Below are 72,045 nucleotides of genomic sequence, written 5' to 3'. Positions count from 1 at the left end.
TATATATATATCAACTATATTAATTATTACATGCAGCAGCCATATCCTCAGCATTGACTGAAGTCATCTAGAAATCATAATTTTAATAGTTACTTTCCATACTAGATGTTTGAAAAAAATATGACATAATAAAAAAAATCTTAACATGACATTTCTATTTCTCTTGAGAAATTCTTGGTTAGCCTGGTAAGAGAGTATACATCATGATCATGTGAGTCATGCATTTAGCTTTACGTTTATTCGGAGTCTCTAGCCTTGTGAAATAGAAGTAAAAAATGTATGAGTTTTGAGATATGCTCACTTTGGATCGTTTAACCCGTTCCATAGCACCCAGAAGATACTCCTTATATACATCAACTTCTTCCACTGTGTTGATATTCTCCACTTGTGGTTCATAAGAAATGTCAGGTCCAAGGGAACAAATCTTTATAAAAGAGCGACATTTTTAGAATATTTAAAAATAGAGTGAATGACTCTTCAACCTTCTTTTCTCCTTTGCTTCACTTAGTGTTTTTTGGAGCTCACTAAGCTTCTCCTTATGAGCCTATTATGAAAATACATTAAAAATATATCAAGTTATGAGTATAATAATAATAAATATTGACTTATAATTACGAGTTGTTTAAATATACACATCAATAGTACTAGAAACCTTACCACAACATTAAAGAACGTTGTCCAATCATCAGCATCGTAAAAATATCAAACAAAAATATCTAATCACGTAGAAAAGTACCTCACAAATACAAAATAAATCAAAAGAACAAGAACTCGAGAAAAGTAGAGTGTCATACATAGAAATCTTTTCAATCATTCCTCTTTCAGCTTTTGATTGTGCGAGACTCTGCATCAAATGCTTCAAAATAAAAGTGTTGTATTAAGGACAGATGATACTCTAAAGATCAGTAAAAGATTGTAAAATTTAGTACCTCTTCATCTGGATTTGGAGTGGGTCTTTAACAACAATAAAAAAAAACAATTGAGTTAGTCAATTCACTAAACTTGGTGAAGTCTATTTCATGAATTTGACATATTAAAATAAACAGACTGTCGATTCAGTTCATCAGGCTGGTTAATTGCATTGATCATGATACCCTCAAAACTGAGCAATCAAAAAAATCACACCATATTTTGTATCATTTCAAACATTAAAAAAATCATTATAAAAATTTTATTAACCTTTTTCCTCTAGAATAGGTCGTCACTTCACCAGTTGGAGAAAACATTAATAGTGCAATATATGTGTCACATACAACTCCCAACTCATTCGACTTCTTAACAAGGCTATCCTTGCGCTTTGAGTAGAACTGTTTACGCGATTCTGGGTCCTCAATTTTCTTCATTACATTCTTATTGCGACCCATAGAATAAAATGATGAAAACTAGGATTGGAAGTTAGATGCAATGTTACGTTGTTCTTCAATGAACTGAGAAATAAATAGATAAAAGTTACGTTGGATAGTAAACTTTGCCTGGAGGGTAATGAGATCCCTAACAAAGGTAACTTCGTACCCAAGGGGAATCGAACCCGAGATATCTTGCTTAAGGATGAACGAGTACTTACCACTCCATCACAACCCTTGTTGATGGTAAACTTTGAATACGTTAGTATAATTATTTATTTTTCTGATAAATTTACTAATTGATTGTTAGTTTGTTGGTAATATATCATTAAGTTCAATGTTAGGTTAGTAGTTGTATTTAAAAATCTACGAGCACGAATATAAATTCAAAGATAATAATAATCAATTTGATAAATGTTATAAAATAATGTATGTAGAAATCCAGTACACCAAGAACTTTTGTATGCCTCTATGTAACACTATAAATAGAGGCATAGACTTCACATTGTATACACTTGAAGATTTGGGGAATACTTAAAAGAAAGATTGTGATCTTATATTGTTCCTCTTGTCTTATACGTTATCAGCACGATTATTCTAACATTTAAAGATTTAAGCAAAGTAAACAAAATAAGTTAAACCAATTATGTTTGTTTTTCTCTCAAAAAAAAAAGGTAAATTATTGTGGAATCTATTTTATATTTTACTTGTGAACAAGATGAACGATTACTATTATTGTTACTGTGCATTTTTTTCACCTATGACTATATATACTTTCTTTTGTACGTGAAGTTTATTTATATTTTATTTATGATCATGTTCACTATTTTGGTTATTACATAAAGTTTCAATTTATTTTGTTGTGTGAAATATTTTAGGTTCACATGGAAATTCAAAACGAGGTGGTGGTAGTGAGCAGTTTTATTTTAGTGTAATTGGAATTTTTATTTTCTTAATGTGCAATTTATCCTTTGATGTATAATGATAATTCACTTACTTAATCATCGTGCACCAAACATAATATGATGCGATATGTAACTATATGCTTTGACAAGTTTAAGATATTAGTACATACCTTGTTGAGAATATTTTTTTTCGCTATATATTTATTGTGCATGTTAATCACAAAGTGATAATATTTTTCAAGGCTCAATGGTGAGTCCTGTTATATTTGGCTTATTATGTCATTGATTAAGTGTAAGACGAAGGATTCAAGTCATGTCGCACCAAAAGGGTAATACATCAGGTGTGAGTCCTGATGCATCATGATAATGTTGGGTTAGTCCCAACAAACAATGACTTAAAATGTCTTCTTATGGGTAAGACATTGGGTTCAAGTCCCAAAGTAAAATAATGATGATGCTGAGCAAATTCATATGCTCTTGATAAAAGTCATGAAATTTGTCAAATTGATTTGCTCCAATTTCTTATATGAATGTGGTAGTAGGGCGTATTGTGTCTGAATATGACAAGTGGTTGAACGTATGAATATGGGTATGGTAAAATATTACTGGTCATCATTGTGGTAATTAAAATAAAGAATATTATGTGTTCTTAAGATGTTCCTTCAAATGTGAAGGTAATTTTGTCCATTAAAATTGTATAAAAGGTAACTGGACATATTGTTTCTTAAGATAGTCCTTCAAATATGAAGGTAATTGTTAAAGGTATGAGAAGTTATGCACATTGTTGTTGGTGCAATCCAATTTAAAATATTTTGTAAATCCTCAATCAAAATAAAGAAATACAAAGTGGTAGTACATTTGGTACATTGACCGCCTAAAGTGATGTTGACGTGAGTTACATAATGCAAAAACACGATACTGAGTTTCAAATAAAAACTTATGAAACATGTACAAATTGTTATGGTCCATTTCTTTAAGAAAATGAGACTTCGTTCCGTTGTTTGTTGTATACAAACATGTGCATGATGATGGAATCACATGCAAAAGTAAACTGAAAGTTTACTAGAATAAATATCAGTTGGCATAATCGGTTGGCCATTCCAATATAAATGTGATGCAAGAGAAATTGAGAATTCACGTGGCTATATGTTGAAGAAATAAAAGATTCTTCAATAATTATGTTTCTTAGTTTGTTCTCTTCATAAAATGATAATTGTACCAGCTAAAGTTGGGATTGTATCCCCTAAATTATTTGGAACATATTAAAAGGTGAATATGGGCCCGTTCACCTGCCATGTGGACCGTTTACTATTATGATTTAATAGATGCATCAGTGGTATGGTCACATGTGCATTTGTATCAACTTACAAAATGATTTTTGTAAGCTTGTTTGCTCGAATTATTAAATTAAGAGTATAGTTCCAAACCATAAAGTCATGTTGATAATGATAGTTGGTTTAGCAGAAATTGTATGCCTCCAATTATAGTTAGAGCATTGATTATGAGAACAAATCTCTCAAATAAAATTTGGTATGAGATGAGTTTATTTATTATGTATGCATCAAGTCAACAAGGTTCTCCCAACACAATTGGTTTAAGGTCAGGAACCAAATAATTTCCATCTAAAAATTTGACGTGCGCACATATGATTTTATTGTTCCACCACGCACCAAGATGGATCCCCAAATGAGGTTGACGGTGAATGTTAGATCTCCTAACATTAGGGCGATATATGTGTTGCAGCTAAAAATTATGTGTAGGGGGAATTATCTAGATCTTCGTTAAAAAAATGTTAACTTGAACTTCAAAAGATAATTCATTTCCAAAATGTTGCAAGTAATTTGTTAGATGTATTTTTTGACCCACTATTTTAGTTAAGTTGCAAATGCTCCAATAAATAGTCCTTGAAGGACAGAGTCTATGGTACGCCAGAAGCGTGATAGACCAATCGATTCCAAATTTAAAACTCCTTGAGGAATGAGAGGGGCAACTTATCAAAATGGTAGTGATAATGAGGCAAGTTCTTTGAAAGATCACTATAACATAACATTTCATAAAACCTTAGCAAAGGCTCAAGTACCTATAAATGATGAAAGATGAAGAGATCTCGATAGATTATGTCGTATTAGAATCGATATCAAAATGGTTGTCGATGGTATATTTGATATGATGTAGCACTTAATTCTATAAATAGTTACGAGGATCTTAAATTCAAATATGGCATATAGTGTGGACATATAAATGATTGGCACTATTCAAGTATATTTTGTTTTAACTTAGAAAAGTGATGTTGATCTTAGAGTTCATGGATCAAAATATAATGTTACTATGGTACAAATGAATCATTGTGCGAAAGTATTACCCATAAGATATAAAGTGTGATTTGTGCCTCCGGGCATAAAGAATTTTTGCAAAAATCTTGACATTATTAAGTGGAGATATATTCTTCAGTAGTGGATGTTTGTTTCAATCATGCAATAGAAGAAATACTTGAATATGCATAATGAATGCGTATTACGTCTAACTAGACGATGAGGATTATATGAAAATATTTGAAGGATTTAAACGGTCTTAAAGCAATTCCATTGAGTACCGAATTGTTTTGAGATTGCTTAACAAAAAGAAAGAAATATTTTCAACCTCGATTAAAAATGTCATGTATTATTGTAATTGATGCACTTACATATTACTGGATATGCAAATACTAGAAGATGTATGATTTCTTTTAGAAGAAAACACGTGATTTTCTTTTAGAAGAAAAGACGAGCTTCAATAAAATAGATCAATCTCCCATGAGTCAAAAATGATTTGATTATGTAGATGCAGAATATTTATTTGATCTACATAAAGCTCGATCGCAAATGAGCTATTTGCTTACATATAGATAGATAGATAGATAGATAGATAGATAGATAGATAGATAGATAGATAGATAGATAGATAGATAGATAGATAGATAGATAGATAGATAGATAGATAGATAGATAGATAGATAGATAGATAGATAGATAGATAGATAGATAGATAGATAGATAGATAGATAGATAGATAGATAGATAGATAGATAGATAGATAGATAGATAGATAGATAGATAGATAGATAGATAGATAGATAGATAGATAGATAGATAGATAGATAGATAGATAGATAGATAGATAGATAGATAGATAGATAGATAGATAGATAGATAGATAGATAGATAGATAGATAGATAGATAGATAGATAGATAGATAGATAGATAGATAGATAGATAGATAGATAGATAGATAGATAGATAGATAGATAGATAGATAGATAGATAGATAGATAGATAGATAGATAGATAGATAGATAGATAGATAGATAGATAGATAGATAGATAGATAGATAGATAGATAGATAGATAGATAGATAGATAGATAGATAGATAGATAGATAGATAGATAGATAGATAGATAGATAGATAGATAGATAGATAGATAGATAGATAGATAGATAGATAGATAGATAGATAGATAGATAGATAGATAGATAGATAGATAGATAGATAGATAGATAGATAGATAGATAGATAGATAGATAGATAGATAGATAGATAGATAGATAGATAGATAGATAGATAGATAGATAGATAGATAGATAGATAGATAGATAGATAGATAGATAGATAGATAGATAGATAGATAGATAGATAGATAGATAGATAGATAGATAGATAGATAGATAGATAGATAGATAGATAGATAGATAGATAGATAGATAGATAGATAGATAGATAGATAGATAGATAGATAGATAGATAGATAGATAGATAGATAGATAGATAGATAGATAGATAGATAGATAGATAGATAGATAGATAGATAGATAGATAGATAGATAGATAGATAGATAGATAGATAGATAGATAGATAGATAGATAGATAGATAGATAGATAGATAGATAGATAGATAGATAGATAGATAGATAGATAGATAGATAGATAGATAGATAGATAGATAGATAGATAGATAGATAGATAGATAGATAGATAGATAGATAGATAGATAGATAGATAGATAGATAGATAGATAGATAGATAGATAGATAGATAGATAGATAGATAGATAGATAGATAGATAGATAGATAGATAGATAGATAGATAGATAGATAGATAGATAGATAGATAGATAGATAGATAGATAGATAGATAGATAGATAGATAGATAGATAGATAGATAGATAGATAGATAGATAGATAGATAGATAGATAGATAGATAGATAGATAGATAGATAGATAGATAGATAGATAGATAGATAGATAGATAGATAGATAGATAGATAGATAGATAGATAGATAGATAGATAGATAGATAGATAGATAGATATATAGATAGATAGATAGATAGATAGATAGATAGATAGATAGATAGATAGATAGATAGATAGATAGATAGATAGATAGATAGATAGATAGATAGATAGATAGATAGATAGATAGATAGATAGATAGATAGATAGATAGATAGATAGATAGATAGATAGATAGATAGATAGATAGATAGATAGATAGATAGATAGATAGATAGATAGATAGATAGATAGATAGATAGATAGATAGATAGATAGATAGATAGATAGATAGATAGATAGATAGATAGATAGATAGATAGATAGATAGATAGATAGATAGATAGATAGATAGATAGATAGATAGATAGATAGATAGATAGATAGATAGATAGATAGATAGATAGATAGATAGATAGATAGATAGATAGATAGATAGATAGATAGATAGATAGATAGATAGATAGATAGATAGATAGATAGATAGATAGATAGATAGATAGATAGATAGATAGATAGATAGATAGATAGATAGATAGATAGATAGATAGATAGATAGATAGATAGATAGATAGATAGATAGATAGATAGATAGATAGATAGATAGATAGATAGATAGATAGATAGATAGATAGATAGATAGATAGATAGATAGATAGATAGATAGATAGATAGATAGATAGATAGATAGATAGATAGATAGATAGATAGATAGATAGATAGATAGATAGATAGATAGATAGATAGATAGATAGATAGATAGATAGATAGATAGATAGATAGATAGATTAATTGTTACGTGGGTTTTTCGATACAATATAGAGTTTGAACAAAACCTATTAAGTACTACTGAACTTATAACTAATAATGTAGATCTACCTAACTAATGATGAACATGATACTTAATAATGCTACAACTAATAAATAGTATAAGAAAAAAAGTCATATAATTTGGTTGAGTGACTTCCTCCCCTCTCGTTTACCAACTTTACCCTTATCAAACAATAAAATATGTGTTCACAACATTCAATTATTTTTGATGTCCATATATATACCTATATTCTTTATATACCTATTCAAAATATTGCTTAAGACTTAATCATGACCCTTTTGATTCTGATATCATATATTCACATTATTAGCTTATACTGAATGGTGAACTTATGAGTGAAACATACAAATTTTAGATTATTGAATGCTTTAATAACTAACACTAACTACCATGACTAAGTTTACTTATCCGAAACTTCACCTTCTTCAACATATTAACACATGCATTTGGTAAGGAAATAATAAGTTTTATATTAGAAGTAATGTTCAAAACGTATAATTCATTACGTTTAATTGACCGTATATGAAATTTGCTAGCATATAGAGATTCATAGAGTCCATAGAGTGAGTTATTTTACTTTCGAACAACTAATGTGAACTGACATTTTATAAGCAAAAAAAAAGTCAAACTTTCAAAAACTGACCCTTAACTACCTAATGTGGTGGTGTATCAAGAATTCGGTAAGATAGGTGCATGATTACGAAAATATACATCATATTTATAAATTGAATTTTCTCTTTGCCGCATTCGCCTTACTCCACACATTAATTTCCATATTCACCCCAACCCCCACCTCTTGTACTTATCAAAATTTCAAAGAGCTCCCCTCATTTTTCATTATTGTCAAAGGTTTCTTCACTACAATAAAATCACAAAACCTAACAAATATAGGTGTAACACATCCATTTTCCTGTCTATTTGTTGCTAGGTTTTTATATTTGCACTCATATTAGACAGATGCACAAGGAAGGAATAAACTATATTATGAATGAGCATAGTGGAATATGAAGTTTAGACGTTCATTTCATTTGAGCACTAAATCACAATTATAAATGTGTTTAAAAAAACATTATACGGAACACATAGACGGTTAGAAAAAATAATAGGAAATATAATCGAAGAAGAAAATAGCTTTGAGGTATCGCTTGGAGTTAAGAGCTGGGACTAACGGTCATAATGATCGATGACTGACATGTGGCCATTTCAACTGTCCTTTTTCAAATCAGTTTAAAAATAATGTAAAGAAAACTAACCTCTGGAATGACCAGGTCCCTTACTACAAGTGAAACCCCATTCCTTAATGGTTCTAGCCATGCTTTGTTTTTGTACTTCTTTCATGAATGTATACCTGCAATAGGTACAACATTGACCTTACTTAGAAAATTTATTATTAGTAAAGAGGATACCTACACTACAAATTTTAGCCACCAAGGAAATTTCATGCTTTTGAATGACTTTAGATCAATTTGGATTCACCATTCCCAACTTCAGCCTGTTACTCTCAAACTGGTCTTTGCTGAGAGCCTTGGTGAAGATGTATGCAATTTGATACTCTGTTCTGCAATATGTCAAAACAATATTTCCCTTTTCAACATTATCTCTCAAGAAGTGATCTCTCGCATCAATATGTTTTGTTCTCTTATGTTGAACCGGATTCTTTCCCATACTGACAGCAATTGTGTTGTCACACATAAGATGTTTTGACTTTATGCACACTCCAAAGTCTTCTAAGTGTTTCTTAATCCACAAAATATGAGAACAACATGAAGCTGCAGCTACATATTTAGCTTCAGCCATTGAGAGAGCCACAGAGTTCTGTTTCTTCGTTCCCCAAGAAATAAGAGATGACCCAAGAAAATGTGCCATGCCTGAAGTACTCTTCATGTCTACTTGATAGCCTGCAAAATCATCATCAACAAACCCGACTAAATTAAAAGAATCACTAGTAGGATAGAATAGGACTAGGTCCCCTATTTTCTTCAAGTATCTTAGTATCCGTTTCACAGCTTTTAAATGTGAATCTCGAGGACATGCTTGCAACCTAGCACATACTCCAACATTGTACATAATGTCAGGTCTACTAGCAGTTATATACAACAAGGACCAAATAATTTCCCTATACATGATTTGATTCACAAGAGGATCATGTTCATCTGCTACAAGTTCGGAATTTGTTCCCATAGTAGTATCTATAGGCTTGAAATCAATCATATTGAATTTCTTCATCAACTCCTTTGTGTACTTCTCCTGACTGATTGAAGTACCCTCTGATGATTGCTTAATTTGCAGCACCAAAAAGAAAGTAAGTTCACCCATCATGCTCATCTCGAACTCGTTTCCCATTAAAGTAGCAAATTCTTCGCACAAGTGTTCAAATGTAGCTCCAAAAATAATATCATCCATGTACACCTGTATAATGAGAAATTCTTGTTCTCTTTTCATCAGGAACAAGGTATTATCAATTTTCCCCCTTTTGAAACCATTTTTCAACAGGAATTTGGACAATCTCTCGTACCAAGCTCAGGGAGCTTGTTTTAACCCATACAAGGCCTTATTTAATTTGAACACATGATTTGGTAGCTCATCATCTTCAAAACCATGAGGTTGTTTAACAAACACCTCTTCCTTCAAGTCTTCATTTATGAAAAAACTTTTGACATCCATCTGATACAATTTGAATCCCATAAAATCAGCAAAGGCTATAAGAATTCTGATAGCCTCCATTCTAGCAACTGGGGCAAATGTCTCATCATAGTCTATGCCCTCTTCCTTATTATATCCTTGAACAACCAATCTGGATTTATTCCTTGTTATCAGAACGCTCTCATCAAACTTATTTCTGAACACCCACCTAGTCCCTATAAATGCTCTGTCAATAGGTCTTGGGACGAGGTACCATACTTTGTTTCTCTCAAACTGATGTAGTTCTTCTTGCATTGAGTTAACCCAGTCTGCATCACACAAAGCCTCTTTTACATTTTTAGGCTCAATTGTTGAAATGAAAGCTGAAAAAGCAACTAGATTTCTTATTTTTGATCTAGTATGTACTCAAGAATTCAAAGGTGAAATGAGACTATCAAGCGGATGATATGAATTGTGCTTCCATGCAGGCCTTGATTTCAAGGGTTGAGGTTGATCAGTATCATCTTCTTCATCATCAAAATTCTCATTTTCTGGAGAATGAGTTATATCTTGATTTTCATTGTGCATGGGACCAGGTCCTTCTTCAGATTTATCATTTTCCTCAGTCTTTTCGGATGAACCTGGATCAGCATTATCAGTCTCCAAAGGTTCACCTTCTTTCACTTTTCTGAACTTGGAACAACTCATTCAATTCATCTTCATCATCTGATTATGTCCGTTTTAGATTACCATCTTCATCAAAAACCACATGAATACTTTCCTCAATGCATTGAGTTGTTTTGTTGAATACTCTGTAAGCCTTGCTTGACGATGAATATCCCACAAAAACTCCTTCATCACTTCGAGGATCAAACTTTCCAAGATCATCTTTACTGTTGTTCAACACAAAACATTTGCAGTCGAACGCCCTTAGATAACTCAACTTAGGTTTCTTGTTTTTGAGTATTTCATAAGAAGTTCTGTTAAAAAATGACCTTATCAAGCACCTGTTTGTAACATAACATGCTGTGTTAACTGCTTCAGCCTAGAAATTTTGAGAACGATTTGACTCAATAAGCATGGTTCTGGCAATATTTACCAAAATTTTGTTCTTTATCTCCACTACTATGTTTTTCTATGGAGTTTTTGGAGCTTAAAAGTTGTGACTTATACCCTTTTCTAAAAAGAATTCTTCAACCTTTGAGTTTTCAAACTCAGTTCCATGAGCAGATCTAATCCCATCTATCAAATGATTCAATTTGGTTTGTTACATTTTGAAGAATACAATCAGCACATCAGGTGTCTCAACTTTTGATCTTAAGAACCTCGTCCATGTGAACCTTGAGTAATCATCAACAATCACCAAAATGTATTTCTTTCCGCTTCTGCTTTGAACTTTTAGAGGTCCACACAGATCCATGTGCAACAGTTCTAATGTTCTTGAAGAGCTCACTTGCTTCTTTGACTTGAAGGATGATTTGATTTGTTTTTCACACAAGCTTCACACACTTTACTTTCACTGAATTTTAACTTTGGCAGACCCAAGACCTGGTCTCTAGAAACCAGTTTATTCAGTAAAGACGAGCTCGCATGACCTAATATTCACATAGATCAACATTATCACTCTGAGCACTTAGACATGTCAGATCATCTCCATGAGATGTTTCAAGGTTTGCCACATACATGTTTTTACATCTTTGAGCAGTAAGAACCACTTTTTTTGTAATCAGATTGACTACAGTGCACTTCTCTGAGGTGAATTTTACTTTATTTCCCTTGTCACAGATCTGAGATACGCTGAGAAGATTGTACTTTAATCCGCCTACATAATACACATTTTCAATGGATTCTTCTACTGATTTGCCAACTCTGCCAACACCTAGAATATACCCCTTATTTCCACCTTCCAAAGGTACCTAGAGGACGGGCCAGCACCAAAACAGAAACTTCCACATTGAAGTGCCTTGAGCGAGAGGATGTTTTTTGTGTTTCTAGTCATGTGTTTGGATCATCCAATATCCATGTACCAACACTGACTGCTACTCCTTTCGCTCACCTACAGCAAGTATCACTTGTTAGACTTGGGAACCCATTTCAACTTGAGTTCCCAGAAAGCAGATAAAGGGGTGATCAAAGAGTTTCTTGCCCAGTGAGGTAATTTTAGGTCCTTTTTTATTATAGACTTTCTAGGAGGACCAGGGCCCCTTCTACGAATTTTTTTCTGTCTTGTATAGATCGAAAACCTTTCTTGTGATTCTTTCCAAGCTTTACATTCCCCTTTTAAGTGCCCATTTCTACCACAGTGAAGACACAACAAGTTATCAGAAACATACACGTATTTACTATGGGGATTGTAGGGGGGAGTAATATTCAAACTCCGCCAGACCTTTTTTGTTGTAATTGCTTTGATTTGTTACATAGGAAAGTAATTTTGAGGATTTTTTCCATTTAAGGGAATTAGTGAGTTCTTCCTTGAGCTGAACTAGGTCCCTTTATAAGTTACTATTCCTTTCCAATGCTAAAGAAAGTTTAGTCTTAGTAGTTTTTAGATTTTCTTCCAATTCCATTTGTAAACTGGTAGATCTCCTTTCCTTTATCAAGATTTCTCAATCATTAAGTCCAATTGGTTTTTGAGTTCTAGTTTTTCAGATTCTAGAACAACCATTTGGTTTTCAATGACTGAGATTTTCATACCCATCTGCTCTATATTCTCACTCAGACTTTCAAATTTAGCATTCATGGAATCTCTCTCAGAGGTTAACTCTATCACAGAATCAATCAAAACATTTGCTAATCTTCTAAATCTTTTAAGAGAGTAAGTATTCAAATTTTGCTTAAAGTCAAGAAGAGTAACCTTATCTTCATTATCTTCCTCATCTGACTGAGCCATGAAGGCAAACATTTCATTGAATACATTTTCCTCATCTTGAACCACCACCATTGATGCATCTTTAGGTTCTTCAAAATCTTTTGATTCACTTGAGGAATCACCCCATGCAACAAGAGCTTTCTTTACTACATAATCAGCTGCAGCTTTTCGGTCATTTTTGTCAAGTTCCAGGTCCCTGCGCTTGTCCTTTTTACCTCTTGGCCTTTGATATTCTTTGTTTTCAGCCTTGAGTAGTGGACAATCCCTTATAAAATGTCCAGCCTTTCCACACTTGTGACAAGTGTCATTGGCAGTTGCAGCTCCAGGAAAATTTCCTCCCTTTATGAAGCCTTTGTTTTTTCTTAAAATTTTCTTAAGCACTTTGTAAGATAAGCCATATCATCATCTTCACTAGATTCTTCTTCAGGCTGGAAATTTAGCAGTAGATATTTGTCCTTCTTGGCTTCTCTTTTTTGTCAAATCATGACTTCTGTTCATCTCATGTGTCTTGAGCTTTCCGATGAGAGCATTCATGGTTAACACTTTCATATTCTGCTTCAATGATAGCATCAACCTTGCATTCCAGGAATTAGGAGAATTTGAAGAACTTTCCTAACTTGCTTGCTCATACTGATGGGTTCTCCAAGACTTCGCAGCTCATTTGTGATGGACGAGAGTTTGGTATACATGTCATGAATAGTATCTCCTTCTCTCATTTTGAAGTTTTCGTATTGAGAGATAAGCATGTCTAAATTTTACTCCTTAACTTGTTCAGTCCCTTCATGAGCAGTTCTTAAGCAATACCAGATCTCCTTTGCTTATTCACACGCAGAGACACGATTAAATTCTTCAGCACCTATACCACAAACAAGCAACTTCTTTGCTTTGTAGCACTTTTCAATCTTTTTCCTATCAGCTTCACTGTATTGTTGCGGAGTCTTTGGAATAACTCGAGTGATCTCACCATCTTTTACTACAGATGTTGGAATAAATGGTCCATCCAAGATAATATCACATAGCTCACTATCTTCAGCCATGAGAAATCATGCATCCTTGTTTTCCACAAGCTATAGATCTGGCCATTGAATTGAGGGGGTCGAGTTGAAGATTGACCTTTTTCCAGATTTAGTGGAGAAGCCATTCTAGAACATGAATTACTCTCTTGGTGTTAACCAGATAGAGAGAACATGCTCTAATACCACTTGTTAGAATCTGTGCGTCCAACAAGTCAATGGACCAGGTCCCTTGACACACTAAAAAGATAACAACTGTAAATAAATGTAGATTAATGAACATTGTGAGTTTACGTGGAAAACTCCTTGCTCAAGGGAGTAAAACCACGACCTTTCACATAGGATTTTCAAACCGTTTCATTAATTTTCAAGAGCAAAAGTAAACCGGTTACAACAAATGTGATAACAAGTTATTAGTCTCACCATCAAGCAATAACTCTATTGCTTGATGAGCCTAAGCAGATGTTACTCTGCCTACTAAGCTATCACTTCTAGACAACTTAGGATTTTCTAAGCAATCTTACAGACAGCCCACCAAACCATCAACCTACTAATGATTTAGGATTTTCTAAGTAACACACAGGTTGCCCACTAAATTAGTTAAACTTAACTAACTTAGAATTTTCAGATCAGACCACAGTGAAACCTTTATAAGTTTTAGGATCAGTTTGCAATATTAGATCAAAAGAAATACTTCTAAATCACACACACGCTATCTTCACTTCAGCTTGAATCGTTTGAAATATTCCTTATTCTTAATTTTCTCAGCCTTTGCAAGAGTTCTTGATTTTCTTTTCAAGTTGCAAAAACTAACTTGTGAATGTGGAGTTGTTGTCCTTTTAGAAGAAAGGTCACAATCCTTAACGCCATACCATTGGTTTAGGTTTCTGACCTCTCTGCCGTTTCTGCCACTGTTGGAGACTGTGCACCAACTTTTTGTACTTTCTCCAGCTGGCCGCAAAAAGCATATTGAGCTAAGAACCAGGTTCTTTCACAAGGTCCCTGTTTTTGTCAAATCATCAAAACTACAAATAACAATATATTTTCATAAATCCTTTCAAGTATTTTTTTATATTAATAATTTTTTTGTATTGATGTGTGTAAAGAACATTGGTTGCAATAATATTTTTGGTGTATTGTTGTTTATCAAGGTTTTTGAATGAAAATAATACTCCAAATCATGATTATCAAAACTTTTTTTAATCAAAAGTGATATATTTTGTTGAAATGAAAATTTTATAATATTTTATTAATATAATGTTCAATTTCACTTCCACATTAAGTTATTGAAAACAAACATCATTAATTATTTAGTGTTCAGATTTAGAAACCACATCTTAATATTCAGATGTGTATTCAGATCAAAAGACTCAAATCTTAATACACAGATGTATATTCAAATTGAGACCTCTTAGTTCTATTAGAAACAAGTGAGGCCAAAGTCTCTTATAAAACAGCCATAAAATTTTGTAAATTTTTTGTTAAGTATACAAAACCATTTCCCCCAATACAATGTGCTGATTATCAGTATTTATTAAAGATGCATTAGGTTAAGATTCCATTAATTTAATCATTATAAATATCAAATAACCAAAATAATGATATCAACAGCTGGATGAGGTTAACATTTGCATTATATTAGAGTACGAATTATTCAACGATTTTGGCTAATCAATTGAGGTCTCGTTACATAATTTTCAAATACCAACTCACCATAAGAATAACTAAATAAAAATTATACCAACTCATCACACTTCAAAGTTATTCTTATGATGAGTTGGTATGTATGTGTGTGTATATATATATATATATATTNTCGTTTATAAAGTCTAGATCTGAAATAGAATAGTTTTTAATATTTTTTTTATATTCTATGCCATGTAGGGATATTCAAAATCGAACCAAAATCAATATTTTGAATCGAAAAAATATATATATTAATTTATCGGTAATGGTTTATTGATTTAACGGCGGTTTGATAACAAATTTAATTGTTTTTATTATTGGGTTATCGATTCTTAACGATTTGAAGTTTTATCTTAACAGGTTACATGTTAACCCGATAGGCGATTCATAAATTAATATATTATTTTTATATCATTCAGTATATAAACTTTTTGCCTTAGGATTTAGTTTCATATTTTTATTTTTGGCAGTTCAAACTTACGGTTATTAATTCTACATGTGTTACTATTGTTTTTTAGCAAGATATAATATATCAACTCATGTGCATGGTTTAGTTGGTTTGCCATCATGTTTTAAAGTGACTTTAAATTATTTATTCTTTGTCTCGAATCGATAACCAAACCGATAACGATCAATAATTGATGCATCAATACATCAATATTTTAATACTTCCTAATAATTTAGCGTATAAATCGATAACCGATAAGTTAAATTAATAAACATTAAAATCAAATTGAACGATAAGCCGAGTATAATAAGAAAGAATTATTCTGTCAAAAATACTTTAATCAAATTGGCCACCTTCCTAACAATCTCTCCGTTAAATAAAGAACCAGGTAATAAAAATTATTTATTTATTTGAAAATAAGTTTTATTTTATTTAAATTTGATTATATTTTTAATTTGAAAAATAAATGTTTTCAATTTATTTTTCATTTTTGAAATTGTATTTAAATATATTTAAGAATGAGCATTATTCCTAATATTATGTGAAAAAAATATAATGAAATATAGCTCCATCTTTCACTTGATTCCAAAAAATTTAGATAAAGAAAATATTTAAAATCTATTTTTAATGGCCTCTTAAATTAACCCGGAAATATCAACTGACAAATGCTTATCAATTTGCAAATATATTTATCATTTCGAGTAGAAAAACTTTGGTTTTAATAATTCAAAATACTTGTAAACTTAAACTAATAAATTTTAAATCTAGACTTTGATTAGTTGAATGTTCACATTAAGGCCGGTATGTGATTTGCAAATTATACAAATTTGTCTTAGATTTACCAAAAGAAATATAAATTGTCATAATCGGTTGACCATTTCAATTCAATTGTAATGTGAAAATAAGCGGGAATTCATATTGTTATTGATTAAAGAAATAAGAGATTCTTCAAAAGGTCTCTTGTCTTACTTGTTATGATAAAACAAATATTATACTTCCTCCATTCCATCTTATTTGAGGTAATTTGAATGGGCATGAATAGTGACGGAGCCATCTTACAATCATGGGTTAATTCAAACCTCCTTTGGTAGAAAATTATATTATTTATGTGAAAATATGAGCTTAGCTCAAGCTATTCATCAATGAAGATCAATACTCTAGAGAGAGATACAGAGAAGAATATTTGGAAAATGTAAATTGTATTGATCAAACTAAAAAGAAATATGAATACACTACATATATATATATACATATATATATATAGATATATATATATATATATATATATATATATATAGAAAAGATGCTGCAATAACTTTCTAACTAACTACTTATACAGTTGGACCATTAGCAACTAATCTAACTAACTGTAGCAATATTAACAACCCAAAATGCCACGTTCAATACTCCCCCTCAAGCTGGAGGGTGTAAAATGTTGAACACGCCCAGCTTGTTCATCAAATAGAAATGTTGCACTTTACTTAGCCCTTAAGTCAGCAAATTTGCTTCTTGTTCTTCAGTTGTCACAAATATATTTTTGATATTCCACTCTTAATTTTCTCTCGGATAAAATGACAGTCTATTTAAATTTGCTTCGTTCTTTCATGAAATATTGGATTAGACGCAATCTGTAAAGCAGCTTTACTATCACTCATAACTGTCACAGGTTGTGTCACTTTTACTCCCAACTCTTGAAACAATCCCAGCAACCATGTAACTTTAGCTACTACTGAAGCCATACTTTTATATTCTGCTTCTGCAGAACTCCTTGACACTGTCTGTTGTTTCTTGGACTTCCATGACACCAATGAACTCCCAAATTTAACTAAATAACCTGTTACAGATCTTCTGGTATTTGGGCAAGCTGCCCAGTCTGAATCACACCAACATGTGAGCTCATGACTAGATGTCGAACTCATCAGAATACCTTGCCCTGGTGCAAGCATCAAGTATTTTACTACTCTGATTTCTGCTTCCCAGTGAGACTATTTTGGCTGCTGCATGAATTGACTCAGTATTTGCAGTGTAGCTGATGTCCGGCCTTGTTATGGTTAAGTACAGTAGCTTACCAATTAGTCTTTGATAAGAACCAGCATTTTCTAGTAATGTATCACGTTTTCTCTTTGTTAACTCATCGAATTCTGTTGTTTTTAAATTGACATTAGTTTCCAAAGGTGTTGTTGATGGTTTGGCTCCTCCTAGTCCCATTTCTGAAATTAATTCCAACACATACTTCTTTTGATTCAATAATATTCTAGATATTTAGATCTCAAATACTTCTATCCCTAAAAAATACTTGAGATCTCCTAGATCTTTGACTTTGAATTGCTTGTGAAGTACATCCTTTGCATCACGAATCATTTTACTACAACTTCCTGTGATTAGTAGGTCATCTACATAGGCAAGGATGATGACAATGTCTGCACCCTTCTTCTTTGTAAATAATGAGTAATCATGGTTGCTTTGAACAAAATCATTGCCAATGGTGCCTCTGTTAGCTTTATATTCCACTGTCTTGAGGCTTGTTTAAGCCCATACAGTGATTTCTGTAACTTGCATACTTTAGTCTCCCCTTGGCTTCTGAAACCCTCAGGCATCTCCATGTACACTTCTTAACATAAATCAGCTTGGAGAAACGCATTAAAGACATCCATTTGGAACATATTCCATCCTTTGGAGGCTGCAAGTGCAATAACTGATCTCACTGTGACCATCTTAGCCACAGGAGAAAAGGTCTCATGATAGTCAAGACCTTCTCTGTGACTATATCCTTTGGCAACTAGACTTGATTTGAATCTGTTTACTTTTCCATTTGGCTGAAACTTGATCTTATAGACCCACTTAGAACCCACTGTATTTTTGCTTGCTGGGAGGTCAACAATGGTCCAACTGTTATTGTCTTCTAGAGCTTTGATTTCCAATTCATGGCTTCAATCCATCTAGCATCCTTGGCTTCTTCTTTAAAAGTCTGTGGCTCCACAATTTAAGAAAATTTTGTGAGATAACTTTGGAATTTGGCACTAGTATTCTCGTAAGACAAATGATTAGACATTGGATATAAGGATTTGGACTTGTACACACAATCTTTCAACCATATAGGTTGTTTAGATACCATTCCTGATGTTCTTCTAGTATTGACAGCATCAGAAGTACTCCCCAAGGTCTGTAGCAGAATTATGATCAACATTAGAATCATCCTCAGGTCTTCCAGGAATTTGTTTTTCATGATCTATACGAGAATCTGCTAATCATCTGAGGACAACTCAATTATGGACTCTGAGGGTGAAGAAACCACTATGCAGTCATCATCTTGATCTGTAGTGATAGGCATTTATGTACCAAAACTAGGATATAATGTAGAATGTGAAGAAAGAGAATGGAAGGGAAATATTGTTTCCTTAAAAATGACATCTCTACTAACAAAATATGGACCCTGAAACTCTGTCAAGAAGAACATAACCCTTCTGAACTTCTGAAAAACCAAGAAGTATAGCAGCCTTTGCTCTTCGTCCAAACTTATCTCCTTTCTGCAGGTTGGTGGCATGACATAAGCAGCCTATTGCTCTCAAATGAGTAAGTGAGGGATTTTTGTGATTGAGTAATTCATATGGTGTACTTCCTCCTATGGCAACAGAGGGTAATCTATTCATCCAGTAAACAGCAGCTTTAATGCACATTCCCCTATATTTGAGAGGGATCATGGTCTGGAATCTTAGAGCTCTTGCTATATTTAGGATTAGTCTATGTTTTCTTTCCACAGTACCATTTTGTTGTGGAGTATATGGACAACTACTATGATGTTATATTCCCAAAGATTTCAAAAGGTCATTGCACTTGAAATTAAAAAATTCACTCCCATTGTCAGACCTCAATACTTTGACCATCATTCCAAACTGATTTTGGATCACATACAAGAACTGTTTACGCACCACAATCACCTCCCATTTTAATTGTAGCAAATAAACCCAAGTAAATCTGGAATAGTCATCCACAATGGTGAGAAAGTAATATTTCTTATCATGAGTGGGCACCTTAAAAGGACCCCAAAGATCCATTGTACAAGTTTCAAAGGTAAATCAGCTCTAGAAGTACTAACTGGAAATTGTAATCTAACTTGCTTAGCTAATGGACATATGTGACAAGCATTGTCATTTATTGTGCTAGTACATTTATGTAATTCTAGAATCATCGGCATAACACTGGATGAAGGATGACCTAACATCTTGTCCCAAAGATCATAATCCTCATCCTTTCTAGACAAGTGTGCAGTCTTCATTTCATTACGCATCAGGCTCTTATTAATGTCTGCAACAACCACATATAATCCACTTTGTTCTCTACTCCTTCACCTTGCCACTGTACAGATCCTGAAATACACAAAAACCAAGAAAGAAGGTGACAAGGAAAGATAGCTCTTTAGTCACTTTTGATACTGATAAAAGGTTGTATCTAAATTCAGGGTCATATAACACACCCTACACTGAGCTTTGTCCAAACAGACTAGCATTCCCTCTGTGAGAGATCTCAACCTTCTCACCTGTAGGCAAATGCACTTGGTCTTTCTTAGAAACATCTACATCAACACTATCTTGTAAGAGTTTCTTATAAGCGGTAAAATGATATGTATCTCCAGAATCAACAATCCACTCATCTTTTGAACAATGAGACATATACATCAAACAAGTAATAATACATGCCATTTTAGCATGATGTCCTCCAGTTTCCTTGTGCAGCAACTCTAGAATTTGCCTGCATTGTTCATCAAAGAAAGGACTATATAATTGTCCTTGTCTTTCATGATAAGCTCCTCCAGTGTTTTTGGATGAAGATGCAGCATCAAAACAATTCAAAGCTGGAACTGATGAGTACTCCCTTCTCCGGCTATTAGAGTGGTTTTCATTTCTCTTCCAGCCCTCTGAGTTTCCATTCCCCCCCCCCCCCATACGATTTTCTAGGTAGATAACAAATTAGCTTGTAGCAATTGTCCCTTGTGTGACCTTTCATCCTGCAATAATCACATTGTTTACCCTTAAAACCTCTACCTCTACCTGATTGTAAATTCAGATTACTTGCTTGTAGTGCTAATGATTCCATTTTTTCAGTCGTTTTAGCAACTATGTTGGCTGCAGTTACTTGTTGACTCTCATCTTTGATTATCATGGCATATGCCAGCCCTAAAGATGGAGCAACTAATTTCATGAGGATTTGCCTCCTGGCTTAATCATAGGACTCATTCAGGCTACTTAGGAAATAAAGCAATCTCTGTTGACTCAAATATTCAATGTAGTCCTTTGATATCGCACAGCCACAACTTGGTGATGGGACTAACACATCATATTCACTCCACAGTTCCTTTAATTTTGAAAAATAAGCTGATACATAATTGGTACCTTGCATTAGTGTAGTGATTTCCCTGTGTAACTGCCAGATCCTTACTCTATCAACCTTGTCAAAGCTTTCCTTCAAATCTTCCCACACTAAATGTGCATATGAAGCATAAACGATTCCAGTTAGAAGATCTGCAGATACTGTGTTCATGATCCACGATTATGCAATAGCATTACAAGTTTCCCATTGATCGTGTAATTGAACATCAACTGAATCCTTTGTGCAAATGGCAAGCACAAATCCCAGCTTCCTCTTTCCTAAGAGTGCAATTCTGATCGATCTACTCCATAAACCATAGTTTTCAGATCCATTAAGCTTCACTGGAATGAGGATAGATCCTGAAGTATCGAATTGCCCTAAAAATAAAGTATGTGAAGCATCAATCTTCACTCCCGTCATTGGAACTATAAAAAATTAGTTGAAACGTAAGAACAAAGCACACAATGAATCAGATCTACTACTCTGATACCATGTGAAAATATGAGCTTAACTCAAGCTATTCATCAATGGAGATCAATACTCTAGAGAGAGATATAGAGAAGAATATTTGGAAAATGTAAATTGTATTGATCAAACTGAAAAAAGTTATGTACACTACATATATATGGAAAAAATGCTAAAATGACTTTCTAACATACTTATACACCTGGACCATTAGCAACTAATCTAACTAACTTTAACAATATTAACAATCCAAAATGCCACGTTCAATGATTTATACATGGTTAAAATAATTTTTAGGTATATATAGTAGATGTAGAACCCCCTTCGGCAACTGTGTGTCTATTTCTGTAGATTTTGAACCTCCTTATTGAAACTCCTAGCTCCGCTTGTGGACACAGAGTTTAAGAAAGAAATGAAAACTTTAAAAAACTTGTGATTCAAAATGAATGATAGAAATTTGTGTGGTTGTAAATCATTTAATTAAGGGTATAATAAACATTTTATTGTTAAATTATTAGTTAATATAGAAATATGTCATTGTTTTTGGGACTAATTAAAAATGAAACTAAGTCACCTAAATTGAAACTGAGGAAGTACTAGTTAATGATGGTATTGTATCCCTTTGAAGTTTTGAAATGTATAAAAGGTGGATATAAACATGTCCATGTGAATCGTTCATTATTTTATGATTTTAACAAATTCATCTATATAATGATGACATGTGCTTGTTATCAATTCGATTTCAGAAAATGTTGTTTGTTTAAATTGTTAAATTAAGAGTATAGTTTTAAATTATAAAGTTATTATAATAATGGTGTTCGATTTAATAGGAATTGTGTCTTAGGCCAAATATAGTTAAACTATTGGTCACAAAAACAAAGCTCTCAAAAGATATAGCAAACACAACTTTATTTCTTAACTAACTCCACCAAGCAAGGGTCACTCCAGATTCTAACGACCTTGCAATAAGCAGGATATTGTCATTATCCAATAATCTCATTTGATCTCTAAACCATGTCCGTCTTGCGTACCGTCTCACTATCCTACTAGCTATCTGCAATGTCTAAATTTCCAAGGCTTAACTGCAAATAAAACAAATTACTAATGAGGCAAAGCAATAACACATGAAAGAAACACTAGTAATCAGATGAAAATGCATTGATACTCTCCATAATAGATGAATATGTTCTTTAACTTGAATACACAAGGGATCTCCATAAGCTCGTAACAATCTTCTAGTATTGATTCCTCAAGCTTGTGAAAATCTCCCCTATCAACTGGCACCCACGACACTGGGATAGCTTTTATATCAGTCCGAATGATTAAGAACCTCAAATTAAATAGGTACCCTATTTCTTCCGTTAAAGACTCCCCCAGAATAATGTTATCCACTTTAATTTTAAAACTCTAACAAGTCTCAAATGTCTTGTGTGACAGATATACCTCGAGTTATCAAGCGAACTGCTCATTGTCAAAGATATGAGATTCTTACTATTACCTGAAAACTTATTAGAATTTAAACGAAACACATTTTTTGTGGAGTTGGCCATCGTATGTATGAATGTAGGAAATCGAAAGCATGAAACTATTCCATGTTGGATCTAACTAAATAGAAATCATTCACAACATCATGCACATAACAAACCTTGATCATAACAGAAAAAGGCTCACTATTCTCGCAGGGGATATGATCCATTATAATCAGACTAAGCATCTAAGTAACTTTGAGTTGCTTCCTCTAAACTACTCTTGGAACAGATATCATGATCCACAAACCCTTCCACCATCCACAACTGCATCAACGCAGGTACTGGAGTTCGGTTGCTCTTTTGATATCTTGCGAAGTAAAGCAACAACAGCTTTAGGTGGTATGGTAAATGGTCATAACTTAATTGCATAACCAAATTGATGTTGGTAGAAATAAAGGAATCTAGATTATGTTGTATCTTAAGCCACAAATCCTTTTCCTTTTTCTTTCCTCTAAAAATTACTCCAGCAATCAAAACAACAGCCAAAGGAAGAATTGACATTTCTCAACTACTGTGAGATCATCAAAAAAGGGGGAAAATATTGTATTCCAGGTGTTTATATGATCCTCATAAATGCAGGTACCCGGTCCCTGGCAGAGTTCTCTTGTCCAGATTCAAAATGGTGTACAACTATAAAGTTGTCTTGTCTAGTTTGTTGGTGAAAAGTGCAGCGTACTTCACCAATAGAAAGGGCGGATGAGGTTGTTTGTTTTAGTGGTCAAAACTCTTGATTGGTGATTGACATATACAACAATAAACAAACAACATTATTTATTCAAAAAGAGAGATATCCCGTACTTTTTTTGTTGGACTTGAAGATAGGAAAAAAATCTTTGAGATGTCAGAATACTTGTCGAAGAATCATGAAGTAAGTCTGAAGATGTATTCAAACATTTGTCCTCTGTCATGGTGTCTAAATAATCATTCTCCAGTCTCAAATAACTTTGAATTTCCATCAACAAGTCTTACCTAAGATTACTTTATATATCTTGATCGAAAAGTGAACTAGACAAATAACTGAAATCTTTAAAGTCGTCCAAATTTGAATTCCCAAACAAGACAAATGTTGTTAGGAATCTCAGTTCTATTCTTACCATTTCAATGTCATTCAGTTTTGAACCAATTAATTCATACTTTATTTGGTTCATGAAATCATCAATACGATTCCAAACTTGTCACTGACTACAATACGACGGAATACTCATAACTCAAATAAAAGGAACGACAAATGGAGAGACTCTAAGAGTTAAAAAAACATATCAAATTAATAAATCTCTTGCCACACAAAGCAATGCGGGGCTCATCAGATGCGACCAAATCACCTAGTTAAAGAAGTCTTCGTCATTCGTCAATACCACCTGATTTCTCTGTAAAAACATTAGCAAGGAGTGAGTAATTTTAATGAGGGACAAGTCATAAAATATGTTAGTGTGATAATCAAAATGATGAAATCAATGCACTTTAAAAAACGGTACAATATTCAATCTTATTTGCCTCATGTTGGCAAAATCAATGTGAACACTTCGTAGTAAACTTAGAAAAACACTTTCATATCAAATCTTATAGAAGGGAGGTTTTCAAGGATGAATCATGTAATCAGTATGTCCAAGTAACAAGTAACTGTGAACTCCTTATAAAAGAATTATATATTTATATCGGTATGTCTCTACTTGAGGGATATAGGTAACAACATGCTAGTTCTACCTTGACGCTATCAAGCTAAGGACTTTATCGATAACCTATAACTACAAGGTGCACCAGGTCTAACGAACCCACCATTAGCTACGGAATTCATCAAGGTCTACTTCAATTTATACTTTTCTTATAATTTATAGAAGCATTTCAAAATCGAACAGAACATTTGTCTTCTCAAATTATACCATTTCAAAGTTTAACAATCACATGTCAAAATACCATTTCTCAAATAAGTGTAAAACTCTTCCAATAATGGTAATCATACCTTATAAAAATGAGATCATCTCAAATAATATTTTCAGTATCATATCAAGTAAAAGACTTGTCCCACATGCAAGTTCAAAACATTCGGTAGCACATTTACTTTGTAAACCTTGTAAAAATCATGAAATTTATGAAACACAAGTTATGGTAAGATTATTACTCATAATGCTCATGTTGAAATACTACTTGTCAAATTTATGAAACACAAGTTATGGTAATATTATTACTCATAATGCTCATGTTGAAATACTACTTGTCTCTTCAAGTAATTTGTACGAGTTTCATTCGATCAACCTATACTCACATCGTATAAATTTCGTGTTAATATCATTCTAATTAGGATCAAACAAATATTAATATTTAAAACAAAAAAAAGTACATGAAAATTTCCTAATGATTCACATCAACAAGAGGCAAGTGGTAAAGAAAAATTAATTTTTCTATATATAGCTAAAGATTTATAGGATAACATGAAAATGTGAAGAGTTGTTTAAGTTAATTTTTAGAAGTTAGTGATCTTAGACATGTGGGAGAGGAAAGGTTGATTAGTTTTACCAATAATTCAACAAATTTAATTATATTAATTATAGCGAGATGATAACAAATTTAATCTTGTTGTTCATCTTGTATTTCAAACGTACTTAGAACAAAACTTTGAACATCTTTGTGAGACAACAATGTTTAAGAACATTTTCAAAACTAGAAAATTAAAACTAGTAGCGAAACTAGAATTAGAAACAGATTGAAAAAAAAAATATACGAAATATTTTTCTTAAAGAAGAATTGTTGTAAATATGTGTCTAAAGAATCATACTGATTCCAACAAAATTTGCGGAAACACGAAGTTACCAAGTTTAATGAACCAGTGAAGAACAAATGAATAGAAGAACTGAAATTAATTCACAAATCTAAAATTTGTAAAACACCTACCAGAATCTGGAAAAATTTTAATCGGAAAAAGATCTAGTCCACGGAACTCACAGTGTCCCCTTAAGGAAATTATTCCCCTCTAGTATCCGAGGTTTGATTTGAAATATGACCTCCCAGGGTAAAATGATCTCAATCACCAGAGTATAGATACCAAAAACTCCGGTGTCAGCGAACCACTCAACGGCAGTAAAGTACACTTAGAATACTAGATTTAGTAGTTGAAGAAGAAGTCCATGAACTTTATATTAAAATGAGAGGAAATCCCTCAATTTATAGAAAACAAAGGGTAGTGCGAAAAGGTTCTTATTGTGCCTTACCGGAAAGGTCACAAACCTTTGGAAAAGTCACAATCTTTCAGAAAGGTCGTCACCTTTCATAAAAAAGTCACAACTTTCCATAAAAGTCATAACTTTTCATAAAAGTCGCAACTTTTCATAAAAGTCACAACTTTTCATAAAAGTCACAACTTTTCATAAAAGTCGCAACATTTCATAAAAGTCACAACTCTTCATAAAAGTCGCAACTCTTCATTTTCCACTCACACCTTTTTAAAACCCAACAAATCTATTTAACCACACTAATTATAGAGAAAGAATAGAGAATTTTTATTAAGAATAAATAAATAATTCCTAACAATTTTCTATGAAATAATCTCTAACAATTTACTATGAAATATTTTTGTCTTTCAAAGTTTGACTTTACACTTTCTTATTTTTAGTATTTAGTATAATATAATATAATTATTACTTAGTATTTAAATAATTAGAATTTGAACCATTATGTCTAGATGTATGTATTTAAGTATGATTATTTAATATTAAATTAATTATATATTAATATTTAATTTAGTTTAGGAATAAAATAAAGACAAAATGGTAATTCAACTTTTTCAGTTAGGAGCTTCACAACTATAATAATAAAGTTGAGTTACCATTTTGCCCTTTTACTAAATTAAAATTTGATTAATCATTTAACTAAATACAAATAATAATTACATTATGACATAATTTAAGTCCTTTAGCCCTTTAAAAATTAAATTACTATTTTTTTGATAAACAATTACATTAATATTATTTTAATTCTTAATCATAATTCTCAGAACGACAAAATTTTAAAAGTTGTGATAGATAAAAACAATGTACACATTATCATATCTTATCATTCATAAACTATATTATTATATTATTATTTTTTAAAATCATATATCATCATATCGTATTATTTAATTGTTACTCCCTCCATTTCAAAAAGAATGTCCCTATTTCCTATTTAGTGTGTTTAAAAAAGAATGTCCCCTTTCTTTTTATTGGCAACACTTTAACTTTCACGTGGCATGTTCAAGACCACAAATTAAAGGGCATTTTGGTACATTTGACATAACTTTACTTTTGAATCAGAAGAATAAAAAGTCTTCTTTCTTTTTTTAAACCCCGTTCCAAGTCAAATTAGGTCATTCTTTTTTAAACGGATGGTGTATTATATTTTACATTATAAGAGGGAAGATGCTTAGTCTAAAGCTGAAACTATTAAAGTTGGATGACTTTTTAACTCTTCAAGAAATCACCATTAAAGTTGAACAACTTTTTAATTTTACAAGTAATCACCATTAAAGTTGAATGACTTTTAATTCTACATGACATCACCATTAATGTTGAATGACTTTTAACTCTACAAAAAATCACCATAAATAAGTCTTTTAAACGTTGTCTTCTAATGACAATATTGTACATTTGAATTTGGTTTAGAGGGCATAAAACTCTTATCATACTAAGTTTTTTCAAGCCTTTCTTTATATTTAGATTTTTCATTTTTTGCTATCATTCAAATTGTATTCTTAAATTTATATCTAAGTGTTTAATCTCTCACATGAAAATATACTGCTAAATTTTTGTTTTATGAACTTATGATGTAATTTTATGTCAGGCATAAACCAGATGTGATTGTTTTGCAAACCACTTAATATAAATTTTAGTAGAAATTGCGCCAATACAAATGAGGTATGCGGCATGTCTCTCACAAAACTTTGCATTTTCTTGCATAATTACTTTTTAATAAATTTGATATACATACGATTATTGTATTTATAATTCAATTTTAATAACTTAATGCATGTGTATTTTACAAAGTCGAGCCTCCTTGATAAGTTTGGTATCAGATCGATGATCTAGATGAGATTGATATTCCAATCTTTCTTCTTAGAACATATTGATTTGACCCCATAAGCGGGACCAAGCATGTTGCCTAGTTTGACAATGACTTATTGAAATTTATTTTTCTTCAATCTGCTATATTCCGAGGTAAAAAGGATAAGTAATGTTTCTCCACAACAACATAGAGCAAAGGAAATCAAGAAAATCTGTGAAGATGATATTTTAACAAATGAGGTAATTTAATTTAATATGAAGGAGTACTTAAAAGTCAAATATGAATAATAAAGTAAGAGAAAAAAAAAAGGATAAAAAATTAAAATATGATAAGTAGTATGAAAAATAACCATGAAAAACTATTGGAGATTGTATTCATGCTACAAAGGACAATAAACACACTATGTCATTTGAATGTAATATGGAGACAACATATGTACTTGTTAATTCAAACTTTGGTACAAATTGAGAAGGTTATGTGTATAACTCACCTAGAAAATAAGCCATCGATTTCCAAATTACATTCGCCACCTGCAATACAAAACAAATCCATTGAATTTTCTCGATAGCAACTCATAATGTTAGAACACGTCAAAATTGCACTCAGTGGATGATTTGTTTATTGCCTCTAAACAAATGTCACTAAAAGTTGTTTTTGTGGTAGCGTGTGCAGGAGTTAATTTTGTGGTAGCGTGTGCAGGAAGAAGAACGAACTCTACTACTAACAACTTCAATGAACACACTACAGAAATGCAAATTATATAAATTGGGGTGAAGATGTAAGAAACTAGTTACCACATATTCATCTTCATCTTCATCTTCATCTTCATCCTCTATTTTTTCGCGTTGGTTGCCAATCAAATATGATGTATGGACATCAAGTCTGTCCTCTCCTGTGAAATCTGCTACATTTTTCTTAATCTCAATGGCTGAATCTGCAAGCTCACGCCTAAACAGCACATAAATCAATGGACTTTAAAGTGTCTATATCCATAAATGCAGAACGGATCTCCCAAAGTTTGTAACAATATGTTAGCATTAATTTCTCAAGCTTGGGAAAAGTTTCCCTCTCAACTTGCCATTCTGATAATTTGATATCTCGCAAAATCAAAGTCTTAAGACTTTGATAGATGTCCTCACTTGCATCCCATTTTTCATCCGAAAAATCACAGCTGGGAAACTCCATAATCTCAAGCTCAGGCAATGCTGCGATTGCTGACAACAAATCAGATCTCACTGGAAAATCAGTCAACCGTAACTCTTTCAAGCTTGTAGGGAAGTCATATCCACTGGGTTATCGGATTAACTCGGGATATTCAAAGTAAGAGCGTTTTGCTTTGAGTGATTCAAGTTTATTAAGTACATCAAGCTTGGGAAACTAATCGCCGTGTGTAGGAGGATACTGTCGTTCCATGATGATGCAATCAAGGTGCTGAAGAATTGGGAACTTCTTCAGAGCATCATCACAAATGCCTTCAGAATATGAGATACAAACTCGTGATAGAGTTGTCAAGTTTGAATTCCCAGCTTCCAATATTCTTCTACTTTGGATATTGTCCGCATCCTCTTCCTCTTCAAAGAAAGAACACTTGTTAATTTTAAAATGTTTGAGCTTTGACAGTTCCAATATTCTGGGCAGTAAAACCATGGTGGAATAATTTGTATCGATTAAGAGAGTTTCCATATTCTGGAGGTTCAACCACGACACTGGGATAGCTTTTACACCTTGAGTGTTAATTCTTAAGAACCTCAAATGAAATAGTGACCCTATTTCTTCCATCAAAGAATCTCCCAGAATAATGTCACCCATTTGCAACACTCTAACAAGTCCAAAGTGTCTTGTGTGACAGATATACCTGAACTCATCTAGTGGACCACTCACTTGCAAAGATACGACATGCTTACTAACAGCTAAGCACTTATTAGAATTGAATAAAACACATTTTTTGTGGAGTTGGCCCTCCTCAGTATGAATAGTTAGACGACGGTGTAGGAAATCCGAAGCATGAAATGGATCACCTGAATTGATTAACTTTAAAAACTTTTCCTTTTTTGTTTTTACTGAACAACATCATGCACATAGCAAACTCTGATCATTACAGATGTCCCTCAGAGGGGATATGATCCACCATTATCAGGCTATTGGAAATTAAAGCATCCAAGTAACTTTGAGTTACTTCCTCTGAACTACACTTGGACCGTATATCATGATCCACAAACCCTTCGGCCATTCACAACTGCATCAACGTAGAGAATGGAGTTCGTTTGCTGTTTTGAGACCTTGCAAAGTAAAGCAGCAACGGCTTCAGGTGGTATGGTAAATGGTCATAGCTTAATTGCATAACCAAATTGATGTTGGTAGAAATAACGGAATCCAGATTATGTTGTACCTTAATCCATAACCAGCCTTCAATATCTACAAAATTTGATTTTTCAAAATTAGAAACACAAGTAAAAGAAAGAGTTAAAAAGAATGTCAGCTGTTAAATTTATAGGTCGTAAATTGTAAAGAAGGAAAACACTCAAATATCTAATCGAACTTTGTAGAAAAAAAAAGGTTCATTTATGTCAATCGGTTAAAACTTTGGCACATATATGTCATTATCGTTTGAGAAAAGGCCCATTCATGTTATTATATTTTACCCCGATCGACTTTTAATACTTTTCAATTGGGATTTTAGATCAAATGGATTCTTTTTGTTTCTTCTACCTTAAAGAACACATCAAGAACTCTCAAATTTCCAACTTCTTCCATTCATCACCAATTCACCTCATATTTTCGCCACTAATTGTTTTTTTTTTAAAAAGCAAAAATATATATTCTGTAAATCAATCATATTTTAAGAAAGAGTATATAGTTTCTGATTACTAATAATTTATAACTTTGCCTTAACAAACAAGACTTGATAGGTTTCTCAAAAAAAAAATCTTTTTAAAAACGGAATAATATTTTTTAAGCTAAAAATGATGGAAGCTCCTAGTTGGTAGGGGTGAAAAAAGGATGCATAATTACGATAATCATCTAACATATATTCACACTTTATAATTATCAAGTAAAAAATATATATCATTTTTCTTATTCTTATTATGTATGTTTCTTTCAAATCTAAGTGAATCACAAAAATACATGCAAAATCAAAACTAGAAAAACATTATATTATACCTTTTTCTTTACTCTCAAATGGTAGTTTGCCTTTTTGCAGATTTACAAGAAGCACATGTTGAAGTTAGATCTGCAAATGTTGAACTTTCAATTAGCTTATCAAAGTCTAGAGATCTGAAATAGATTAGTTTAAGTTTATTACTCACTCCTTCTATTTCTAATTGTCATGTTACATTTTTTGAATGTTAATTTGACTAACTTGTAAAGTCAACTTTGATTACATTGATTCGATATTTTAAACAAAAAAAACAGATATTCAAAAACACTTTTTTAACAACTTAGCCTTTAAGATTCTCAAACATAACAAATTTCATTAGGGATGAGCTTTAACTCGCAAAAATTTCAATCCACCTCGTTTAAGTTTTCGTTCATTTATTACTTTGCTAATTCATTACATTTATAAATGGCAAAAAGATTCTATCTTCTATCAAATATAAACTTTCAAAAGGGTAAAATTGAGGCATACATGGACTAAATTGAGGAAGATGAATAGATGAACATCGGCTTCAGCAGAAACCTTGCACGATTATTCCCTTTATTTACTAGATTTTAGTTGTTTATCCTCGCTAGAGTTTTGACCTTTTGAGAAACTATCAGGTGAAAAGAAAATGTCTTTAATTGAAATTAATTTAATTTGTTTTTAGTTCTAAAATCGACGTATAATATATTTAATTAGTTGACAACAATTGAGTGGCTCACTAACACACGTGGAAGCGTTTGCATTTTACGCTCTTTGACTACAAAAATCACGTTTTTATTTGTTTAAAGACATAATACCTAAATTGGACACTTAACTTGACTTCAAATTATAACTTTGACCTTTAACTTTGTTAGTGCACAAATAGAACTTTAACTATTCAAAATTTAAGCAAAAAAACACTCGAATCTTACCTAGCAAATTGCGTGAAATACACCCAAATTAGGCGCGTCGGATGTAAAAAATCAAGGGGCCCAACAATAAAAAAACACTGAAAGGACAATTAAACCCTCTTTCTAATTTTTCAACAATTTCCCCCTCTTTTTTGATTATTTGTTGTTCATTGCAAAATGCAAGTGACATATAATTACTTTTTTGTAATTGTGAAAAAAATTATAATGAAGTTTTTTTTTTTTGGTTAAGATAGGGTGAGTATACTTGTAAAAGTTGAATGCAATTTAAGTTTGAATGCTCTCAATCAACGAATCCAATCTACACTTAAGGACTCCTTACATTTTGATCAGATTGTTATTCAAAGTTGACAAAAAACTCTGAAAATTTCATTTAGAAAATTTATCAAATACTTTAAGTGTACCATTTTACTTAACAATTTTTGGCACGGTAAGTTCATTTTCTGGCCTCCAAAAATTCATAATTGTAGTTCTCTTCAATATGACAATCACAATACACAAAACACCCTTTTTTTTCATAAAGTATTTGACAACTTAAAGTACATATATACTTCTAACTAGCGAAAAGAAGGAGAAATTCATTGATTCCCATGTTATGAGCTGCTGTGAAATAATTTTGCAATAAAGACATTAGTTTCCTCTAAAGATTCTCATATTAGTTTGAACATTTGACCAACAAATTCTTGTTTATAAAATGTTGAATCTTGATACCTTGACTAAATTGAGGAAGAAGAATAGATAAACGTATATGAAATTTCATCACATATCTTAATAATTTTATTTTTTTATTTGAATATAAGGAGCTTGAATTTTAGAAATTCAGATTAGGTTTTTTTAGAGGAAGAAGAGAAGAGGTACTTAATTTTTTTTCCTAAAAATGAATTTGTTTTCAATTTCACCTTATTCTAAAATCTAGGTGTATTTATTTTAGTTAGTTGACAGTAATTGAATGATTCACTTTTTCATGTCAGAGCATGTGTAATCACGTGTTTTGCCTGAAATATTCAAGTGTGTTTTTGTTTAAATTTTGTCTAGTTAAAGTGTCTTTTTGTATATTATCAAAGTTAAAGGTCAAAAGATATAATTTGAAGTCAAGTTAAGAGTCTAATTTATGCATTATGCCTTATTTAAAAGTTGATAATTAAAGTTACATGATATAATTTTGTTCTAGTAGGTTGGATTAACAAATTGGTTATAATGGGTTTGGCTTAAAAAAACAATGCTAAGGGTCCGTTTGGATGGGCTTAATAAAAGCAGCTTTAAAAAAGTACTTTTGAAAGTGCTGAAACTTATTTTCAAAATAAGCAGTTATGCGTTTGGATAAAAGTGCTGAAGTTAAAAAAAAGTTGTTGATGTGTTTGGCAAATAAGTGCTGATAAACAGCTTTTTACATCAAAATGTCTGAATACCCTTAAAAGCTGTTAACATAATAAAAGTTAATTAATTTATATTTTACAGCCATAAGTAATTATATTTTGCTATCATTCACATATTTCTTTCTCATCACAAATTATTTATAAGAGGAATATAAACTTATTATAGATTTTAAAGATACATAATTTGAATAGATCAAAAAAAGATTTAAGATTTTATTTTAGTTTCATCCATAGGTAATAATAATTGTCTATCATTCATATATTTCTTTATTATCACAAATTATTTATAAGAGGAATATAAATTTTTATTTAAGTTATATGTGCAACTTATTTTACATTTTAATAATATATAATTTGAATAGATCACTTAAAATATTTAAGATTTTTTTTATTTTCATTCATTAGTAATAGTAATTGTCTATCATCCACACGTGAAAAGGGAAAAATAGAAGAAAGAGATGTTAGGGTTATGTTGGTCATTTGAAGATTGTATAAAAATATTAAGGGCAAAAAGGTAAAAATGTGGTCAACTTAAAACAGCTTATAAGCTAAAAAATGAAAACCACCCCTACCCCATCTTTTAACTTTTGGCTTAAAATAAGTTTTTTTTAACTTAAAATAAGTTATTTTGAGTATTGCCAAACAGCTAAATAAGTCAAAAACCAGCTTTTAAGTCAGTTTGACCAGCTTTTAAGCTGAGCCAAACAGGCTCTAAGTCAAGTAAGATGGACAAAAATAGGCATAATACATAAATATGCCCTTTAACTTGGTTTAGAATCACATTCCTTCAACTTTGGGTGTGCAGAAGTAGACACTCAAACTTATATAAAATTGAACAAATAGACACACATGTCCTACGTGTCATCCTACATGTCATTTTTTGTCCTACGTGGTGTCCTACATGTAGGACTCATGTGTTTATTTATTTAAAAGTTGGATAGTTAAAGTGCTTGTTTGTACATTATGAAAGTAGGAGGTCAGAGTTAAAATTTGAAGTCAAGTTTAGGGTCAAATATATGTATTATGCCACAAAAATATCATCTAGTAAATTGGTAATGATCTTTGAATCGGACCATAAGACTGTTTAAACAATGAAAAAAACAGAGTTATCCCAACATCAACTATTACATTGTAGACAAAATAAAAAAGCAAATGAGAAACAAGAGTTTGGTCTATCATGCCAAAACATATAGTTGTAGATACAAAAATGTAACTTTATTTATTAACTAACTCCACCAAGCAAGGGCCACTCCAAACACTCGTGGCCTTTCCATAAGCAGGATGTTGACATTATCCAACAATCTCTAAACTAAGTTCAAATCACCTCGCCTTGTGTACCGTCTCCATGTCCTACAAGCCATCTGTAATGCCTAAATTTCCAGGCTTAACTGCAAATAAAACAAAGGCAAAGCAATACACAGTTAACATGAAAGAAAACACTCAAAACATTAATTTAAAACATCTCTGGAAAAAAACTAGTAATTAGATGAACTGAGACTGCAAATGCATTAATACTCTCTAGCAATATCAGAAAATTATTTCTTCTAAGGCATAAACTTGACTATAAGTCGCATCTATGTCCTATCGACACTTAAACTTGCATAAAATTGAACAAATACGCACACATGCTTATACTAACTAATTAGTAAGTTGATACTAAAGGTTTTTCTATTTCAGTACTTCAGCCTTTTATTACTATCCAACAGAAAGTGCTTATACTAACTAATTAGTAAAAAAATTGAACTAGGTATGGGTGGCGATGTAGGAAATTGGTTACCTCTTCTTCGTCACCTGAGGCAAGATACATAGATGATATATGGACATGAAGTCTGTCCTCTCCTGTGAAATCTATTACATCTTTTTTTATCTTCATGGCTAAATCTCCAAGATCAAGCTCACTTTGAACCAAGCGAATGGATTTTAAAGTGTATATATTCGCAAATGCACAAGGCATCTCCGTTAACTTATAACAATGTTCTAGTAGTAATTCCTCAAGCTTGGGAAAAGTTCCCCTATCAACTTCCCATTCTGATAATTTGATAAATGACAAACTCAAAGTTTTAAGACTTTGATAGATGTCCTTACTTGCATCCCACTTATCCTCCATGAAACCAGAGTGGATAATCGCCAGAATTTCAAGCTGAGGAAATGCCGCGATTGCTGACAACAAAGCAGGCGTGATGGTAAAAGAATGCAACCGCAACTCTTTCAAGCTTGTAGGGAAGTGATATTCAATAATGGGATAACCATAATAATCCCATTCGTTGTTGTATTCTGCAATGAGAGATTGAAGTTTATTAAGGACATCAAACTTGGGAAACCACTCGCCGTGTGTAGGAGGACACTTTGGTACCATGATGGTGCAATCAAGGTGCTCAAGATTTGAGAACTTCTTCAGAGCATCATTCGTGCCTTTGGAATATGAGATATCAACTTGGGATAAAGTTGTCAGCTTTGAATTCTCACCTTCCAATATTCTGCTTTGGATATTGTCCTCTTCCACTTCCACTTCCTCTTCCTCTTCCTCTTCCTCTTCCACTTCCTCTTCCTCTTCATCAAAGAAAGAACTCTTGTCAATGCTCACATGTTTCAGCTTTGACAGTTTGAATGCTCTTGGCAGTAAAACAATGGTGGAAAATTCCTCACTGATCAGCAAAGTTTCCAGATTCTGGAGGTTCAACCACGACAATGGGATAGCTTTTACATCACGAGTCCAAATCATAAAGAACCTCAAATGAAATAGGGACCCTATTTCTTCCACTAAATGATCTTCCAGAACAATGTCATCCAGTTGCAACACTCTAACAAGTCTCATGTGTCTTGTGTGAAAGATATGCCTGGAGTTATCCAGCGAACTGCTCACTTTCAAAGATATGAGATGCTTACTACCACCAGAACACATTAGAATTAAACAATACACATTTTTTGTCGTCGGTATGAATGGTTAGTCGACGGTGCAAGAAATCAGAAGCATGAAATGGATCACCTGAATTGATTAACTTGAAAAACTTTTCCTTTTCCGCTTTTACTGAATAAAAATCATGAACATCATCATGAACATAGGAAGCTCTGATCATTACAGACGTCCAATTACTCTTGCAGCGGATATGATCCACCATTATCAGGCTACTGAAAATTAAAGCATCCAAGTAACTTTGAGTTACTTCCTCTAAACTAGTCTTGGATGGGATATCATGATCCACCAGCCCTTCAGCCACCCGCAACTGCATCAACGTAGAGACTGGAGTTCATTCGCTCTTTTGCGATCTTGCAAAGTAAAGAAACAACGGCTTCAGCTAGTATGGTAAATGGTCATAACTTAATTGCATAATCTTCATAATCTGTGAATTGATGGTGGCAGAAATAAAAGAATCCAAATTATGTTGAATCTTTTCCATTTCCTTTTCCATTCCTTCCCTTCCTCTAACAATCACTCCAGCAATCAAAACAAGAGCCAAAGGAAGGCCTATACATTTCTCAACTATTTGGTGTCCAATATCCGACAGTTCAGCAGGGAAGCTTCCTTCATCTCCAAATACCTTTTTTTGAAATAACTCCCAACTTTTTTCAGCTGTTAAAACTTGGAGGTCCACGGGATCACTACGGCATTTAACTTTCAAACCTACCTCACTACTTCGGCTAGTTAAGATAACTCTATTTCCTCTATCAACCTTTGGAAAACATGCTATTAACATCACCCCTGTTGCAATATCCCACACATCATCCAAAACGATAAGGTACCTTTTATCAAGTAGTGCTCTTCATAGCTTTTCAGCAAGGTCATCCTCACTTTCGTTACCTCCAGAGACATGAGGAACTTGCTGAAGAATCTCCTGCAACACCTTTGACTTGTTATACTTTTGGAAAATAGTGCACTTAGAGCGAATCTTGAAATGACTAGCAACTAATGTATTGTTATACACTTTATTGGCAAGAGTATTTTTAGCGATCCCTAGCATTCCGACAATGGAAATGACATCAAGCTCAGATTCATGTTCATCAAGGAGTTGGCCGATGATCCAGGCTTCTTCTTCCTCATGACCTACTTTACCTCTACAAAAGATGATGAGGTTGGCTCAATTGGCTCGTTGTAAGACTTTGCATCGAGGGGTTCATCCATATTCTTATCCTCCAGCTGAAAATTAGTGACTTGTGCAACAATAAGCTTGACCTTATCAGTGACATTCGGAAGTGAGAAGATTAAATGCGAGAGAGCTTTATCTCTAACAAGAATGGAATTAATGACATGTTCTGCCTCATATGCCACATCCAAAGCATGCATCCAACAATCTTTAACAACTCCACTAGTGCCAGCCAATGTTTGCCTGACTTTCCCGAAATATGATGTTAGGAATTCAAGGCTTTCTTTCACCATTCCAATTTCTTTTTTTATCAGAGAAATTGAATAAGCATTGGAAGTGAGTAAATCATTTAAATGTCTGAGTAGAAGATTCATGAAGAGGAAACCATCATCCATAGGAAAGCGAAGTCGGGGTGGCTCAGGGGCTTTCAAGAAAATCTGTCTAATATCTCCCTTCATTTGTTCAATTTCATACAAAAAGTCTGGAGCTGAAAAGTCCATTTCATTTATATTATTCTTGGATCTCTCCTCCAACAGAATAGATATTTTCTATTAGAATCTGAGCGTCCACTATCAGTCAATGGACCAGGTCCCTTGACACACAAAGAAGGATATAACAGAAAGTAAATGCAGTTTAACAATAGGGGAGTTTTACGGGAAACCTCCTTGCTCAAGGAAGTAAAACCACGACATGTCTCACAGCATTTTCACAAACGTTTCACTAATCTTCACAAGCAAAAAAAAAAAGGTTAAACAAATGTGAGAAAAAGTTTTTAATCTCACCAACAAGCAATAACTCAATTGCTTGATGAGCCTAAGTAGATGTTACTCTACCCACTAAGCTATCATTCTAGACAACTTAGAATTTTTTAAGCAACACAAAGGTTACCCACTAAATTAGTTCAACTAACTAACTTAGAATTTCATATCAGACCACACTGATTCCTTTATAGATTTAGGATCAGTTTACAATGTAAGATTGAGAGAATATATTCTCAAACAACTACACAATGTACGCCTGAGGTTAGGTTGTTCTTGATTGATTCTTCTCCTTGATTTTCTTAAGCTTTATCAAGAGTTCTTGAATGTGCCTTTTCAAGTTGCAAAAACTGAAGAGCAATGTGTGGAAAGATGACATTGTATAGACAAGTCACTTTCCTTAAATCCCTGCCATTGGTTGGAAAGGTATGACGTTTCTGACGCAGTTGGGAACTGTGCACCAACTTTTTGTACTTTCTCCAGCTGGCAGTCAACGAACGATTCATATTGAGAACCGGGTACCTTCCCAAGGTCCCTGATTTTGTTACATCATCAAAACTAAAAATAACATTTTCTCCCTTTTTGATCATGACAAACAATACTCCAGGCTCCACTCAAGCTTCAGGACAAGTTCCCCTGAATTACTTATCCACTCTCCTAGCATAGAATCAAAAACAAAAGAAAACACAATAAACACTTCAGTAGTTGTATTCCCCCTCACAAAAATATCCAGTCACAACAACTAGTTAAAATTCCCCCTTTTGGCATCATAAAAAAGAGATACAGTAAACAAACATTATCAATAAGAATATAAGAGAAGATCAAAGCTTTTCGGAAATCAAATATAAAAGAAAGAATTTGACAAGAGATATCAGCTAGAACACCAGGGGAATAATATAAATAGCATTCCAAAATTAACATTCAGTACATTAACAACAAACTGAAATCCAAGGACGAAAATATAAGCCACACAAAGAAGACACGGGAAGATTATGGGATGGACTATGAAGGGGGAGGCTGATGGGAAAGAGACTGAATGATGAGAGTGAGTCTAGCATTAGCAGCATCATTATCCTTTATTGCTTTTTCTTGAAAAGCAATAACTTTGGTCCTAAGTTATGTATTTTCCCTTTCCAGGGCTTGAACCGCATCGGCGTCAGGTCCCTCTGTCTGCGCAGTGAGTAGCTCGGCCTTAAGGATAGCAATTTCAGCATCCTTTCCACTCAGCCTCATAATCAGTTCTTCAACTTCATGCTTGAGTTGGTCCTGTTCTTCAATGAGTTGAGCCATTTTGCTCTTAGGATTTCCTTTCCCTTCAATGTACTCACATTCAACCAAGGTAGTATCTGAAAAGGCTTGCTTCACTGTACCGACCTTGCCAACACTTAGAGGAATGTTAAAGTATTTGAATACTTTAGTGACAAAATATCCATATCCCATACCATGTATCCCTTTTCGCTCAATGACAGTCTTGTACATATGTTCAAGCATGAGTCCCGGAAGATTCATAGATTCGAACTTGCACAATAATTTCATCACATACAAATCTGCAGAAGTTACTGAGGTCCTCTTTTCAGTTCGAGGGAGGAGAGTTTTGTTGACAAATTCAAAACTAACTGATAATCACTTTTCATCGCTTTCTTAAATAGCCCTGCACACTTTGTAGTAGGAAGCTTCGAACACAGTGTCACAAATTCAACAGAACACGTTTTCCCTACCACACACATGGTACAATCTCTAGGTACGCTAAGAATTTTTCCCAACAGTCTCGTCAAGGTGAACAGAAATGTCGTTTACTCTGGTATTGACACTTCCATCTTCCTGAAATTGAATGTTATAGTAGAATTCTCTCACTTCCTCTTCATGAAGAATGGGATGGGAGATTCTTGGTTGAAAAGATGCATCCTAGACTGAATCTCAACCATGTCATGAAGTGAGTCCATTACAGGAAGATTAATTATCCCCATATCAAAACCCTGCTTTCTTGGATTGTCAACAATCTCTTGTTTGTTGACATGCTCTTCATTTATATGCACCTGTATACCAGGTCCCTGTGACCTTTTCCTCTTTCCTTAGCAGTCTCCTTTGTGGATTTTGTTTTCTCAGCTTTCTTAGTTCCTCTTGGCTTTGTATTTCCTGACCTCTTCTTCCTGTATCCCTTTTCTATCTCTTCAACAGACACATCTATCACACCAAACGCAGGCAGTTTAAAATTGGATACTTTGAAAGTTCTAGCACTCTTGTTTTCTGCAGTAGACTTAGCATTGGCTTACAGAGCATCAACCATCATCTTTTTAGCGTCAGATCTAATAAAGGTCTCCTTTTAGACACTTCTCCCACCACTTTCTCTTTTTCCATTTTAGATGCACTTACATCTCTCCTTTCAACCTTCCACTGTATAGATTGTTCACCACCTGCTGAGTCAGAGGAATCAGAGGATGAGTATCTCCAAAAATCTGGAGTTCTATCAAAGATAGGTTGGGTCTCTCTGATATCTTCATTATTAAAATGTTCACTTTCCTCAACCCTGACTTTCTCTCGCATCATAGCAAGACTCTCGATCACCAATTCTTCACTCGCGGCAAGAATGTTCGACTTAGAAGTTTTGTTCCTTGGTAAATCTCCTTCAAAAAGATCATCTGAAATCATTTCATGATGAGGACCAGGTCCAGTAGGAACACTTGAACTGTTCAGATCTATAGAGTGAAAAGGTTTTTCAGGATTGTCTAAGGGAGAACTTGTTGGAAGATTAGATCTTGTCCCTGTGGATGACGGAGAGTAGAAAGAAATTGGTTCAGTCTCACTAAGTGTTGTAAGCATTTTTTTAGAAGCAGAAGAAGGATCCGACATTTCATCAAGAAGAAAGAAGAGAGAAGCAGTAGTGAAGAATGAAAGATGTCGTGAAAAAAATTTTTAGCCCCTTTTTTTTTACAGAGATAAGGAATATTGCAAGAAGAGTGAATGATTAAAACAGAGAAAAAGTAGGTTTTAAAAAGAAAATGAAATGGTGCCAGGTCCATATTAATTTAACGGGTCGCTTGGAAAATAAGCGATGGGACTAACGGTCAGAATCACAGATGAATAACACGTGGCTTGATCAACGGTCACTTAATCTCAGTTTAAAATTAATGTACGAATGCTAACTTCGACTGGGACCAGGTCCCATAATGCAATTTTATCATCATTCCTCAACTGTTCTATCCATGTCTCTGCTTTGTTAATCCTTTATGAATGTATACCTGCAATAGGTACAACAGCAATCTAACTCAGATAAAATATTATTGACAAAGAGGATATTTGCACTACAAGTTTATCCATCAAGGAAATTCAATGATTGAATGACTTAAAATCAGTTTGAAGTCATCATGCCCAACTTCAACCTATTACTCTCAAATTGATCTTTGCTAAGAGCCTTGGTGAAGATGTGTGCGATTTGATACCCCGCTGGTCAATATGTAAGCAAAATGTTTCCCTTTTCAACATTGTCTCTCAGATGTCTAACATCAATGCGCTTGGTTCTATTATGGTGAACATGATTCTTTCCCATATTGACTGCACTAGTATTGTCACACATAACAGGTATTGCCTTGATGATTACTCCAAAATGCTCTAAGTGTTGTTTGATTCATAACAATTGTGAAAAACATGCAGTAGATTCTACATATTCCGCTTCAGCTGTTGAAAGAGCTATTGAATTCTGTTTCTTAGTTCCCCATGAGATAAGTGAAGATCCAAGGAAACGAGTCATCCCTGAAGTGATCTTCCTTTCAACTTGGTAACCAGCAAAATCAGCATCTGCAAAACCAACAAGATCAAAAGTGTCACCTGTTGGGTTGAATAGGACCAGGTCCCTTGTCTTCTTCAAATATCTTAGAATCCGTTTTGCAGCCTTCAAATGTGAATCAAGAGGACATGCTTGGAATCTAGAACACATTCCAACACTATATACGATGTTTGTTCTGCTAGCAGTCAGATACAACAAGGATCCAATGATTCCCCTATACATGGTTTGATTCACAAGAGAATCAGATTCATCTGTTACAAGCTTGGAGTTTGTTCCCATAGAAGTATCAATAGGTTTAGAATCAAACATATTGAATTTCTTCAACAGCTCCTTAATATACTTCTCCTGATTGATTGAGATTTCATCTGATGATTGCTTGATTTGTAGTCCCAAAAAGAAAGTCAGTTCACCCATCATGCTCATCTCAAACTCCTTTCCCATTAATGATGAAAATTCTTCACAGAAATGCTCCGATGTAGCTCCAAAGATAATGTCATCCACATATACCTATATAATAGCAATTCATGTTCTCTTTTTAATAAGAACAAGGTATTGTATATTTTCCCCCTTTTGAACCCTTTTTTCAACAGTAACTTCGACAGTCTTTCATACCAAGCTCTGGGAGCTTGTTCGAACCATACAGAGCCTTATTCAACTTGAACACATTATCTGGTAACTCAGCATCCTCAAACCCAAGAGGTTATTTAACAAACACCTCCTCTTTTAAGTCTTCATTTAGGAAAGCACTCTTGACATCCATTTGATATAGCTTGAATCCCATGAATGCCGCAAAGGCTATGAGAATTCAGATAGCCTCCATCCTTGCAACAGGAGAAAAGGTTTCATCAATTTGGATTTCTAGTAAGCTCACCATTTTCATCAAGCTTGTTTCTGAAAACCCATCTGGTTCCTATAACAGTTCTGTCAACAAGTCGGGAACCAGGTACCACACCTTACTTCTTTCAAACTGATGGAGTTCTTCTTGCATTAAATTAACCCAATCTGCATCACTTAATGCCTCTTTCACATTCGTAGGCTCAATTGATGATATAAACGCTGAGAATGCAACTAGATTTCTTATTTTTGATCTAGTATGAATTCCAGAGTTCAGAGGTGAAATGAGATTATAAAGTGGATGTGATGAATTGTGTTTCCATCCTGACCTCAAGGTGAACTGGTTCAGCTGATTAGTGTGCTCTTCTTCTTCAAGGAATTCTTCATTTTCTGGAGAGTTTGAGATATTCTGACTTGAGTTCAGAATAGTACCAGGTTCCTCTTCACATTTTTCAACTTCATCAACCTTTTCAGATGAGTTTTGATCAGCATTGTCAATCCCCAACTGGTCATTTATATCAACTTCACTTCTTTCAATTTTTTGAGAATTAAATAGCTCAATTAACTCATCTTCATCATTTGATGCAACACCTTTCAGATTTCCATTTTCATCAAACACAACATGAATATTTTCTTCAATACATTGAGTTCTCTTGGTGAAAACTCTATATGCTTTACTTGATGAAGAATATCCTACAAACACTCCTTCATCACTTATAGGATCAAATTTTCTGAGATCATCCTTTCCATTGTTCAAAACAAAACACTTACATCCAAATGCCCTAAGGTAGCTCAACATAGGTTTTTTGTTGTTGAGTAGTTTATACGGAGTCTTATTCAGTAAAGACGTTATCAAACATCTGTTAGTAACATGTCATGCAATGCTGATTGCTTCAACCCAAAAACTTTGAGGAAGATTTGACTCAATAATCATGGTCCTTACAATATTTACCATGGTTCTATTTTTCCTTTCCACTACTCCATTATGCTGGGGAGTTCTTGGAGCAGATAAATTATGACTAGTCCCATTTTTCATATAGAATTGATCAATTTTTGAGTTTTCAAACTCAATTCCATGATCATACCTAATTCCAGCAATCACTTGATTCAATTTTGTTTGAATCATTTTGAAAAACACTATCAATTCTTCCAGTCTTTCTACTTTTGATCTTAAGAACATTGTCCATGTGTACCTTGAGTAGTCATCAACTATCACCAGAATGTATTTCTTTCCACTTCTAGTTTGAACCTTCAAAGGTCCACATAAATCCATGTGTAGCAGCTCTAATACTCTCGATGAAGTTACTTGCTTCTTTGGCTTGAAGGATGATCTAATTTTTTTACCTTTGACACGGGCTTCACAAATTTTACTTTCACAAAATTTCAACTTTGGCAGACCCAGGACCTGGTCCTTAGAAATCAGTTTATTCAATAAAGATGAGCTCACATGCCCTAGTCTTCGATGCCACAAATCAGCATTTTCATTCTGAGCACTAAGACATGTCAGATCATCTCCATGAGATGTTTCTAAGTTAGCCACATACATGTTTTTACTTCTATGAGCGGTAAGAATCACTTCCTTTGTAGTTAGATTAACTACAATGCACTTCTCAGATTAAACTTCACTTCATTTCCCTTGTCACAAATTTGAGACATACTCAAAAGACTATACTTCAACCCACTAACATGATACACGTTTTCAATGGATTCCCCAAGCGATTTTCACACTTTACCAACACCTAAAATATACCCCTTCTTTCCATCACCAACAGAGACACCTCCACCTTGAAGTGCCTTGAGTGAGATGAAATTTTTGATATCACCAGTCATATGTTCAGAGCATCCTATGTCCATATACCAACATTGACTGCTTCTCCTCTCACTCTCCTGCAGCAAGAATCACTTATTAGGCTTGGGAACCCATTTCAATTTGAGTTCCCAGAAAGTAGACAAAGGAGTAACCAAAGTGTTTCTAGCCCAATTAGGCAATTTCAGATTCTTTTTGACAAAGGATTTTTTAGCGGAACCAAGTCCTCTCTTTGAAAACCTTTTGGTTGAGGATTGTTTTGTGGGAACAGGTCTCTCTTTTGAAACTCTTTGATATTTTGTATACTTTGAAAGTCTCTCATGTGACTTTCTCCAGGTAGTACACTCTTTTTCTGAATGCCCATTTTTACCACAATGAAGACACAGCAAATTGTCAGACACAAATACATATTTGCTGTGAGGATTTAAAGGAGGAGTAATATTCAAACTTCCTAGACCCTTCTTGTTGAAATTACCTTGATTTGTTACCTTTGAAAGCAGCTCAGAAGATTTTGTCCACTTAAGATATTTTTCAAGTTCATCTTTAAGTTTGACAATATCTCTTTCTAAGTTGTTGCTCCTTTCCAAAGCCAATACAAGATTAGTCTCACAAGTTTTCAGTTTTTCTTCAAGCTCAACTTGTAAACCATTAGACTTTTGTTTTTGTTTTTCAACTTTCTCATTTATAAGATGCAATTGTTTTTTAAGCTATATTTTTTCAGATTCCAGAACAACCATTTGATCTTCAATTTTCAACATTTTCTCACCCATTTTATCTCTATTTTCATTTAAACTTTCAAGCTTAGCATTCATAATATCTGTTTCAAAAGTTAACTCAATCACTGAATCAATCATAACATTTGCTAATGTTCTCAATTTTTTAAGAGAATAGGTATTCAGATCATGCTTCATATTAAGATGACTTACCTTATCCTTATCATCTTCTTTATCTGAATGAGCCATGAAAGCAAACATCTCATTGAATATGGTTTCCTCTTTATGAACCACCACCACTGACACGTCATTTGGTTTGTCAAGATATTCTGAGTCACTCGAAGAGTCTCCCCATGCATCACGAGCTTTCTTGACCACATAGTCAGCAGCAACTTTCAGATCATTATTATCGAGTACCAGGTCCCTTTGCTTTTCTTTATCACCACTTGGTTTTTGATATTCTTTGTTTTCGGCTTTGAGTAATGGAATTCTCTTATAAAGTGTCCAGTTTTTCCACACTTGTGACAAGTATCATTTTGAGTGGCAGTTCGAGGAACATTTGCTCCCTTTCTAAAACCTTTGTTTTTCCTCACAATCTTCTAAAACCTTTTGATGAGGTAAGACATATTATCATCATTACTGGAGTCCTCTTCAGATCTGTATTTCAGCATCAAAGACTTATCTTTCTTGACTACCTTCTTTGACTGATCATGACTTCGGTTCATCTCATAAGTTTTTGGATTTCCAATGAGAGCATCCATTGTTAAAACTTTCAGAAACTTTGCTTCAGTAATAGCATCAACCTTGCTTTCCCAAGACTTGGGAAGAATAAAAGCACTTTCCTGACTTGCTTACTCATGTTGATAGGTTCTCGAAGACTTCTCAACTCATTTGTGATTGATGACAGTTTAGTGAACATTTCATGAATAGTTTCACCTTCTCTCATTTTGAAATTTTCATACTGAGATGTAAGCATGTCAATCTTTGACTTTTTTACTTGTTCAGTTCCTTCATGGGCTATTTTTAAGCAATCCCAGATCTGTTTTGCAGATTCACAAGCTGAGACACGATTGAACTCATCAGGTCCTATACCATATACAAGAAGTTTCTTTGCTTTGTACCCGTTTTCAATTTTCTTCCTATCAGCTTCATCATATTTTCGCCTAGGCTTTGGAACAAGCCTAGTGTTTTCACCATCTTTCTCTTCAATCATGGGGATGAAGGGTCCATCTAAGACAATGTTTCCTAGTTCACTGTCTTCAGTCACAAGGAATTCATGCATTATCACTTTCCACCAACTATAAAAGTGGCCATTGAAACGAGGGGGTCTAGTTGAAGACTGACCCTCTTCTAGATTAAGTGGAGCAGCCATTCTAGAACAGGAATCACTCTCTTGGTGTTAACCGGATAGAGAGTACCTGCTCTTATACCACTTGTTAGAATCTGTGCGTCCACTATCAGTCAATGGACCAGGATCCTTGACACACAAATAAGGATATAACAGAAATTAAATGCAGTTTAACAACAGGGGAATTTTACGTGGAAACCTCCTTGCTCAAGAGAGTAAAACCACGACCTGTCTCACAGGATTTTCACAACCGTTTCACTAATCTTGACAAGCAAAAGTAAATCGGTTACACAAATGTGAGAAGAAGGTTTTAATCTCACCAACAAGAAATAACTCAATTGCATGATGAGCCTAAGTAGATGTTACTCTACCCACTAAGGTATCACTCTAGACAACTTAGAATTTTCTAAACAACACAAAGATTACCTACTAAATTAGTTCAACTAACTAACTTAGAATTTCAGATCAGACCACACTGATTCCTTTATAGATTTAGTATCAGTTTACAATGTAAGATCGAAAGAATATATTCTCAAACAACTACACAATGTACGCCTGAGGTTAGGTTGTTCTTGATTGATTCTTCTCCTTGATTTTCTTAAGCTTTTGCAAGAGTTCTTGAATGTGCCTTTTCAAGTTGCAAAAACTGAAGAGCAATGTGTGGAAAGATGACATTGTATAGACAAGTCACTTTCCTTAAATCCCTGCCATTGGTTGGAAAGGTCTGACATTTCTTACACAGTTGGGAACTGTGCACCAACTTTATGTACTTTCTCCAGCTGGCAGTCAATGAACGATTCATATTGAGAACCAGATACCTTCACAAGGTCCCTGAGTTTGTTACATCATCAAAACTACAAATAACATTTTCCTTGTAAGTATTCTGACATGTGCCGACATATCGTTCAATTTGCCATGATGGATAAAGAGCTTTGGTACATCAGTGAGAAAGATCAATAGAAACTCCATCATGACATTAATGCTTTGAGTTGGAGAGTTATTGACGGCTACTACACCGCCATGCATCCTTGGAGATGAATGAGATAAATTTGATGAATCCTAGGAGATGCTTTTAGGATTTGCTTAACAAATCCTTCTAGTTCATTTGACGTTGACTCTTTGATGAGCTTAGAAGTAGAAATGTATAGAACCTCCAGCTCAAGAGGGATAATGTCGATGAGTAGAAGTAATCTTGGAAGAGCATTCAGAGAAGGCATAGACATTATTAAAGTCGTTATACTTTCATGTCCAAAGATCAAAACAGAATTGTGTTACTCTTTCAACTGTTATTTGATACCGAGTATAGAGAAATTCTATTGTTGTTGTTTTGTTGCATTCCAACTGATAGAAATCTCTAAGATGTGTGCATACTTGCCGGAGAATCTTGTATTCACGCATGAGGGGTAGAAGCAAATAAGAACAATACTTTGGTAGATCATGGAGATTTCTGATGAGGTATTCAAACTTCTTCATCTCTATCGCTATGTCTATATAATCATTCTTCAAACTCAAATAATTTCTTATCTCTTCCAGCAGCAGAGGGGCAAGACATTCCATGTGGTATTTCTCTAGGATTAAATCATCTTTACAGAAAAGGAACTCGGTAAGTAGATCGAATTTGTTTATATGAATATACATCCTGTAATATAAGTCATCCAAATTCGTCGAATTCCCAAAGAAGATAAATGTTCCAAGTAATCTTAGATCCATTCTTAGCTTTTCAATCACATCCAATTTTGAAGCAATGAATTCTTCTTCTTTGTTCATTATTTGCTTCAAGCCATTCAAGAAATTATCAATAAGATTCCCTATTCTTGTTTTTTGTTCCTCAAGTAGTAGCTGCTAAATCAAAAACATATTCATCAGCAAAATTTTGGCTGTAACACTTAAAACTAACAGTATTGGTATACAATAGACATACCAATGATGTTCCTCCTTTTTCCATTTAATCTCTAACCTCGAACCAGCCCTGAATATCTACAAATTTTGATTTTTCAAAATAATCACATGCACATTTAATAAGGATAAAAGAATTAGAAACACAAGTAAAGTAACAGCAAGAAGAAAGATTTAAAAGAACGTCTACTGTTAAATTTACGGCATAATACATAAATATGTCCTTTAACTTGGCTTCAAATCACATTTATGTCCTTCAACTTTGGGTGTGCACAAATAGACATTTTAAAACTTGTATAAAGTTGAACAAATAGACACAAATGTCCTACATGATATTCTGCTTGTCACTTTTTGTCCAACGTGGTTTCCAATGTGTATCGTACCACGTAGGACTCATATGTCTACTTGTTCAAGTTTATATAAGTTTAAGTGTCTACTTGTGCATACCCAAGGACATAAATGTAAAATGAGATCAAGTTAAAGGACACATTTATGTATTATAGATTTTAAATTCAACAGAAGGAAAAAACTCAAATATGTCATCGAACTTTGTAGAAAAGAAAAAGTTCATTTATGTCATCGATTAAAACTTTGGCTCATCTGTGTCATTATCGTTAGAGAAAAAACTAATTTATGCCATTACTTTTTATTCAATAAGACCCCAAACAACTTTTAATACTTTTCAATTGAAATTTTAGATCAAATGGGTTCTTTTTGTTTCTACTACCTTAAAAAACACATGTAGAACATTAAGAACTCTCAAATTTCTAACTTCTTCCATTCTTCACGAATTCACCTTAAGCTAAAAATGATGGAAGCTCCTAGTTGGTGGGGGTGAAAAAAAGATGCATAATTATGACATCATCTAACATATACATTTTATAATTATCAAGTCAAAAATATAAATTAGTTTTCTACCTTAATAACTATGTATGTTTATTTCAAATCAACTGAATCATAAAAATACATGTAAAATGAAAACTAGAAAAACATTATATTATACCTTTTTCTTTACCCTCATATGGTAGTTTGCCTTGTTGCAGATTTACAAGAAGCAAATGTTGAAGTTAGATCTGCAAATGTGAACTGTCAATTAGTTTATCAAAGTCTAGAGTCTGAAATAGATTAGTTTAAGTTTATCACTCTACTTTTTGTTTTTATTTAACATGTTACATTTTTCGAAAGTTAGTTTAACTAATTTTTAAAATTAAATTTAATTACATTAATTCGATATTTAAAACAAAAAGAAAAAATAGATATTCAAAAGTTATACGAAAAGTATTACTCCCTCCGTCTCATTTTATATGTCATCCCTTCCCTAAAATAGTTGAACCACAATATATGTCATTTTATAAAATTTATACATAAATTATCAATTTTTGCCCATTATACCCTTAATAGATTAATTAAGTAATCCTAAAAATGCATTTACTTTGACTAACTTAGAAAATCTACAATTAACTAGTTTCATTCGGAAAGTACTTTATCCATTAGTTAACTATTTTCTCTATTCACAACTTACTCTATAAAATCTGATTTTGAAATAAAATATCAACAAACAAATTAAAAATAAAAGATTAAAAACAATCAAAATAATCTTGAAAATACGAACCAAAATTTAAATAAAGCAACAAACCAATATTTGTATTAGAATCTTCTTTAATATGTGCTTCGGTGATTAAATAAAAAAACAAATGATTTGTTGAACAAGAATTAAAATTCATTTGTCGTCTAATTTCATTATCAATAACATCATATTCAGCAGGAAAATTTAGATCAATTTGAAGTAATGAAATTGAAATATTTTGTGATGTTGTCATGTTTGTTTTACAAATTTATATATATATATATATATATACACACATATATACATATATATATATATACACACACACACACACACACACATATATATATATATATATATATATATATAACATTTTATACAATATATATTGAAAAATAGAGGTGGGAAAAGCTTGATTTTTTAAAATTTTTGGATCAATTAGTGAAAAAATTTGGCTCCAAAAAATGAATTCTAAAATTTAGTTAAATAGTGATCCAAATACATTTATACTTTTGAAATTTAACATGTTTATCATTTATTATAAAATTGTCTTAAACAAACATAAACACAAAGGATAAAATTATTTCATTTCTTAATGAAAGTGCAAATGAAAAAAGTGGTATATAATAGGGAAAATGAAAAAAAAAATGATATATCTAAACTATTCGAAAAAGGTCTAGATATATCCTCCGTTTAAAGTTTGGTTCACTCATGCCCTCGTCGTCCAACTTTTGGTCCAGATATTTCCTCATTGGCGTTAGTTGTCATGTTAGACATATCCAACTCATTTTTCATTTCTTTAAATATCACATGAAATTGTCATGTCATTTTGACCTTACCACATGACATTTATATGAAAATGGAAAGATATTCGGACTCATAAACACCTAATCTGACCCATAAATCAACTCCTTTTAAATAAATTATCGGACCGATTTTCAACAATTTTTTTTATTTTTATTTTTTTTCGATAAATTCCGAAAATGTGTAATTGATTAATAAAAAATAGGAAGAATATAAAAAAATTTAGAAAATTAACGCGAAAAAATCACAAATAATTATAATAACCTTAAATGTAACATTTCAATATTTTTTAAAAAATATTTATTTTTTGGTAAATCTCAAAAATGATTAATTGATTAATAAAAAATATGGAAAAAAAAATATAAGTTAACGCCAAAAGTTCACAAATAAATATAAAACATTTTATTCTATAATTTTTTAAACTTTTTTTTTATTTTTTTCGACAAATTCCAAAAATGAGTAATTTTAATAAAAAGGGGGGATATAAGAAAATAAAATAAAAAATTTACGTCAAAATTCACAAATAAATATAGTAACCTTAAATTCAATAATTTTAATAATTTTTTATTTTATATATTTTTTTTCATATTTTCCTATTTTTATTTGTGAATGTTTTTACGTAATTTTTATATTTTTTTCATATTTTTTGTTAATAAACTCATTTTTGGGATGCCAAAAAAATTAAAAATTAAAAAATTGTCGAAATTGTTGAATTTGAGGTTATTGTATTTATTTTTTAGTTTTCGGCGTTAATTTAATATTTTTTCATATTTTTATTAATCAATTACTCATTTTCGGAATTGATAGAAAAAAATATTTTTTTTTGAATTTTTGGCGTTAATTTTATATCTTTTTCATATTCTTCCTATTTTTTTTATTAATCAATTACTCATTATCAGAATTTATCGAAAAAATAAAAATTAAACAAAATTTTTGAAAATCGGTCGGATAATTTTGTTTAAAAGGGGGATTGATTTATGGGTCGAATTAGGTATTTATGAGTCCGAATATCTTTCCATTTTCATATGAATGTCATGTGGTAAAGTCAAAATGACATGACAATTCCATGTGAGATTTAAAGAAATGAAAAATGAGTTGGATATATCCGACATGACAACTAACGTCCATAAGGGCATATTTGGACCATAAATTGGACGACGAAGGCATGAGTGAACCAAACTTTAAACGAAGGGTATATCTAGATCTTTTCGAATAATTTAAGGACATATTTAACTCTTTTTTCTATATAATATAACATTAAAAAAAGTATAAATTTGTCAAGATAGATAAAGCATTTTATATCAGTGAGAAAGATGAATAAGAACTCGATCATAACATTAATACTTTGAGTTTGAGAGTTATTGACAGCTACCATGCGTCGTTTGAGATGAATGATCTTTTACACATAAAAAAATGTACTTAAAATTTGAAAAAATATGGTTTGGGATATTTTTATTGGAAAATATGTTTTTTTATTTCTAAGCTTTCACTTTTCTGCTTTTTTTTTATAATTTAAACGTATAAATTCAAAAATGCAGATTAATGAATCATCTGAAAATTTTGATTTGGTTTATTAATTTGGAATTGGGAAAAGGGTCTGATATACCCCTCAACTTTGTCATTTAGAGCTGATATACCCCTTGTTATAAAAGTGACTCATATATACCCCTACTTGTAGACAAATGACTCACATATACCCTTTTCCTCTAACGAAAATGAAAAAAAAAATTAATCTAAATTTTTATTATTTTTTTTAAAAAATATAATCGCATATGAGTAAATTTAATCCACGTCAAACATATTTTTTTTGACTTTTTTTTATTTCAATGACTAATTTATAATTATTATCTTGATAATCAAATTTATTTATGTTTCACTAATATTCTTGTAAAATTTATTGTAGATGACCAAATTTTTTTTTGAATACGAAATTAAATTACAATACACAGAAAAAAATAGTTTAATTTTTTTTCTTTAAACTAAGGAATGAAAGACAAAAACAAAATAAGAATAAGAAACTCAATTTATTATAATAAAAGAAATCAAAAAATAATTTATGTATGAAAAAAATAAAATATATCTTGAACATTGATAAAAGAATCATATATACGCCTAAATAATTTTTTTAAAAAAAATTACAAGTATCAAATATAAATTTAAAACTAATTTTTTAACTTCCGTTAAATAAAGGACATATGTGAGCTATTTTGTAACGGTAGGGATATATATGAGCCGTTTATATAACGGTAAGGATATATATGAGTCATTTTTATAAGAAGGGATATAACAGCTCCAAATAACAAAGTTGAGCGCTATATAAAACCTTTTTTCCTTTTTTCCCTTTGGAATTTAATAATATTTGGTGAGTCCGATTTGATAAGAAAGGAGGTACCCACAAATTTCTTCCCACGCTAAGCCTAGAACCTCAATTATTCTGTCGGCTTCTCAAATCCCTAAAACATAAAATCTTCCATTATTCTCACTTCTCCCCATGCGTTGCAGTTTGATTTTCTTAAAGTTTTGATTATTTTAAATATATGTAATATATCTTAAAGTTTGATTATTTTAATTTGAGTACTACTTATACTAAAGTTTAACTAGTATCACTTTAAGACCCACTATAGACCTCATTTTGAAATTATGATTGGAAAATAAAAAAGTAAAATGTGCACTTTAAGACCAACTATATATAGACCTCATTTTGAAATTATGATTGGAAAATAAAAAAGTAAAATGTGTATCACTTAAGACCCACTATATATAGACCTCATTTTCTAATTATGATTGGAAAATAAAAAGTAAACTATAATTATCAATTCCGTAAATTTAGCATATAAAAGGAAATAAATTAAACATTAAAATATTTATTTAAAAAAATCAAAAATTAAATATTCTGTCATATTTGTAATTTAAAATTTAGTTTTGTAGATAAAAATAAATATACCTATATTATTAATTAAAATCTTAATTAGTATATTCTTATGATTTTTCCGAAATTTAATATCAATTTCTTCGGTTGACGATTGATTATTTTGGCTATCATATTTTATGAAGACTAATTAGAGCTGTCAATATGGGATAGTCCATCTCATCCGGGCTAACCCATACATGCTTTGACATTTTATGGGTCAGCCCGGAATAACCACTTTTTGTGTGGGCCAGAAAATGTTCGACCCAACCCACAAGTACGTGGGCTACGCGCTTGCCGGGTCAGTCCACTTTTTGAAAAAATATATTTTTTTATATAATTATTAATTTAAATTGTAAATTATATATTAATAATATTATCATAAATATCGACAAAATAAGATCAAATGATGTTAATGTTACTACTTGTTAATTAAGTTCACAAATAAAATATTGGCAAAATGGTGTGGTGGACCCTTGTACTTGTAACAATTGTATTGTGAACCCTTCTACTTACCTCTTTGTCATCTGGACCCCCGAACCCGTCTAAACTCAACCATTTGAACCCCTTTCAATACATCGTGACTCTCAATCGTGCTGATGTCATACTCCATATTAGATGAAATTTGCCACTTCATCTTTTTATCCTTTTTATAAAAATTTCTTTTTTTACAAAAGAAAAATCATAAGATTTGATGTAATTTTGACAAATTGAATTTTAATTTATTATTTTAAATTAAATATTTGGGTTTCCTAACATCATCATCCATATTCACAGTGGACTGGCCCAATTGCCGAAGAAAGTCGTTGTCGCTCCTCTTGTTGGCAAAACTACAAATACGATCTCTCTCACCAGTCTACATCTTCATTTTCCTCCTTTTTTAACCTCTAGAAAAATGGCCGCACCAGCTCCTCGTCATTGCCGACCGAGGCGAACCACTAGAGATCCCCTATGCTCTCCATCCTCTTCGGCGTACCAGAAGGCCAAGAAACTTATTGCCTCCGGCGTACAGAGGCTCCCCGCCACCTCTGGAGTCTGGTGTAACAGATCATTGATGGAAGGAAAAAAAAAGTTTGGGCAAAGATGGATGGGTGAAAAAGTATATGGGTTGGTTGAAGAAGAATGGTTTTTTTCTTTTTAAGTTTATTATTTTATTGTCTTATAATTTAAATATTTTTTTAAATTAAAATATGATGTTCACTTGCTCACTTGCCTTAATAGGCGTTTAGCCTCACATTTTGCGAACTCAACTATCTTAATGTCATATAAGTATGATCAATGGTCAGAGGGGTTTGATATATTGTGTTTTACTTGGTGTAAGAGTTTAGATGAAAAAGACGTAAGTAGAAAGGTCCATAATACAAGCTGGTACAAGTACAGGGGTCCATCAGACCGTTTTGCTTAAAATATTTATTAAGTAAGTTACCAGTTTCAAAAAATAAAAAAGATTTATTAAGTTTTTTTTGAAGTAAAAGTATTAACCTAATTGTTTTGAGTTTGGACTCTCTTTAATTTTTAATTTTAATATTATATTATTTTTTTAATTAAATTTTATTGGCCCACAACTGTCCCTACTGATATTTCTCAAGCCCCTCAAATTGTCAGGCTTATTCAGGTCGGGCTAAAAAATTCTTTTCTTAAATGGGCTGCAAAAATCTTAACTCAACCCTATTAAATCCCGGGTCAGGCCAGGACGACCCAACGGGCCTAGCCCATATTGACGGCTCTAATAGAATTGAAGTCTCGTTTTATAATTTTTAAATAACAACTCACCATAAGAAAAAAACAACTATATAAAATTAGATAGTTGGTCGTTGGATGCAGTTCACTCTTCGAAGTTGTATAATATATTTTGGAATAAGATTTTCTTAGACTATAATCAAAATTTCAATTTTTTTTATTTAATACATTAAAATCAAGCCAACCCATATGCGACCCTCTAGCATGGAGTGCATAATAAGAACAATTCTATCAAAAATACTTTAATCAAAGTGACCACCTTCCTAAGAATCTCTCCATTAAATAACGGACCTGGTAATAAAAAATATTTATTTATTTTTGCATACTTTTATTTTTTTTTTAAATATTTGTTGGATAATGAAAATTTTAAATTTATTTATACATTTAATTTGAAAAATAATGTTTTTCAATCATTCTTCATTTTTGAAATCGTATTAAAATATTTAAGTATGAGTAGAGGTGTCAAAAAGGGTAAGTCTAGCCCCACCGAGCCAAGCCTCCCGAGCCAAGAAATTTGAAGGGCCTAAAAATGCTCAATCCAACCATACCCTGAAAAGATCGAGGCCCGGGGGGGAGGGGGTTGACCCTTCTTTTTTTTTTTTTCAAACTTAACAATTCTATAACATCAAGAAAATGAAAAGGTTTTCAAATCAAATATGACAAACAATGGTGTTTTTTCAATAACAATATAAAACATTCTAGTGTAATTAACATGTATTTCGGATACCAGATACGTAAGCGACATGGGATTGATGAGCAAGATAGGAGGAAGACGAGAGTGTGAGATTCATCTATATAACCTAGATACATGAGGATCTGCTTGAATAGAGTCTTCTAAAATAAATTAACCTAATTTTGAGTCCATATATTTCGAGATATATGTATTTGGATGATCAAAATCTAGTATGATTCATAATATTACAACATAACGTGTATTTAAGTAATTAGATTATATACTTGTGAGATCATTATAAGTTACCCTTAAATAAAAATTTTGAGACATGGGCCGACTCCAGCCTGACCCAATCAAGTCTCAAAAGCCAAAGACTTATATGAGCCGAGCTTATAAGCCCTAATTTTAAGTAAGTTTGAAAAATCATATCCCAATATTCCTAGTCAATAACGGATTAAATTGGGCCTGCCTCATGTGCTAAGCCCGTTTTGATGGCTCTAAGTATGAGCATTCACTACAACAAAAATAATTTTTAGCGGTAATATATAGTGACATTATAAAGAGTGCTAAAGTCTATGCTGACATTAGTTAAGTGTCATTAGAACCAACGTCTCTAAAGACTTTAAGTACATATATAAAGAATGCTAATTGTCGCTAAAAATATATATTTAGCGACAACTAAGAATTAAATACCGCTAATGATCATTTTTGATGTAGTGATTATAACTTATATTATGTGGAAAAAATATAACGAAATATAATTCCATCTCTCACTCGATTCCACAAAATTTAGTTAAAGAAATTATTTAAAATCTGTTATTAATCGCCTCTTAAATTAAACTGAAAATATCAACTGACAAATACTTATCCATTTGCAAATATATTTATCATTTTGAGTAGAAAAACTTTGGTTTTAATAATTCAAAATACTTGTTGTTAGGTTGTGGAGCCTGATTACTATATATAACTGTGCAGCGCCCCGACCTAAATTTTAGGGTGTACTATTTCTTCTCCATTTATTCTCTGTAACCAAAAATACTCTGATTTATCAATATATATACCCCACCGCCGTGGAAGTTTACTCACGGGGTGTTACCACGAAATATTGGTTTCTCTCTCTTGATCTCTCATCTTTTCTCTCTCTAAAGTTCTTGTGTTCTTTATTCATCAAGTGTGTGTGTAAGATTCGATCCTAACAATTGGTATCAGAGCTAAGGAGATTCAACACGATCACTGAAGATGGATAGTTAGAAGCTTGGAATCAAGAAGTTCGATGGATTTGATTTCAGATTCTGGAAGATGCAGATTGAAGATTATCTGTACCAGAAAAATCTTCACGAACCATTGAACTGGGTGAAGCCGGAATCCTTGACGGAGGAGAAGTGGAAGCTCAAGGATCGCCAGGCTCTAGGGTTGATCCGGTTGACTTTATCAAGAAACGTGGCGTTCAACATCGTGAAGGAGAAGACTACATCCGGTCTGTTGAAGGTACTGTCAAATATGTATGAAAAACCATCGGCGATGAACAAGGTATATTTGATGCGTAGATTGTTCAATTTACAGGTGTCTAAGAATGGATCTGTTTCTGATCATATAAACGAGTTCAATATGATTGTGAGTCAACTCAATTTTGTGGATATTAATTTCAAAGATGAAATTAAGGCGTTGATTTTGATGTCATCTCTGCCTGAGTGTTGGGATACTGTGTTGCTGCGATTAGCAGTTCCCGTGGATCTGAGAAACTGAAGTTTGATGAAATCCGTGATGTTGTTCTTAGCGAAAGTATTCATAAACAAGAAGTGGGAGATTCATCAGGCAGTGCTCTCAGCGTTGACCGAAGGGGGAGAAGTCAGACGAAAGGCCAAAATCAACATGGTCGATCAAAATCAAGGAATCAAGGAAAATCCCCGAACAGATCAAACATGACTTGTTGGAACTGTGGAGAAAAAAGGCACTTTCGGACGAGCTGTACAAAGCCAAAGAAGAAACATAATCAGAAATGTGGAGATGACAATGATTCCGTAAATTCTGCAGAGGACATTGGGGATGATCTAATCCTTAGTGTGAACAGCTCGATTGAATCATGGATTTTGGATTCTGGTGCATCTTTCCATTCGTCTCCAAGCAAGGAGTTGTTCCAAAATTTAACATCTGGAAATTTTGGAAAGGTATATCTTGCTGACAATAAAGCCATAGAGATTGAAGGAAAGGGGGATGTTTGCATAAAGATCACCTCAGGAAATCAGTGGACATTGGAGGATGTCAGATATATTCCTGGGCTCAAGAAAAATCTGATCTCTGTTGGTCAATTGGATAGCACGAGATATGCAATAGAGTTTGGAAAAGGTTCGTGGAAGATTATGAAAGGTGCTATGGTAGTAGCTCGTGGCACCAAATCTGGAGCCTTGTACACCACTGCAGGGTGTATTAACATGGCCGCTGTTGCTGAAGGTGTTTCCGGTTCATGTCTGTGGCACAACAGACTTGGACACATGAGTGCTAAAAGAATGAAGTTTCTGGTTGCAAAAGGAGCATTAGAGGGTCTGAAGTCTGTTGATATGGGTCTTTGCGAGAGCTGTGTTATGGGCAAATAGAAAAGAGTAAGCTTCACAAAGACTCCTAGAGAACCAAAGAAAGTGCAGTTGGAAATGGTCCATACAGATGATGTTTGGGGACCATCTCCAATATCATAACTTAGAGGATCTAGATTCTATGTTACCTTCATTGATGATTTCAGCAGGAAGGTATGGGTTTTCTTTCTTGAAGCATAAGTCAGATGTGTTTGAAACTTTCAAGAAGTGGAAAGTTGAAGTTGATAATCAGACCGTTTGAAAGTCAAATACCTAAGGTCTGACAATGGAGGAGAGTATGACAAATCAGAGTTCAAGGCATTCTGTGCAGCTGAGGGAATCAGATTATGAGAACAAATCCTGGTAAGGCAAGATAGAATGGAATTGCTGAGAGGATGAACAGAACATTGAATGAGCGTGCAAGGAGTATGAGGATACACTGTGGGCTGCCCAAAACATTTGGGCGGATGCTGTGAGCAAAGCTACATACTTGATCAACAGGGGACCATCAGTTCCTTTAGGCTTCAAGATTCCAGAGGAGGTGTGGACAGGAAAAGAACTCAAGTACTCACACTTGAGAACTTTTGGTTGCACTGCTTATGTTCATGTTGATCCAGAAAAGAGAGACAAGCTTGATGCCAAGGCTGTGAAGTGTTACTTCATAGGCTATGGTTCTGATTTGTTTGGTTACAGGTTTTGGGATGACAAGAATAGAAAGATTCTGAGACATTGTGACGTGACATTTGATGAGTCTGTCCTGTACAAGGACAGAGAGCAGAACGTTCTAGAGATTACAAAGCAAGTGGGAGTTGAGGTTGAGTTGGAGAAGAGTAACCCTAGAGATGTCGAAGCAGATACTCAACCAACTCCTACTGAAGAATCTGAAGTGGAGCATGTTACACCTGAGCAGGTGTTAATGAGATCATCCAGAAACATCAGCGCACCAAATAGGTATTCACCTTTATTACACTATCTATTGCTGACTGATGAGGGGGAACCAGAGTCTTCTGATGAGGCCCTACAGGTGGAGGATTCGATCAAGTGGGAGCAAGACATGGATGATGAGATGAGGTCACTTGAGAAGAACGACACATGATTGTTGACTGAGTTACCTGCAGGAAAGAGAGCTAACCAGTTGGCAAAAGAAAGTTCAAGGCTCGTTTAGTGGTTAAAGGATATTCACAAAGGAAAGGTATTGATTATGTTGAAATATTCTCTCTTGTTGTGAAGTTAACCTCTATTCGAATTCTATTGAGTATTGTTGCTTCAGAGAATTTGCATCTAGAGCAAATGGATGTAAAAACAACGTTTTTACATGGAGATCTGGACAAAGAGATCTATATGCCGCAACCGGAAGGATTTGTGATTCCAGGCAAGGAACACATGGTGTGCAAGCTCAGTAGAAGCTTGTATGGACTAAAGCAAGCACCAAGACAGCGGTACAAGAAGTTTGACTCCTTCATGACCAAGAGTGGATTCTGCAAAGTTGAAAAGGATCCATGTTGTTACTTCAAGAAATACACTGATTCATATGTCTTTCTACTCTTGTATGTGGATGATATGTTGATTGCAGGATCTAGTATGAGGGAGATTAACAATCTGAAGACAAGGTTGTCAGTGTTAGAGATGAAATATTTGGGTCCAGCGAAACAGATTTTGGGGATGAAGATTTCTCGGGATAGATCTGCTGGCACTTTAAATCTATCTCAGGAGTTGTACATTGAGAAGGTGCTGAGCAGATTCAGGGTTAATGATGCTAAACCCGGACTACTCCATTGGCAAATCACTTTAAATTATCAAAGGAGCAGTCACCGAAGACTACCCAGGAGCGTGATCATATGGCACTTGTTCCATATGCTTCAGCAGTTTGGAGTTTGATGTATACTATGGTCTGCACTTGACCTGATATTGCACATGTATTGGGAGTTGTTAGCAGGTACATGGCGAACCCGGGGAAAGAGCATTGGGAAGCAGTGAAGTGGCTTCTGAGATATCTGAGAGGTACATCCAGTACTTCACTTTGTTTTGGCAAAGGCAAGGTGACTCTACAGGGTTTTGTGGATGCTGATCTTGGTGGGGATGTGGACTCGAGCAAGAGTACATCCGGTTACATTTATACCATAAGTGGAACAACAGTGAGTTGGATGTCCAGGCTTCAGAAGTGTGTTTCTCTTTCATCTACTGAAGCTGAGTATGTAGCAATAGATGAAGCTGGGAAAGAGATGATATGGCTGGCAGATTATCTGGTGGAATTGGGCAAGAAGCAGAGCGAGAAAATTCTTTACTTAGATAGCCAGAGTGCCATACAGTTGGTGAAAAATCCAGTCTATCATTCGAAGACAAAGCAAATCAGAAGGCGATACCATTTCACTTGCAGGGCAGTGGAGGATGGTGATATGTGCTTGGAGAAGATAGAGGGTTCAAAGAACCCGACAGACATGTTGACGAAATGTGTTGATGTTGGGAAACTGGGGTTATACAAAACCTCGGTTGGTCTTCTGCAGTTGTTGCTACAGATGTTGCAGGGCAGTAAAGATGTTGATGATGAAGAGATTTTTTTTTGAGAATGTATTTTTTGGCTGATTGAATCAGTCTCCAAGTGGGAGAATTGTTAGATTGTGGTGCCTGATTACTATATATAACTGTTTACGCGGTTTAACCTCCGCGGTGAGGTTGCTAGGGGGTTATAGGGGGCGGGAGCCCCCCATCCGAAGGAGGGGTTCGGTGCAGCGCCCCGACCTAAATTTAAGGTTGTACTATTTCTTCTCAATTTATTCTCTGTAACAAAAAATACTCTGATTTATCAATATATATACCCCATCGCCGTGGAAGTTTACTCACGGGGTGTTACCACAAAATATTGGTTTCTCTCTCTAGATCTCTCATCTTTTTTCTCTCTAAAGTTCTTGTGTTCTTTAATCATCAAGTGTGTGTGTGTGGATTCGATCCTAAAACTTGTAAACTTAAACTAATAAATTTCAAATCTAGACTTTGATTAGACCAGTTAGTTTAATGTTCACATTAAGGCCGGTATGTGATTTTCAACTTATACAAATTCGTCTTAGGTTTACCAAAAGAAATATTAATTGTAATAATTGGTTGGCTATTTCAATTCAAAGTAATCTAAAAATAAGTGAGAATTCATATGGTTGTATATTAAAAAAAAATAAAATGCGGGAGTACCTCCTTGACAATGACCAAAATCTCAGAGACACATCTTAACTTAACTAAGGTCTTATTACCCCCTGAACTTAATTTTTTCTAATTTTATACACCTTTTGTCTTACGTGACACACCCCCTGACTCCACGCAATTGAAGCGCATGGGAGATATTTGAATGCCTAAGTCAAAAAGGTGCACAAAATTAAAAAAAAAAGTTCATGGATAATATGACCTTACATTAATTAATGTATGTTTCTAAAATTTTGATCATAATTTAAGCGGATACTTCTGTATTTCCCCTTAAAGAAATAAAAGATTCTTCAAAAGGTCTCTTGTCTTACTTGTTGCTATGAAAAACAAGTTTATGGTTAGTTGGAGGAGTCGATGTTGTTTTTAGAATGGAGAAAAGAAAAGAGGTGGTTTGCCAATACGAGATGCTGATCATGAATACTTTGCAAGCTGTACTTCTTCTTGTGATATAAATAAATAACATTTTAAAGGGAGCTCATTTACTTGGTGGAATGGTAAAATTGATCTTTGAAAGTGGCCCATCTAGATAGAACAGGGTTTCATCATGCCCCTATGCTATTAACATGTGAAGAAGGTGCAACAAGGTATAAGAAATCATTCAGGTTTCTGAAATTTGGAGTAAAAATGCATCCTTTATTGATGTGGTAATGCAGAACTGGGCAGAAAATGATTCATTGAATTCTTTCATAGATTTCAAAGAGAATATAAAGAGAGTAAAACAACTTTGACAAAATGGATCAAAGATACTTATGGTGATACTTTCAAGCAACAGGTTACTAGAGAAGATATTGTCAAAACCAAAGAAAAGTTGTTCGAACAACATCCAAGTGTTGAAAACAAGCAAGTGTTTCAAAGAACTCAAGCTGAACTCAAAAGGTATTTGCACTTTGAAGAAATTTCCTGACGTTACAAGATTTTTTCACAACATTGTTAAGGGAAGAAGAAAGAAGCTCCAATTGCACAGAATTCAGAATGATTAGGAAAATTGGCTTTTGCGGAGGAAGGAGAAAATGCAGTGAACTTTTATCTTTATCAGTTCTTACAAAAAATAGATTCTTCTGATTTTTCCTTGTTAGGAAAGATTCCAGAAATAATCAATGAGAAAGATAACAAAATTCTTTGTAGGCAACCAAATCTTGATGAAATCAAAAAAGCAGTTTTCAATCTAAATGGGGACAATGCAAGTGGTCCTGATGGTTTATCATGTGCTTTCTACCAATGTTGCTGGGATAGAGTGGGTAAAAATATTTTTAAAACTATACAAGAATTTTTCGGAGGTAGTTCTCTTCCTAAATTCATTACTCACACTAATTTAGTCCATTTACCTAAGAAGGATCAGACTCGGTCTTTTTATGATTTAAGACCGACTAGTTTGAGTAATTTCATTAATAAGATTCTATCCAAAGTTGTTCATGATAAAATCAAAGTTTTTTTTAAACTAAATTTATCACCAACAATCAATCAGGTTTTGTTAAAGGTAGAAGCATAATAGAAAATTTGTTGTTGATTCTCCACTGTGATCCAACTTTTTTCATCAAGTATTCCATCCCCTACTGGTTCCTACGAATTTAGAGAAACAAATTCAACTTGTTTGAAACTGAGGTCAATAAGTTATTGTATAGATTTACTAATATATATATATACACACACACCTGCAACAGCCATATCCTCTGCGTTGACCGAAGCCATCTAGAAATCATAATGTTAATAGTTACTTTCCATACAAGATGTTTGAAAAACAGTTGAGTATTCCTTCAAATATGACAAAATAATAAATAATTCTTATCGCGACATTTTCATTTCTCTTGAGAAATTCTTGGTTAGCCAAGAGGTTAGCCTATTAGGAAGAGTATACAACATGATCATGCTGGTCTTAGTTCAACTAACAAATTGGTACCATTTTGTATATGTGTGTGTGTATTGGTGGAGGGAGAGTCATGTCTTGAGCTTTATATTTATTCAGAGTTTATACTTATGAAATAGAAGTAAAAATTGCATTAGCTTTGACATATGCTCACTTTGGATTGTTGAACCCATTCATAGCACCCAGAAGATACTCCTTATATGCAACAACTTCTTCCACTGTGTTGATATTCTCCACTTTTGGTTCATAAGAACTGTCAGGTCCAAGGGAACAAATTGTTATAAAAGAGGACATTTTTTAGAATATCTAAAAATAGAGTGAACAGCTCTTAACCTTCTTTTCTCCTTTGCTTCACTTAGTATTTTTTTGGAGCTCAGTAAGCTTCTCTTTATGAGCCTATTATAAAAATACATTAAAAATATATCAAGTTACAGAGTTTTTAGTAATAATAAATATAGGCTTATAATTACTAACTGAAGGTGACCCCCTTTCTAAATATTTCGCTATCAGAGTGATATATTTTAGGTGTTTTTAAGTATACACAATCAACACTAGTGTGGAAATATCAAACCTTACCTCAACACTAAAGCACGTTGCCCAATCATCAACATCGTAAAAGCACCCAACAAAAGTAACAAGAATTATTCAATCATGTAGAAAAGTACCACACAACAAAGAAATAAATCAACAGAAAAGAACTAGAGAGAAGTAGAGTGTCATACATAGAAATCTTTTCAATCATTCCTCTTTCAAATTTTGATTGAAGGAAACTCTGCATCAAATGCTGCAAAATAAGGTTCATGTTAAGGTCAAATGAAACTCCAAAGATTAATAAAAGATGTGTAAAATTTAGTACCTCTTCATCTGGATTTGGAGTGGATCTTCAGCAATAACAAAAAGCATTTGAGTTAGTCAATTGAATGAAATTGGTGAAGTCTAATTCATGAATTCGACATATTAAAATAAACATACCGTCGATTCAGTTCATCAGGTTGGTTCATTGCTGTGATCATAATTTCTTCAAAACTGAGCGATCAAAAGAAATAACATCATATTTTTTTTTATCATAAACGAAACATAGAACGTTCAAACATTAAATATCATTCTAGAAATCTCAATAACCTTTCTCCGCTAGAATAGCTGGTCACTTCACCATTTGGAGAAACCATTAACAGTGCAATATTTGTGTCACATAAAACCCCCAACTCATTTGACTTCTTAACAATACTATCTTTACATTTTGAGTAGAATTGTTGACGGGATACTAGATCCTCAATTTTCTTCATCATAATCTTATTGCGATCCATGAAATTAAATGATGCAAACTAGAATTGGAAGTTAGATGCAATGTTATTCTTCAATGAACTGATAAATATATAGATCAACACAAAAGGAAAAGGAATAAGTTAGCTCAAAGAATTTAATGCAATAACATGACAGTGTTAAGTAAAAGCACTTAATATGTTACAATCTAATAGACAATCAAATAATTTTTTTTAGAAGAAACAACTTTCTACATATGCATACAATCGATGAACAAAAATTTTTGGGCGGTAACTTGTTGAGAGGAAAATAAAAATAACTTCTAAGCTCCTTCCTTCACATAATGATGTTAGCCAAGTCCTATTTATCACTTTCCCTGGAAGTTTAATGGCAATATGATATAATTTTATTGTATAGAAGAATTTATATTTTGATATCTTAAGATAAGTACAACGTGTATGGGCCAATTGTTAAAGAATGAAAAAAGTCCCACATTCATGGTTAATGAGGTTTGTGAAATTCTCCTCCCTTTGAGCCAGATTTTGGGGTGTGAGTTAGGCTTAAGACATAATTTCACACAAATCACATTTAATAGAACTAAGATTATACTTCCTCTGTACCAATTTATGTGATACTTTTGTTTTTCGAGTGTCAAATTTATTCATGAAATTTTTTATTTTTTTCAATGAAATTTATATATTTATAAACCATTTAGAAAGTAATATAAATCACAATAATTGTAAATTAAAAATAGTTAAAAGATATATTAAAAATTTTCTGTCAAATATAGACTTGTTTGAATCTCGAACTCTAAAAAGTGTCACACAAATTTAGACAGAGGGAGTATATTCGTAAAACAAATTTATGTCAATATGGAGTAAACCTATTTCTTTTAGTACGATTATATCATTGCACGATAGGGAAACTAAAATATTTGGGTCAAAGTCGGAGTCAAGATGTTAAATTCATAGGTTCTAAATTTTAAAATCGATCAAGGCCAACATTTTTTAATTGTTAGGTGGGTTTTTGACACAAATATAGAGTCTGAATCAAACCTACTGAGGTACAACTGTATTAATAACTTACAATTTACATTTGACTAACTAATGATGAAACATGATATATAATAATGCTACAGCTACAAATAGTATAAGAAAAAAAAATTAGGTCATATCGTTTTGCTGTGTGACTTCCTCCTCTCTCGTTTATCAACTTTATCCTTGACCTAACAATAAAATATGTGATCACAACTTCTAATTTTTTTTATGTTTATATACTTATATTTTTAAATAGTAGATAAATTCGCAACGACTAGTGACACATGGTTAGAGACTCTTGGGATCTTTCTCTATATTCTATTAGCAACCCTTTTTGTGATAGGGTTCAAACTCGACATGCACTCAACTCATAACATGTCATGCTCCGACCAATATCCCATACAAGCGGAGGAAGTTCATACATTGAGTTCTATATATACCTATTCACAATATAGCTTAAGACTTTATCATGGACCCCTTTAATTGAAATCATCATCTCATACTAAATGGTGAACTTGTGATTGAAATAAACAAACTTAAGATTATTGAATCTGAATTGAGAAATTCATAAAGTCTAGCTAACATAAATCGTCACAAACTCACTTCTAAAGATGCAAGCATTTACCATCAATTCACGAATAATGCTACGTTCTCTCCCTTTGTAAAACAATTGTATTTTGAATTGAAGTAATACATATTCGTTTTCCCTCTATATCATATATAGGATTGTTTGGCAAGATACCTGGTTGCTGTTAAAATAGGATTGTTTTACCTGAAGATGACATGTCTTCTTACAAAGAAGGTCCTATTTGTCAGAAAAAAAAGAACATATCCCTTCTAGACTTCTGAATATCCCATATGAAGAACTGGCCTTGATATTGCCATCAGTTTGACATGTCTGGTGAGATTCTTAGAAATGCACAAGCACCCTAATGTCCTTAAATGAGACAGACCTGGTTAGCTTCCATATAATAACTTCTCAGAAGTAGTTTGATGACCTATTACACTACTCGGTAATCTGTTGATTAGATAAACTGCAACTAAGACATAGTGCCCCCCAAAACTTCAAAGGAATGTGTGCATGCATTTTGAGTGCCCTAGTTACTTCAAGTATATGTCTATGTTTTCTATCAACAACCCCATTTTGATAAGGGTATATGGACAAGACCTCTCGTGTATAATTCCCAACTCTTTGAACAAAGCAGTGCACGCAGAGTTAGCAAACTCAGTCCCATTGTGAGACCTTAATACCTTAACATTTCTCCCTAATTGAGTCCTAACATAGTGCATAAATAGTTTAAGAGAAATACACACATCAGACTTACGTTTAAGTAGAAATACCATTGTAAGGAAGTACTTGTTACCATAAAATATCGGTGTTTTATAAGGACCCCACAAATTAACATGAATCAAATCAAAACAAGTACTTCTTTTTATAATACTTGAAGGAAAACTAGACCTAGCAAGCTTAGAACAAGAGCAAAATGAGCAATTTGAGACTTAACACATACTGTCTTTGTTCATATCAAAGATTTTTGCAAGAACTATGGAAGATATATGACCTAATGTTTGATGCCACAACTCCATGTTAGAAAGTATTGTAGGGACAACAAATATAGACTTCTACTTTTTACTTTCAATCCCATGTGTTAACTGTACGTTGTAGCAAAAAATAGAATCCTCATTCCTGTTTACTGACCTCCTTCACCTTTACATTGTAAAGTTCCCAGAAAATATAAAAATGAGGAAAGAAGGTGACTGAACTACCTAGTTCCTTTATGATTTTACTTACATACAATAGGTTATGATTGAATGCAGGTAGGCAAAATATATTTGTAATAACATTTTTAGCTGACAAATCATAATTACCCACAAGAGTCACTTGAGTAGTGTTACAGCTAGGAGCATCAAGTTGTTTCGTAGACCCCGTAGACATCATATCCAAGTTAGAAACCGCATGATGTGTAGCACTAGTATCTACCATCCAAATTTTGTTATTTTCAGAAACAATAAATGATTTACCTGCAGTATTAACATCATTGCAACCAAACATAGGCTAATTTGACTTTTGCTAGAACATTTTTAGGATGTGATCATATTGGTCTTTTATGAAGGTATATCCTTGAAGTAGTTGTCAGACATCTTTCTCAGCTTGGCTTAATGACGTAAATCATTACGCATTCAGTTGCATAATTACAACCATTACCAATTTGAGACTCATCAACCTTTCTCCCCCACTCAGATTTCTGTTTATTTGTGTTAAGACCAGAATAGAAATGAGCATGGGGTGCTGAAATCTGACCATACTCAACAGACTCACTACCCTGAACCTTTCTTTTGGACTTGAAGTCAGGTGGATACCCAGCAGTTTTGCAGCAGAACTCCTTCATGTGGCCTCTACGCTTGTAGAAATCACAATTTGCACAAAATTCTTCTTAAACCTTTGACTCACCCCTGAGCTACTACTAGTTGTCCCTTGCGAAACAGTCTGGTTCTTCCTCTATTAAAAAATGACTCAACCCACCGGTGGCCACCCTTTTCTAGTTGTTGGTTTACAAGCATTTTGTTTATCAGGTGCATTCTACCAATGTTGCTGGGATATATTGGGTAACGATATTTTCAAAATGGTACAAGATTTTTTTCATAGGTAATTCTCTTCCTAAATCCATTACTCACACTAATTTGGTCCTTTTACCTTAGAAGGAACAAACTCGTTCTCTTTGTGACTTAAGACCAATTAGTTTGAGTAAATTCATTAATAAGGTTCTATCTAGGGTTGTTCATGATATAATTGAAGTTTAATCACCTAAATTGATCACCCACAATCGATCAGGCTTTGTTAAAAGGTAGAAGCATCATAGAAAATGTGCTTTTGACACAAGAGATTGTTATTGACATAAGAAAGAGGGGTAAACCATCAAATGTGGTCATAAATCTTGATATGACCAAGGCATATGATACAATATCTTTTTTTCTTCTGATGAAAGTTTTAAGAAACATGAGGTTTTCAGAATTGTTTGCTGATTTGATTTGGAGATTAATTTCAAACAACCGGTACTCAATCTTGATCAATGGCCAAACACATGGTTTCTTTCATTTCACTAGGAGAGTGAAACAAGGAGACCCTTTATATTTGTCTCTCTTTATATTATTAGCAAAAGTGCTTTCAAGAGCCCTAAATACGTTGTTTGAGGATGATCAATTTGTGGGATATGTTTTACCAAAATGGAGTGCTAAACTTAATAATCTGGCTTACGCAGATGACACTATTATATTTGCTTGAGTTAATAGGTACTCTTTGAAGAGAATAGTATTAATTTTGCAGGACGTTCATAAAGTCGACAAGTAGAAAAGTGCTTTGTATTTACATCAAAGTGCAAAGGCCCGCGAATCACCTAAATAAAATATGTTTTAGAGAGAAGCATAGGCTAAAAAATTAATATTTTTTCTTCAAAGAACCCTAATCCCAAAAGTTCTCTTCTCTCTCACACACAATAAAAATTTCGCGTGAATAGCAGCAGCTATGGCTGCTTCACCCTCTCCCCGACCTATGGTTGTGGAAGAGACAAACGTCACCCGTAATACAGGTCGTAATATGCTTCGTTAATCAACGGAAATCAACAATCTAGTGAGAACTCTCTCAAACTAGTCAATCTTTTACATGGAGAACCCACAGTGGTTTTTCACTCCAAAGACCTTGTAACGTTTATCACGAAGGAGAATCTTATATTCGCTCTCATAGCCAAATTCTCATATGGAAGGATTGAACTTCCAGATTTACGAAAAATATTGCCTCAACAATTAGGATTTAAGGGTGAATGTAACATTGGGTTATTAGATTGTCGATATGTGCTGTTGCGGTTCACTTTGAAGGAAGATTATATTGCAATCTTTTCAAAAACTAGTAGGTTTATTAAGTTTGCTGGTACTGTTATACTGTTCAGTATCCAAAAGTGGACTCCTTCTTTTTGTCCTAGAGAAGAAACCTCCATTGCAATGGCATGAATTTCTTTTCCAAGTTTACCATGTCAATACTTTGCTCGTAATGCTCTGTTTTCGATGGCTTCAGTAGTTGGGCATCCTCTAGAAGTGGATCGAGCGACCAATGATAAAACACTACCTGTTAGAAGCTTTTAAAAAGAATTAGAGTTCAATTCAAAAATTAAGTCACCTATGACATTACAAACGTATGGCAAAAATCAGGTATGATTATTCACCATATTATTGTAATAGTTGCAAACCTCAGGGGCATAGAGAAGCTGATTGTTGAACTCTCACTGATGGTTAAGTTGATGACACGGTCAGTGACAAAATCTAATTCAAACAGGTTGGAAGTTGGTGAAAAGGTTGATGAAGGAACAAATAATGATTTACGGATAGGGGTTGAAAAGAGTGATGTTCAAGATCAAAATTTTGGTGCCCCAAAATTCTGTCCAGCATCTGGCAGTGTTAGACGACTACTCTGTTAGGACCGAAAATAAGTAGGTGTAAATGCGGAAGCTAGCAAAGCAAATCTTGAAAGATCACGAGTAAGAAGACAACGAGAAATATACCAAAAAATACAAAAATTTAACGTTGTTCGATCAATCGACCTACGTCCATAAAGGAGATTAGCAATCCACTATAAATATGAGAGTACAAAATACAGAGAGAAACAACCTCAACCAATTCACTCAAAATACATGGGAGGTTCACACAAGTGATAACGTATCAAGCTTGCGACCTATAAATTCTCCGCTAACCAAAACTCTCAAAGTCTTTAAGACTACATTGTGAATGCTTGTTAATTTAGAAGGAACATGTCTTTCACGACCCAAAAATCACGAGTCGTGATGGCACCTATATTCCCAACCAATTGGTAAGCCAACTAACATATTTTAACAAACTTAACTAACTAATGAGTGAAAAAAAACAACAACAAGTCAAATCTTCATTAATGAGTTCCTTATAAGTACGAATGCGGAAAACGGAAAAAAATACTACCCAAGAATTGGTGTCATAAGTACAGGAGCTTCTAGAATACGATCCAAGTCTGAAACTAAAATAACGAATCTAACATAAGGGATATCCTGTCTTAATACTGAATAACAGAATACGTAAAAGATAGAGGGAGATGTGGGGCACGGAACAGCCAAGCAGCTCACCACAACTCCAAGACACTCCAAACTCAGACTCAAACTGCTCCTCTAGATGTTCTCCTACTCGGAATCAAATCTGCACCACAAAGAGTGCAACAAGTGTAGTATGAGTACGAAACCACGTGTACCAGTATGTCTCATTGACCGACAACGAAGAAGTAGTGATGGGAGTTTATATAAAAAAATATAAATTCTTCAATTATATAAGTATATAT

At 33.1% G+C, this 72,045-nt stretch overlaps 2 protein-coding genes and 2 pseudogenes across 2 annotated transcripts; all 4 read right to left on the bottom strand.

Moving 5' to 3' along the window:
* Positions 1 to 19: 19 nt before the first annotated feature.
* On the bottom strand, positions 20 to 1,343 carry LOC107022290 (agamous-like MADS-box protein AGL66). Its single transcript, XM_015222944.2, has 8 exons — positions 1,180 to 1,343; positions 1,049 to 1,102; positions 930 to 954; positions 790 to 856; positions 480 to 546; positions 302 to 398; positions 140 to 183; positions 20 to 62 (listed from the first exon to the last, which is right to left on the bottom strand). The coding sequence occupies exons 1-8, from the start codon at positions 1,341 to 1,343 to the stop codon at positions 20 to 22; spliced, it is 561 nt and encodes a 186-aa protein (XP_015078430.2).
* Positions 1,344 to 17,614: 16,271 nt separating this feature from the next.
* LOC107022289 (uncharacterized mitochondrial protein AtMg00810-like) lies at positions 17,615 to 18,239 on the bottom strand. The gene is made up of 2 exons (XM_015222943.1): positions 17,993 to 18,239; positions 17,615 to 17,904 (listed from the first exon to the last, which is right to left on the bottom strand). The coding sequence occupies exons 1-2, from the start codon at positions 18,237 to 18,239 to the stop codon at positions 17,615 to 17,617; spliced, it is 537 nt and encodes a 178-aa protein (XP_015078429.1).
* A 3,339-nt stretch (positions 18,240 to 21,578) lies between these two features.
* On the bottom strand, positions 21,579 to 35,213 carry LOC107022288 (annotated as a pseudogene).
* Positions 35,214 to 35,222: 9 nt separating this feature from the next.
* On the bottom strand, positions 35,223 to 49,123 carry LOC107022287 (annotated as a pseudogene).
* Between the last annotated feature and the right edge of the window lie 22,922 nt (positions 49,124 to 72,045).

The sequence above is a fragment of the Solanum pennellii genome, chromosome 6, assembly GCF_001406875.1.
Source record: "Solanum pennellii chromosome 6, SPENNV200".
Taxonomy (NCBI): domain Eukaryota; kingdom Viridiplantae; phylum Streptophyta; class Magnoliopsida; order Solanales; family Solanaceae; genus Solanum; species Solanum pennellii.
This window is presented reverse-complemented; position numbering and strand designations above follow the sequence as displayed.

Bases quoted from the DNA above. Each gene is read 5' to 3' on its own strand.
- LOC107022290 (XM_015222944.2), bottom strand. From the start codon at position 1,343: ATGAAGAAAATTGAGGACCCAGAATCGCGTAAACAGTTCTACTCAAAG. The intron at 1,103-1,179 runs GTTAATAAAATT...TTGATTGCTCAG, and splicing joins ACCTATTCTAGAGGAAAAAG to TTTTGAGGGTATCATGATCA. The intron at 955-1,048 runs GTCTGTTTATTT...TTGTTGTTAAAG, and splicing joins CCTGATGAACTGAATCGACA to ACCCACTCCAAATCCAGATG.
- LOC107022289 (XM_015222943.1), bottom strand. From the start codon at position 18,239: ATGGGACTAGGAGGAGCCAAACCATCAACAACACCTTTGGAAACTAAT. The intron at 17,905-17,992 runs GTAGTAAAATAC...GGTGTGATTCAG, and splicing joins ACTGGGAAGCAGAAATCAGA to ACTGGGCAGCTTGCCCAAAT.